The sequence below is a fragment of the Parambassis ranga genome, chromosome 2 (assembly GCF_900634625.1).
Source record: "Parambassis ranga chromosome 2, fParRan2.1, whole genome shotgun sequence".
Lineage (NCBI taxonomy): Eukaryota > Metazoa > Chordata > Actinopteri > Ambassidae > Parambassis > Parambassis ranga.
The window spans coordinates 15021972-15076353 of NC_041023.1; the positions used below are offsets into that span (position 1 = coordinate 15021972).

General features: G+C 40.9%; 2 protein-coding genes across 3 annotated transcripts; one reads left to right on the top strand and one right to left on the bottom strand.

Moving 5' to 3' along the window:
• Window positions 1-4433: 4433 nt before the first annotated feature.
• Window positions 4434-25935, top strand: slc66a2 (solute carrier family 66 member 2). 2 transcript variants are annotated; one of them, XM_028399658.1, is made up of 5 exons: window positions 4434-5228; window positions 5694-5827; window positions 7218-7268; window positions 13907-14123; window positions 23697-25935. In XM_028399658.1, exons 1-5 carry the CDS (start codon window positions 5026-5028, stop codon window positions 23905-23907), a joined length of 816 nt encoding a protein of 271 aa, XP_028255459.1. In that variant the 5' UTR covers window positions 4434-5025; the 3' UTR covers window positions 23908-25935. The 2 variants fall into 2 exon arrangements, with proteins under 2 accessions (XP_028255459.1, XP_028255460.1); XM_028399659.1 differs by lacking the exon at window positions 7218-7268.
• A 1612-nt stretch (window positions 25936-27547) lies between these two features.
• Window positions 27548-45664, bottom strand: kcng2 (potassium voltage-gated channel, subfamily G, member 2). Its single transcript, XM_028399657.1, has 3 exons — window positions 45542-45664; window positions 40244-41123; window positions 27548-29424 (listed from the first exon to the last, which is right to left on the bottom strand). The coding sequence occupies exons 2-3, from the start codon at window positions 41009-41011 to the stop codon at window positions 28597-28599; spliced, it is 1596 nt and encodes a 531-aa protein (XP_028255458.1). The 5' UTR covers window positions 41012-41123; window positions 45542-45664; the 3' UTR covers window positions 27548-28596.
• Window positions 45665-54382: the final 8718 nt, after the last annotated feature.

Sequence of the window (54382 nt, forward strand, 5' to 3'; positions counted from 1 at the left end):
ATTCAAGCACTTCTGATAATTAAGGTAATAAATTATAAAGGTGACAGTCACCTTGTAATTGAAGTGTGTAAAAGTAGCATTATGAAAAAAAACAAGGTGGACAATTGTGCATACACACACTGATACACACTCTCTGAAGTGTTTCCCCCGTCCTGTGCTAACTGTGCAGACAGCCATTAGAGTCCCACCTTCCCCTCCATCCCGCCCCATCATAGGCCACAGGGCTGAACCTCTCAGACGGCCCTCGCTGCCAACCCCAGCTCTCCACTCACCCACTCACCACTTCACCTGCATGAAGAAGAGTGTATGTGAGCTCCATTTACTGCCCTAACTAATAAAGTAGTATCAAGCAGTGCTAAAAGTATCTCTCTCCCTCTCTCTCCACTCTGAGCAAGGAGCAGAATCCATCATTTTAACACCCCTCCTCTCTCTTTCTCTCTCACCCCTGTGCTGGCTATCTTCCAAGTGCACATTGCTACACACATGGCTGAACACACACACACACCTACAAATACACTTACACAGAACGACAAGTGTCTGCTTCAGCATGGGTTGCCATGGCAACCTGGTCAGCAGCGTTCCTGCTGTTTGGCTTCGTTGAGCATCATTGTGAGGCCAGGGTGGTATTTAAAGTATTATGCTCATGCACTAACACGGGTGTCCATCTCTCTGCACACACTGAACATGCATTCACATAGTGAAACAGTAGTTAAGAGTGTTAGCTTGAGTCCTTTCTGCAGGGGTGATTTGGTGTCTGTCAACTGTCTCAATATGATCAGAGCACAGTGGTGCACTGATACTGCCATCTACAGTATAAACACCACACATGCTTCAACAGTCACCCCCATTATATATCACCTACAACAGCCCAAACTCATCATGAAGCCTGGACAGAATTTTATAAACAGGGGAACTTTCCTGGTAAAAATAAACAAAAGGCCAATATTCTCTAAATTATTGATATGAAACATGTCTAAATACTTTTAGTCATATATAGGGTCACATTTTTACCAAATTAACAGTTACAAAAATACAAGCAAACTTCGGAATTCCAATTTCAGAACCTCGGTCAGCACCAAACAACCTACCTGTAATAAACACTTCTGACCACTAGAGGGGGATGCAGATTTATTTTAGCTGCACTCCACTAACAAAAGCATTTTCCTGTGTCGCTGTCTTTGAAAAAAATGATTAAGACTAAAATATGGAGATAAATTATATATGTAGGCTATGTATTAGGGTTGTGTTGATCATGATCACATTCTGTGAAATCCAATGCAGATTCATACCAAGACGATCGGTTGGTAATCATCTGACAGACTGACCCACATATGATCTCCTGGGTATTTTATAATTGAATATAAATGTCAAGTATTTATAATGCAACAGTAAGTTTACAAAAAAGCTTCAACAAGACACCAAAGAATTAACTGAAAAACGTCTTTATTTGCCAATTGCATATTAACCTTGGTTAATGCTTGGTTAAATATACAAGACACACACACAAAGAGAACACTGTCATGATATGGCATAAATTGTACATGACATTATAAGTTCAGAAATCAACTGCATAGATTTTATATTTTATTATATATATTTATTATCTTACTTTTTTAACTAACAGTGTAAACAACACACACCTGCAGGGAAATATTAAACATTTGGCAGCATTTTCAAATCTATTAAAATGTTGGATCAAGACATTTCTTTACATTTGGGACTTTTTAGATGTATAGCTACAAACTACACACTGTACATAGCTGGATGTAGCTACATGAGTGTTTGGGTTTCTTCTTTTTCTTTGGTGGTTAGATCTGAATAAACCTGTTCCATTACTGTACCCTAATAATAAGTGACTCTCAGTGGGTGAAAGGAAATGGTTAAATATTATTGCATGGTTAAAGAAAATCTCATGTGTAAACAAGTATTAAGATATAGAAAAAAGGCTTAGAAATACTCTGTGGTCACTTTATTATGCTCACCTTTAAAGGATAGGGTGTACATAATGAAGTAGCCGGGGAGTGTGTTTTCTGAGGTAGGAAATGCTTGAAATAACTTTGTTTTGGCTTTGTGGTACAAACAAGATTTTTTGGTTAGTTTGCATAAATCCCCAAAGGGCAGCTGCACTTCTTGGTCAACTGTATTGTGATTGAATAGTTTTCAGAACAGTGTATTAGCACCTGGTTTAACTTACAGTGGCATACACTCAGAGGTCCCAGCTGATGATGGTGCCACTAAAGTGAGACCTCCCACTGCAGGACAACAGGAGACCCTTAGTGTTTGTAAGTTGCATGGAGAGAGCCTCATCAGGCAGATGAGCCGCTGCCCTGCTGTCACTTTGAAGGCGGCTGCTCCTCCATACCAGCTTGCGTCATGAGCTCAGACACATTTTTCTCCAGGTCATCAATGCGGGTCCCCATCTGATCAAGTATGAATGTTAAGAAAATAATCTTCACATAAAGGAGCTCTTTCTTCTATGCCCTGATCTGTAACTTTCCACGCCCCCTAGTGGCCACCTTCTTTTAAGTCAAGAAGAAAAAACATCCTTGGTGTTTCCAGATGTGGTTCAGTACCTGTACTTTCACTGAAACGTCAGATTAACAGTCTGCGCTGTCCTAAAACATCTAAAAAGTAAATGTGGTACCAGAAGGATATGCTTTGCCTCCAGCTGTTCAGACATTGCCTGAAATCTTCCTTGAAGACGCTGCATCGTCGTTTCCATCTGAAAGGGAGAGAAACTCATTAGGCTTTCAAGCTTTTGCATGATACACGGGTCACACAGGTTTGTTATCACTGTGTGTGGTTATTAGACTGCACTTGATAAACTGTGAATCTAAAAAAAAAAGTTAATCTGTGTGAGGTAATAGTACAGTGTCATCTGCTGTCTCCATATTTGGGATGATTAATGGAGTTCTCAGCGTGCCATGTGCGTAAATACGCACAGCTCTTTCTTAGGGACATTCTGCCATTATAGTGCAATAACAAAGCATCATCTTCTACATAACATTATGGAAACTAAAACTCATACTGTATAGTTATAACTGTATACAGTAACATTGTGACCGTTCAGACCTTAGTAGGCTGACAAGTGAACCCATTTATTAACCTTTTCCACAGCTCACCTGTGTGAAGTGTAGTAAAGCAGCCCACCCTTTAGTCGCTGTTGGATTTTGATCAATCCTGACTCGATTACGTCAATGGCTGAGTATAACCATCCTAGCAAATGAATTCGTCACAGTTGTGCCATCTGTGCGTAAATGCGCACAACTCTTGGGATGTCGCGCGTATGGATCGCCCTGATCAGAATTATCGGTTGATGTGTGTCCACGGTTCATACCCTTTTCTACGCCCTTGCATGAAGAAAACTTACCGCTTCCGTCATGTCTTTAGCCGCTTTGCAGTCTGCGTTTGACATCGTTCTCCCCGACAACACCCAGCTGATTCTAACTGTGCGCCACAGTAACAGGTTGTTTAGTTGACAGAATGTCAAAAGATTATTTCCTTAACATTAGCTGTGACTCCCTTAACTTTGCGGCACTCTGAGGTGGGCACGGTAAAAAAGTGACTTCCGCCTTCAGGGTTCATGACTTCAAAATAAAGGAAAGCATCAACTTTTTTTCACTACGTCCTCAGTCACCTTTTGGGGATTTTATTGTGAAAGTACAGTTTGTAGCTCTTAGAGTTTCCGGATAACTAACTTGACTTTTAGAACCTTCGTGATTTGTATGCATGATTGAATTTTAACTGTTTATATACCGGTTTATCCTGTCACTGTGTGATGAGTAAGGATAATTCCCCCAGTCTGCCGTTTACATAAGACATTATCCCGGCTCTCTGTGACAGATGAGAGATGAGCTGTCTGCCATGAGGGTTGCATAACTTTCATCAAGCCTAAAATCTTTATTTTCTGCGTTCACTGCTGCTGAATTTGAATAGTTATAAATGTAGTGTGTTCAGTGTATTTCAGTGGCTCCTGGAGTGATGTGCAAAGCAATAAGAGAGCTAAAATAAACCCGTATACATGCAATATTTAGTATATCCAGTATATACTACTGGGTGGAAAGTAGGCCGAACAAGATGCATCACTTTATTTTATTGTTAGCTACATTTAGATACAATATTTATCATGCGCAGCAGATCTCTCCAAGGATGGTCCATGGTACCCCCATGGCCCCCACCAGGTGGCACCAACTGAATGAGGTGAAAATGAATAATTATATGAAACCGGTGCATTCTCGTCACCTTATATATTACTTTTAGACTCAAACATTTCCGCGATTTAAACTTTTGGAAATGACTGACCTGGATGAATGAGAGCATCCACAGACAAGCTGTTATTGCATCCTTTCACAGGAGCCAGTTTTCTGTGTTGTTGTGAACCATCTCGATTCAATTGAACATCTTTGTTTGTACACGTAATGTGTGACGTACAGGAAGTGCGATGGAGACCACAAAACACAAATCCCATACATTACTTCGGAGTTGTTAGCGACATAAACAGCCTTAATTTATAGGTCCTGTGACGACACGTTGTTTTGTTTTTAGGTTTGCTGTCAGTTTCGCGTTGTAGTTTACAACTTTAAGAATATTAGCACCGCGAATTTCGCAGTTTCTTCCGATACTTCCGACACTGTTTCTCTAACAGCGCTAGCTAGCATCGACCTGTGTTGATGCTAGCGAGCATCAACAGTGTTGGATAAGGGAAATGGGGCAAAATGAGCGCATTGTCGGCTAACTCAAAGTCTTCCACAGTGCTGGTGTTTTTGAACAATAATTAACATATCCATACGCTCACTGTTAATCATTCTCAGCTATTACTGTATTGTTATTTCCTGGCTCGTCGATTCGCGGCTCTGCTTATGATGGCGTGGCATTAGTTTCGTCTTTGTCCGTTCAAGCGTTATGTATGGAAAACAGGGATGTTACACAAAGTCAGCACAGGCAACCAGAGGAGGATAAACGCCGTATAACGAGAGCAACAGCAAGCTGACATCACAGCTTCTTGCCCAGGACCAGCAGCTGAACATGGAAGATGAGGTGTTTGATCAGATGGTGTTGGTGTTTAACACGCTGGTATCGTGGGTCGCTGCTGGGGCGATGGTATTTGGTGGGGTAGTGCCTTACATCCCCCAATACAGAGACATCCGCCGGACCCAAAACGCAGAGGGGTTCTCCACCTATGTGTGCCTGGTCCTCCTGGTGGCAAACATACTACGAATACTTTTCAGGTAACAAACTCTCACGTCAAATTAGTTTCTGTCACATGATGACAAATAACCATTCTAAACTCTGCACGTTTAGGATCAGCCAAAGTGCATAAAGAAAAGTTGTTCCAAGAAACGCTGGGCTATCCTTTGGAATCTGGCTTTAAAAACATCCTCATTACAGATTCTATTTGTGTCCGTAAGATCAGTTTCAATTCTTATTAGAATCAAAAGGCTGCCATCTGCTGAAAACAGATAGACTGCTTACACATGGTCCCAGAGTATGTGCTTTGTAGGAGTTGATAAGATGTTGATGAAGATTCTCACGCATCCAGGTCATATTCGTAGAGACATTTGAAGCAAGGCATCTGGGCTTGTAGAGTTTTACAAGTCCAGATGCCTTGCTTCAATCGTCTCTACAAGTTATAATAAGTTAAACACAAATAAAAGCCAAAAACATATCAATGCTTAAAAACTTTTCTCTTGTAGGTTTGGTCGCTACTTCGAGACACTTCTGCTGTGGCAGAGCATCATCATGATCGGCACCATGCTCATCATGCTAAACCTCTGCACCAATGTCCGCATGGCCACCGAACTCAACACCAAGAGGCGCTCCTTCATAGGTGAGAAACCCTCAGGGGGCCCACTTTATAGTGTAGGAGGTATTTCAGTCGTGTGTGTATGAATGTGTGAAAGGTGTGCAGGGTGTTTCTTTCAAAACATAAATGAACTATATTTAGGTATTTAATATCTTCCAACTAATTTTTAAGATTCTTTCAAGCATTGCATATTGTTTCTACAAAATGCTCTTACTACATCAGAAAGTAGTAGTAGTCATTGTCAGTATTCAAATCTCTCTAGTATTAATCCACAGTAAACTGAAACATGTCCATCTATCTCATGTATTGATGTGTTTGAAGCCTGTTTTGCATACAGCTCTAGTCGTGCTTTATATTTGTACTTCTAAACTGGTTATTCAGCCATACTTCTTGTCCCTGTGGCAGTATAAATAAAGGGGAGTAACCCTGGGAAAACCCTTAACAATGATTGCTAATGTCTGTGTATGCTCAAAGTCACATGACAGCACTTATGGTGTAAATGAAAACGCTATAGCCACTGGTAAACGGTTAACTAAACCAGTCTGGATTAGAAAACATGGAGATTTCAGCCATCTTGATAACAGCCTTCAAAGAGAATGTCCCCTTTATTCTTCACAACTTCTACTATAAGGCAGAAATATGTTGAGCCTTATTTTACCTTGACCAGGAAGTATGACTTAGTTGTCGAAGTACAGCATTGTCACAGAAGTGTTTAAATTATATATAGAAATTATGTTTCTGTAAAGATTCTTTGTCAGCCGAGTTGTACTATTACTGAGCAAATAGACATGATTTTGGCAAGTACTTTAAGCAGGAAATTTGAGACCTGAAAATAGTAAGGAAATACCCTTGCATTTACAGATGATAGATATCTTTATGAATCTGAAAAAAATGATCAAATGACAAATCTATTTCTGTCAGTTTCAAAGTTTGAAGGCAGGGCTAAAGGGCAAAATCCAGCCACCAGCTCACCAATAAATGTGTTTTCGGTTGTTGTGTAAAATAACAAAGTTGTGGTTTTATTGGGTTTTTATTGAGTCGTTTGCAATAACTTCCTTATGGTGGTGAACAATCATATTTCTGTTAAATATCACAATATATTACAATATTCTGTTGTAATTGCTGTGAAAACTTTGCTTTCAATCTGATTTATTGGTGAGATCTAGAATCCACAGCTTTGAACATTTAAGACATTACCCATTATTCGGAAGATTAATAATCCACCAAAGTTATTCACGAATCTTCCCTCCCCTGAAGAATTACACTGCAGTAAGATGCTGAGTGACAAACTTATGCAATGATCCTAATTACACTTGAGGAAACTGTGATTCTGGCCCATCTATAGTTTTGATGAATAACAAAGAAAACCAAGCTATTTTTTTTCTTTCCTTTTTTATTTATTTTCCGTCTGTAGCAACAGACAGTAAGGACGAGGAGATCAGAATCCCAAAGAGGCACTTTGTGGGTATGTACAGACCTTACTGTTACCATGAAACATCAGTCGTAGCTCATTTCCCTCTCCCTCTCCATCCATCCGTGTCTCATGCATGGTGACGATCCTGCAGCCCAGCCACCTCTAACTGATGATGACTAACACCATGTTATTGATGACGCATGAGCCCGTTTTCACTCGCATGTAGCTCCTCTTGTTGCATCCGCATCTCTGAATCGCAGAACATGTTTCCTGTCTGCCCATTGTAACATACTGCTGGTGTACTTTTAATGCATGTCACACTATAACATGCTCAGTTGAGCTTTCCTTGAAAACTGACATTTCTGCATGTTTTGTTTTCTTGTAGGAAGAAAGCTCATTTGCTGAACTCACATGATTAAATCAGTTAGGTTAGTTCACTTAGATTTACAATAGACTAAGCTGTTGTATTGACATCTTGTCGTTTCTAACTTGTTTAAACAGCAACTGATCTCAAACTAAATGTGTTTGTATGTGTGAAACACTCCTAAAGTACTGCATGTCGTTTTTACTTTGCACGGTTGTATGAATGTAGTTATTCTAGTGGCTGAAGTGCAAATGAATTAATTGAAATGGCTTTCAATTAATGTCCTTACTGGCTGTGAAAAGGGTTTCGAGCTACACTTAGTTTCAGCATAACTCTTCTTTAATGATGAATACGTCTAGAGAAGCCTGTGGGAGGGCATGAGCCTAAGCTGACACATAGCAACTATAAAAGATTTTATTATTCTGTAACACTGTGTCTGTTCTGTATCAATCCATTCTTTGTAAGATTTGACACACATTAATATTTAATGTAATTTCCCTCAGTTGCTCTGGATTGATTACTTATATTCCCATTTATCCATATGCATTTCCCATTACTAATTCTTATTTTTTTATATATATATTTTCTGCTTTATTATGCAAATATCACGTATCACACAGACGTTTCTGCTTACGGAGATTAGGCAGAGATTAGGAAATATTATGCTGGTCGTGTAATGGGCTTTGTCAGACTTATTGAACGTAAACCTCGGCTAAGTCTACCAATACTGTCCATGTCCAGGATGCCATGCAAACGGATTATTTTTTTAGTTCCTTAATTCTCTGAGAATAAGAATGTGTTATTCCTAGTATGGACACCAGGTGGTAGCAGGAATCAATGTATGTCTTAAATGAATGGCGGACACTTAGCACAGTGTGTTATAGTTCAAATTCTCCTGTAGGGACTGTCTAATGAGGCTTGTTGTTGTTTGGAATCCATTAGACATTTTCAGTTATTTTGATTAGAGCACAAACAGTGTTCCTGGTTTCAAGATGTTTCTACATCTTCAGCACAGGTGTGGTACCGCTGGCATAAAAAACGTGGGCCTCTATGAATGGTCATCGATCAGTGAGCTCTGCCAAGCATCTTTACAACTAACAGAGCCATGTTTGATCTTTGATCGCAGCTTTGCTGCTCATTGATCTGGTGGAACTGTCGAGGGTAAGCATGTTGTATTGTTGATAAAACATGTAAAGACATGGTACAGGGGGAGGGGTACTGTGATGCTACATAGAAAAAGAAATAAGCTCCCAGTATGACATCTGCACTGAGTCACCATACAGATCAGGACAAACTGTACATTTCTCTGATTGTCATGTTGTCTTTATGTTCTCAAAGCCTTAATCACATTTCCCATGAGGGCATAGCGTCATTATCGCACCAGGCACTTCCACCTAGCAGCTGGACATATGCACTCAGAAGGAAAATCGTATTGTGGCAGGCTTTATATTGAACATTTTAGCCGTGAACATTCTCTGCTGAGACATCCTGTGACTCACATCTGTGCCATGCAGTATGTCTGTTGTTGCAGCATGTGTAGTTCTCAGACGAGGGATAAATCCTGGTGTAATAGCAGCTCAGTGTGATTTATATGGAAGACTTCCTCCTGCAATCTTTTAAGGAGATTAAAAGATCAGATCATTTGGCTGTGTCAGAATTGGAAACAGTGGTGATCACTCAGGTGAAGGTAAAAAGAGTTTGTGAAGGGAAAAACTAAGATGTAATATTTGAAGAAACAGTTCTGACAGTGGGGAAAGTTCTACTTTGGCTAATGTGAAACTTTTTTCCTGATTGAATTTTTCAGATTCTCCAGCAGCATAAAAATGATTTTTTTTCCCACTAAGCGAATAGCCTACTCCAAGATGGAAAAGCCATTATGGAAAGTTTAGGGTCTGCCTGTTTTTTTCCTTCCGTCACAACTGCATTCTTTCTCCCCTGTTCAAATTGTTTTTTTTTATTACAGCTGTAAATTGTCTGAATAGAAATCTATGAAATCTGCATTTTCTCCAGTCAGCACTTTTATAGAGCAGGAGGGGAGGGTGAACAATGTTTGTGATTGGTAGGAAAGAAAAAATGAGAAGAGTTTTGCATGGATGCACAAAGTCTCAATTTAATAAATAGGTTGAAACTACTTGAAACAACCTATTTTCAGCCTGGCTTGGCCCTAGAAGAGAAACATGATTCCATGTTTAGCTGGATCCATGCTAGCAGCCAAAGACATCTGCTTTTTCTGTCAATGAAATGGTGCCAGATTCCCAAATTGCTATGGACATGTCTAATTCCTGGCCGTTATGACCTCCCATTAAAGGCCATTTGTTGCCGTTCAAAATAAACTGCCCCTGCTATCCTAGGTGTTGTATGGTTAATCTCAACCTCAATCACATCACTATGATTCAGCGATGCTCCAATAGCACAGAGGCCCAATGATGTTACAGGGCTCTGTGGCAACATCAGAGATTTTCATTCTTTTCTACTGACCTGTTATAGCTCATCAGTCATGTTGGTCCCCTGGTGGGCTGCACCTGTAGTTTCATTGGGTTTGGCAGCATAGAATAGAATAGAATCACCTTATCGTGTAGGTGCAGTTATCCTTACCCTGAGGGCCCTAACTTTTAGTCTGAGAAAGTTGCTGTGACTCGGCAGTAAAAGCCTCTTGTGAAAAAGCAACCTGTCCAAATTTCCGAAAATGAAGCCTGTTGAAATCCATAGTTCAATTTCCCTAGCTGTTACAACTGTCTTTTATAAGAGTGTTCTTGCTTCTCCCACATGTGCTTTTGAGTGACAACAAGACATTATTTCAACTGCCCCATAGACGTTTTTTTGCAGGACCTAACTGAAGCTGGCAGGGAGCGGTTGGTAAACAAGCAAATGAAATCTCCCAACTCTGACCCGTGTCTTCCTACACATGTACCGCAACTCTGTGGGACTTCAAACTGAGATGTTTCTCCACCACAGGGGGTCTATTGTGTACAGCTCCAGTCTGTTCCCACACAGTGCCACCACGGCTGCCACACACCATGGGGAATAGAAAGGAAGACAAGAATTCCCAGTATACACAAGTGGCACAGCAAGAGAGGGTGTAAGGCAGGGAATGGCTGAGGTACACTACTGTGATAAACATCTCTTAGCGGTCAGTGTGGAGTGCCAATATCTGCCTACAGGATATTGTTTTTTTTCCCTACATTTGCTGTTGCTTGTGCTGGAGCCATATACATATCCTCTTCCCAACATAGAGGATTAAGAGACAGTGACAGGACAGCACTGGTGTGAAGGAGTGTACTGAAACAGGGAGCGGAGGCAGCACAAATAATTGAAAAGCATGTCACAAGACAATATTTCATTTTTTTTCCCACAGAGGCAACGGTACTCACAAAAAATGATCAACTATGCACATACAGTCTAGCAAGTCACAAATGAAATGAAACTTTGGGCAAGGTTATCCAGTGCTTTAAATGTGATCAACAGGATTTCTTACTCTGAATTTTACTAAAAGCCTGTGTAGGTTTGCAAGGACAGAGTTGATGTGGGAACAACCTACAGCTTCTGGTTAATAACCTGGCAGTTGTGTTTTTGACTAATTGTAGCCAGTGTTTGACAAAGGCGTGTATAGAGGGCACTTTAGTAACCTAGTTGGCTGAGGATGAAGGTATGGATTAATGATTAAGGGTCTGTTGAGAAACGTGTGCATTGGCAGTGTAGCTACTACGTCCAATACCTGCAGCTACCGGCTGATGCCCAATGTTTGTTTGACGTGTATTTGAATGAATAAAACGGGATTCTATCTTGCCGTAAAATAATATCGGTTTATTAACTCTTGACTTAGATTAAATAATTTAAAGTTTCAACTTCATAACAACAAAATAATACCGTTCACAAAGCAATCTTCATACAGTCAAAAAACTGTTTGCTTCCCCATTCATCAGCACCGGATGCTTTAATTTTCCCCACTTAAATCACCTGTGGCAGCCTGTGGCACTGCCACGGGCGCCACCCCTTTAGCGCCCCCTAATGCCTCTGATGCCTATTTACAATTACTCAAACATGGCTCTTACAGGCAGTATTTCTTAGATGAAGACAAATGAAGACTTAGATGAAGACTTTACAACGTTAGTCATCTGATGATGGTTGATGGTTTTTTCCCCCCAGTGTTTAGTTGCAAAGGGACAGTTTGATTACCAGCAGTGGTGAAGTTGTTGCTATCATGGAGAGAGAACAGTCAGTTTAGGTTGTTGATTTTTGCACAAAAGGTAGATTAAAGTATCATCGGCATATGCAGTCATTAGGAATATCTTGACTCATAGTACTTCATTTTGGCTTTACCACACACAGAAATATTTGTGACTATATCGTGCGCAATTAAGATGCATGTATGTTGACATTTGTGCACAGGTAGACATGTAAAAAAAAAATGGACTTTCTAGTAGTTCCTGCTACAGTTGCTGTTTCTAGTAGCACATACACAGACACACAAGGTGACGTTTAAATATTTTTTCGTATCTGAGGAAGAGGAAAGTCTCATGCAAGTTACCAGATCTCCACTTATCTCAACATGCAGTATATCTTCATTTGTTTTGTTTTTGGCCTTACTTGGGTGTTAAATCAATGTTAATAATTTAATCATATATGTGACATTGTGTTGCAATGAGTCTTGTGTGTCTGTCATGCTGCTATAAGTGGCCTGTAGCCACAAGATGCATATAGCACAATGTGCATATAGCTTGTAATGTTCTATGCCAGTAGCAGCCTGGTTGTTGTTGCCGTATTGCCCCTGATTGCTTCTGTATGTGCGTGTGAATGGTTGTTATCAGGCAGCACCAGCCTGGCACTAGCTGGCCCAGATTCACAGTCCTCTGGCTCTGCTGTATGGAGGGCTGTACAGCCACACCAGTCAGCTGCACCTACAGGATAAACACTGCTTTATAGTACATATAGCAGCTCCCAAAGGATTTTCTTAGTGTGATTATATTCAAACACAAATACCTCTGTAATACCTCATTAAAACTCCTGTTTTCTTTTGTTCAACGATGCATTGTATTTTCATCTTGGATACATGTACGGTTTTGCCAGGTTGGCAGAATACTGTGACCTGGTTTAAAATGTTTCTTTAACTTGTCCCTAAAAAGGAACAATTGGTTTGGCTCGGGTATTGGAACGACAGGCTATTCTGCACGTGGCTGCCATGGATATTCATTTAGAAATGCCACCTAAATGTCAGAAGTGGTTACCATTAATTCTCTCATTAAAACATATTTCATTCAGTCATCATTTTACATCTCATAAACCTGTGAGTTTACTCACTGCAAAATAGGTTTGTTCACTAAAGGCATGGTATTAAGTGCCGATGGTTGGAATGTATTTTCCATGTGTGTTTTTCCTCATTCCCTTCTCTGGAGGCCTTTACAAGCCTGTACTCGACCTCTTTAGAGTGCTTAGATGTGCCACTTAGATAAGGAAAGTCTCATTTAAACATGATTAAGTAAATCAGCTCAATTGCATTTGTGGCTTGTAGAAATTCCGTTTAAGATAGAGCAGTGCAGCAACACTCTTTCACTCTTAAGCCATGATTAGATTTTAACCATCTCAGTCTCCTCTGATCTCATTAAACTTGGAGCTTTACTTATAGGAACTGTTTTCACAGCTATTATACGATAAAGATATGTTGCATCAAAAGAACTGGAACGTCACACTCCTTGTGGTCAAAGTAGAGACTTAGGAAATCGACATATTGCAGCCATGAGATATTATCACAGTAGGATTAGTATTGGCTCTGTTGCTTATTACAGGAAGCCTCTGTTATTGTGTTCCGAATCTTTATCTAATCGTTTCCGTAGAGAATGAACACACACTAGAGGTGTTAGAGCAGATAACAGGGTTTAAACCATTCATCAGTGTCCATGTTCTCTCCCACCTCTTTACTACAGCTCTTCTCATTTTTAAAGACCTTTAAGTGAAATCTGTCCATTTTACTAGAATCTTAATGACAACCACATAGAATGTGGTTCAGATATTTGTAGCAGCATCTTATAGTGTTTTTATCTAAATTCAGAAAGGAGGTTGTGGGAGTGGTGTGAAAATTTGCAGCTCAAGTGTGAAGTTAGTAAAAATAAATCACAATAATGGGGTTTTTGTGTCCTTTTATTAATGAGAAATGGCTCACAGAACAGGCAAGTAGCTGGTACTTCCGTCTAGCAGCAGCTGACTGCCAGATATGTGGTTATGCTACGTGTTTTGATCTGAAATCATTATTAACAGGCACTAATGCATCACTTTGCTTTGCTTTTCTGTATACTTATTTCTGCTTTTCTCTTGTTGCGCACCTTACTAGATTTTGACTGGACTTACTTCTGGTCATGGAGTCGCTTCATGGACTATGTGCAGTGTGTGCTGGCCTTCACACTGGTGGCAGCCTACATCACCTACCTCCTCCTGGATTCCACGCTGTTCGTGGAGACCCTGGGCTTCCTGGCTGTGTTCTCAGAAGCAATGCTGGGCACCCCACAGCTCTACTGCAACTATCAGAACAAGTCCACAGAGGGAATGAGGTACAGACTCTTACACTTCATTTACACAGAGACTAACTTTTCGTATTTGCCAAGAAACTGATACAGGACACACACCCGCTGAACTTTTCTATTAAAAAAAACAGACAAAGGCAGGGAGACATTTAGCCAATTTCTCTGCGGGTTTTCATCATCTGCTGAAATATAGAAATGTACCAGCACTTTGGAGGTATTTAGTATTCAAAACGCAATCCTGACTTTTTCCCCCTCATATCAGTGGTGACCTGACAAAACTCTGTTAAATCACTTGTAAAGTTTTCAAAGCTTCCATCTCTACTGCAGCAACTTTTCAGACTGAGATCTGCTAGTAGTCCCAGAAATGCACTTATTATGTTGGACACATAACACACACAGAGGTGCCTGAGATTACAAAGTAATGGACATTCTCTTTTTTCTTTCCAAGTCTCAGACAAAATTAAATATAAACACACTCCGAGTTTGGAAAGTTTACTGACCATTATTTTCTCTTTTGTTCCACTGTTCAGCTTTCAAAGAGCCAGTCAGATGGAAATCACAACAGAGCCTGTTGTATCCCTGATTAATGATAATGACTCTATCCTGATGAGTAATGTTTTATTGATGAGCGCCACTGCCCTCACAGGCAGCGCTGAGCTTGTTGTACACAGTGAGCGTTGACTCAAGATTATATTGTCTCACATATGATCATTAACACTGGCACATGCTTATTAAGTATTTCTGGCACATGTCGCGATCAAAGTAAGGGCAGACTTTCTGACAAGTGTTCATTAAGCTACAATGACAACCGGCCGTGTATAGTTTTGCCTGAAAATCAATATTGTAATGAGGTGTTCTGTCTGCTAATGTGTCATTTTCTCATTAATTAAGATATTCATCAAGGCTATAATTATAGTCTTTGGGAGAACTTTGAAAGCATTTAGTGTATCAGACTCAATTGTTGTAGCTTTCTGAGCTGTTGCCAAGACCTGGTAACTGTTTTTCCAAATACAAAAGTATTCAGGCACAAATGGATTAACTGTGCAGCACTATGAATAAAACAGGAATTGATAAAAATTAAGTTGTTAAAAATAATTCAAAAGAACCTGAAAGCGTCTTAAAATCTTTTACATTACAGATTGTCCATAGAACACAGAGGCCTGATTTAAAAAAAGCTTTCCTGCTGTGTGTGTCCTGCCTCAGAGCAGTGTGTGCCCCCCTCTCTGCTGGTTGGTGCTCTGCAGCAGACAGATAACAGAGCTCCAGCAGGGCTGCCTGTCCATGACAGCTCACACACTGGGCCATTCCATACCCTCTCTGCCCCATGCCTCATTTATTTTTGAACTCCTTCTACTTCTGCCACACTTTGTTTCCAACTGATATTGTGCACTTAGCCTACAGTATGTGGTGGTCGGAGGAGCCCACCTAAGTAAGTCCAAATCGGTTGCTGCTCATTTATGAGTCTTAGGTGTTGTGAGTTTTTGAAGTGTGTAGTTAGCGTGTTTTACACTTTTCCCAAAAAGTACTTACACAAAAGCTTGTCTGGTTGCAACTGATGTTTAAAGTGGAGCCAACAATTTTCTGCTGTCAAACACAGCATCAGGAAGTATCATCTATGTGCTTTTGTCCAGCATTTGTTCAATTAGTCGTGGAGAAATAATAGACAACTCTACAATTGTGACTCTAAAACCTGCCAGAAGGTTTCTTTCCAAAATCACTGAAATTACACCACAATTGTCACAAACAGAAACTGCAAAAATAGAAGAATAGTTGGATTTCAAACCTTTTCAGATACAGTCAATGGAGGGAGCTAAAACTTTTGTGGCCTCAAGATAATTAAACTGAACAGTCTTGTTTCCAGTTTAATTATCTTGCGTCTTGGTTTGCTTAGCCCTGCCCATCAAAAACGAGATGTTAGTGGGTTAGTAACCAACTTACCCAAACATACCAGATGGAAGGAATTGGCAACGCATGTACCTATCATTTTTGTCATATTTGTTGAGGTGTATTTAAATTATTTTAACATATTTAGGGCCCGAGCACCGAATGGTGCAAGAGCCCTATTGAAACCCTTAGGATTATTATTTTTTTTTTTTTTTTTTTTTTTTTTTTTCCCCCTCCGAGATCGCATTTTTGGAGGCCTTAACATGCCCAAAAACTCACCAAACTTGGTAGAAAAATTCATTTGCCCGAAAAATTTTGAAATTTGCTGACTTTTGAAATGCACATATAAAAATGGCTCTATAGCGCCCCCAACGCGTAGCCCCTCTGGCCAGTTTGACACAGGATTATGAAAATTGGCACACATATGTATCACCTCAAGACGCACAAAAAAGTCTCTTGGACCCCCCCTCCAAACCCAACAGGAAGTCCGCCATTTGAAGGTTTGTGGCCATTTTTGGCGATGTGTGACCCTGCTGCCAAACTTTTCACGCCTCGCATACTTCATAGAATTGAGCTGAAATTCGCCGTGTCCACTCAGGACACCATAGGGAATAGACGCATTCCAAAACTCTTACAAAAGTCTGACGGTGTGGCCGGGGCGTGGCCTCAAAGTTTGACCATTTCTGAGGACACAGAAAGTCTCTATAACTTCTTTGTTTTCTGTCCGATCTGTACGAAATGTCACATGTATGATCAGAGTCTGACCCTAAACACATCTATACAACAATATTGAGGCTTTGACAGAGCGCCACCTACTGGCTACACAAAATGTTGTGTTTTCATAGGTTTTTCTGCCTGCCCCCCTGGCCTGTTTTGAGTAGGGTCATGAAAATTGGTACACATGTGTATCACCCCAAGATGCACAAAAAAGTCTCTTGGACCCCCCCCCAAACCCAACAGGAAGTCCGCAATTTTGAAATTTCTGTTAATTTTTGGCGATTTGTGACCCTCCTACAAAACTTTTCACGCCTCGCATACTTCATCCAAATGAGCTAAAACTCACTGTGTCCACTCAGGACACCATAGGGAATAGACGCATTCCAAAACTCTTACAAAAGTCTGACGGTGTGGCGGGGGCGTGGCCTCAAAGTTGACCATTCGCCATTACAAAGGAACTCACTGTATTTATTGCCCTAATGTGTAGCCCCGCTGGCCAGTTTGACACAGGATCATGAGAATTAGCACACATGTGTATCACCCCAAGACGCACAAAAAAGTCTCTTGGACCCCCCCTCCAAACCCAACAGGAAGTCCGCCATTTTGACTTTTGTGGCCATTTTTTGCCTATTTGTGACCCTGCTTCAAAACTTTTCATGGCTCACATACTTCTTGCAATTAAGCTGAAATTCATTGTGTCCACTCAGGACACCATAGGGAATAGACACATTCCAAAACTCTTTCAAAAGTATTACCGTGTGGCGGGGGAGTGGCCTCAAAGTTGCCCATTCGCCATTACAAAGGAACTCGCTGTGTTTTATGCAGTACTACCCATATACTTTATGCAATGTGGACAAAATCTTACTCTACTGCTATGGACCCGAGTCTGAACAGATATATATGCTAATAGGATGATACGGTCATAGCGCCACCTACTGGTAGCAGGACAGTTTGGTTGTAAACATGTGTTTGTTGTACATTTCTGCAAATGACAGGAAAAGAGAGCATAGGACAGGAGAGTATAGGAGACAAGAGCATAGGAGAGAAGACAGCAATAGCCCCGTGGATCGCAAGGTCTGCGAGGGCCCGCAATGCTGCTTGCAGCTTTAATTAAAATTTGTTTCCACATATTCTTTCATTTATTGTTTTTATAAACCTATTGTTCCTTTATATGTTGTAGCACTTTGGTCAACCTGGTTGTTTTGAAAGTGCTTTGTAATAACGGGTTTATGCACTGCAACCATATTATTATATCCCTGATGGGTTTTTCTTGTTGACACTGGCAAGTCACAGTCTGCATGTATTTTTCTGACTGTGATCTGCAACCTATTTGTATAAAACATTTGTGAGGTTTAATTTAATTTTCTTTAGGATTTTTTTGTGTGCTCAAGGAGCTGAAATTATTGTATGAATTGAAAAAGGTGCAAAAGAATTCCACAATATTGTAACATCCAGGCCGAACCAACCACGAAATTTCCTGATGATGCTTGCTGTTTACTGTGCCATCCATCAGTCTGTGAAGAAAAAGCTTGCCTTAGAAGGCAGAGGACATTGTCATTTCCAGTTCTGTTTATTGTTTGTGTCCTCTCCTCCCCATGTGCACAACCTGTTGAGTCTGGCAAACCGTTGCTAGGTTACTTTACCTCAGCAATCCGTTCAAGGTGTGTATGTGAGTGTGTGTGTGAGAGGCAACAGCCTATAAAGTGTGGATGCTGTGCTTTCAGATTGCAATTTTCAAGGTTAGGACTCAGGCGCAGGGTTAAGAACAGGTTCGCTTTTGTGTTGATGTTGCATTTAGTTGTGTACAAGTAAGATACTAAGGTTAGGGGATGAATGAATGCATGCGTGAATATGCATTTTACAGAGGTGGCCAGGCAAAGCTTCCTCTGAGTGAATAGAAAAAAACACAAAATTGCATCCCATGCTGCACAACCATGTGGAAAAACATGCAGAATTTCCCCCAATTATTGACAGAACATTTCAGAAAACATCTTCACACATGCAAATTCAGGCTCATGGTAGGAAGTGTCTCCAAGTAAACAGTGGTGGATTCCAAACAGGGAAAAGGTTAGCATGAATTATAGTGGGTATCTTCAGTGTGTATACACACCAGTCCTTCACTATGACATGCTGTTACACAAGCCAGTAGCAAGGCAGTTTTTAATCATGAAATATGAATGGAGCTCAGAGAGGTGGGTGAGACATTTTTTTCCTATCAGGACCAAGCTGAAGCCTTCTGGTATTTATCTGACGTTAATTCATCCTTAGGTTTGCTGTTAACCTCACTGATACTGTTTGACACCGGTAACTGCAACTCCTCTGTTACCATAATGGGCCCCTGGAGGTTTGCATTAATGCTGCTCATACATTGTGTATATCACGATAGTGCTGTTCTGTCATTTTACTGTTCATTTTGTTGTAAAGCTTTCCATTAACTCACAGCAGATGTTGTTTGCAAGAACAGTGGCAGACTTGATTCGATTCTAAAAAAGTTCATAGAGTGCTCTGGTTGCATCAATGTTCATCATGTTGAATGGGAGATAAATGCTGCTTATTAGTGAAGATCTGTGTTGTGAAATCGGCATAGTCCAACTTGTGTGGACTTTTTGGTCTTTGTGGAATTTTTATCTTTTTAAAAATATATAAAAATTAGGTCAAATTTTTCATGCCAAAGCAACTTATCAGTCACCTGTTACTGGTAATCATATTAAAGCAGGTGCCAGGTGCCTGTCCTTCGCCTCACTTTCAGCTTCAGATAGTCTTAGCCAAAAATAAACATTGTGTTTGTATGTAGACTCTAAATGCAGGAAAGTGTCAAGGGCCATCATGTATTGAACTGAAAACCAATATCCAGTGATCATAAATTATTTTAATGATGTAGTGTAATGTGCAGCTTACATGCTCAAAAAGCCTGCTGTGTTGTTGGAAATGTGCTCACTATAATTAGCAATTAGACATTAGGTTCACTTTTCAATACGTTTTCTATTTAAATACAAAATAAACAAAACTAAGTGCCCCACACCCAGCTATATTTTCTGTAGTGTGAATTAGCATAATTTAAAAAAAAAAACAAGTTGAAACTGGACAGCAAACCAAGTGAAAGAACCTCAGCCAGTGCTACTGTAAATATTTGTGACGGCTGATATTTTATGGGGGACATTAGGCCAGATTAAAGCTGTGTATAAGGGATGAGTTTTTTTGTTAACAGTTTTCAGACTCCTGCTATTACTAGTCTGTCCCAAGCCTGGAGAGCTAGGGGTACATACTGATACTGACCAGTCCGCCATAACACAAATAAAACACAACAACACACGCACACACCAAAACAAAACAGAGAGATGGGACATCCAGACAGCCAACTGCAGCCTTATAAGGCTTGTGGTCTTGAGCTGCATCCCAGCATGCTAGATAACAGTGCCAGAGCCTTATTTAGCCTGCAGACTGCTGTCCACACACACGCACACAGCTTTGCTGGAGTGGATCTGAATGGACTACTGATGCAGCCTGGCCGTCAACACTGTGGCCTGGCGCGTGGTGCTGTAGTGTGTAGCAGGGCTGTAGAGCAGAGCTTTGGCTCCCTGCTGCGGATCACTGCAGCTGCAGAACCTTTAGATCATCTGTCCAACCTGCCATCCCTCCATGTGCTCTACATCGCTCAAGGGCCTACTTTTTATGATGGATTAAAATGAATCAATTGTTTTTATATCTTGAGGGTAAAAATGAGACTGAGTTTTGCAGCGCTGTATGGGACCTCTACAGTTCATCATATGAGTAAAATAGGGATACTCAATGTTGAATTAGTGCTGATATTGGATTTTGCTCCTTTTGTCTCTTGTTTCATTTACATATGTTTTTTATTTTACTGGAGAGCGCATGAAGCTTTTCCAGTGTTTGAATTAAGTTAATCTTTTGGGGGATTAAAGTTGTAAAGTTGAAGGAAACCCTGCAGAACAATTGTTTGTAGACAACAACTGTTAGCAGATTCTGACACTTTATAAACCCACACTACAGACTTACTTTTACTAAGTCTCTGATGTAAATATGTAGTTTCTGGAGATACAGTGGGCACTAGTGTGTAAACTTATTTGCTAATATTTTATTGTCGAATTTCTAAGAATACTGATATTTTGCCAATAATATTGCACACTCCTTTTACTTTTACCTGCTGCTTAAACCTGAGAGACTGTAAATGGTATATTTACAACTAAAAATGGTATCTTTGTGGCAGTTTACAGCAAACACCTAGTAAAAGTCCAGCTTTTGCCTCTGGTAGCATTAGCTCCGCCACTCAAGGCTAGTGTGACACAGCATTGCACGGGGAAAACAACATGTCATGGGAAACAGCATGCATGAGTAATTTCCACACCTTTCCTAAGGGTGATGGTTTTCTGAAGTTTACACTTACAGTATTTGTTGCCACTCTTTAATCAATCCCTGGTCTGAAACTATCTACACAGAGCTGAATGCAGTGTAGTGGATTTAGTATTAGCTGTAACAACCCAGTCCATCCACATATTTTTGAATTATGTAGTATAAATTGTTCAGCTTTACCAGTCCCCCTTTTGTCATTACTCTGTCAAAGTAGTTTTACTTTAAAAGAGTCCCCTAAGGCTTGCAGTTCTATGCCCATTCATTCATCTTGGTTTTAAAAGAAGATATAAATAAATCAGACAGTCTGTGCTTTAACCTTCACTGTGTTGCCACACAATGCAAGTAGTCCAGGCCAGTGCAGCTGTGCCTCTCCACTGCCATCATTTCAGCCAAAGCAGAGCATGCTTCCTTCCTTCCCCCTTCCATGTATTTCAGGCAAGGAGACAAATAAGTAGCCAGACATGTTCACACCCTGTTCCCGCACGCCCTCCCGTGTTACCTCTTATTAGGGAACCAGCAGAGGAATTGATCAAACACAAATCCTACCTCTCTCATCATTACCTGCAGGTACACCTCGTCATAACTGAGACAGCGGCCGCTGAGGATGGGAGTGGGAGGATGGGGGATGGAGAGTCTCTTTCCACTGAGCTAACAAGCTTCTTACTGAGAGAAGAGTGTAAGGATGGTAGGGAGGGGGGAGGCAGATGCAAACAGGTACCCAGAGACAGTGATGGTAGATGAAGTTGGCGTGAGGATGAATGGATAGGGAGAAAGGGAGACATGCTGCTGAGAGTGGGCTTATGACAAAAGACAAAAAAACTAGTAGAAAAAGAAGCAAGGAGGCAGAGAAAGAGGCCATGCATTAGAATGGACTATAACAAAAAATAACAAGATTTACACAAATTGGCCAAATGAAAAGGTCTGATGTCCGGTGTAGAGCATGAATAATGCAAGAAGAGATTTGCCCTTAAAGAAATGGGTTAGAGTCAGTTCAGTTGTGTGGAGAGAAACTATATTACCTCTCAGTTATCTGTACATCTGCTGAGAAGGGAGCACATCTGCTAACACGAAGATTCACCCTGTGTTCTTTCTGGTTCCATCCCCTTAGTTCCCATAGGTTTCCTGTAATGCAGTTTCAGATTTATTAATCTCTGTGACATGTAGATTAATGTGGGGACAACATTAAACAGGACAGACCAGTTGTTTCAGGAGACAGGCCACTCTTTAAACCTCCATCAAGTAGCATTGATAAGGAGATGAGATGTTTCTAGCTGTCTGATTTAGCTCAGCAGGTGACGATGATTAAAGAGACACACACTTATTTCAGTCATGACTTTCAGCACATTGCATGTCAGGAAAGAAGAAAACCTGAGAACCTCTTAAAAGCCTAATCAGTCACAGCCCTGTAGCACCTCAGGTCCATCACCAACCTCTATAATCACCATGTTTTACTTGTATCTGGATCAAGCTGAAGGTGTGGTACAAAGGTACTTTCCACCACTGTCTTCTCTCTGAGACCTGTAACTCCAGACTTAGGTAAATAAAATGTAAACAATCTTAATAGGGGGGATAGACCAAGCCTTTGAATTCAGAGTAGTGCTTCACTTGGTGACAGAAAAATCTCTCTTGTCTGCTGATCAACCGTGGAACACATTTGAGTGAAAGGATTTCAGTTGTCTCAGCATGTGTTCATATTGTTGGAGGCAAGGATACTTTAGGATGCACATCTGAAGAGTCCTGTGTTTGTGCGCCAGGTGCACTGTAGACACAGTGCTGGCTCAGTCTGTGCTTTGTTTTTTTTGCTTCAGGTAGGGAAACACATAGGCAGTGCTGACAAGGTGCAGCAGTCAATTTGTGTGTTGATGCTGTTATAATGCAGCACTGGAGTCTTAAAGGACAAGGGATGTTCTCACTTTAGCCGAATGCAGTTGTACGGTGTGTTTTTCTACTTTTTCCAGAGTATGTGTCCCAGGGCTTGATTCCTTTCTTTTGTTACTTCTAGTTGGACTTACTTTTCTATCTAATTAGTTGAGTTCCCAGTGCCAATGAGAGGACAAAGATTACGCTCGGAGGAGCTCTGCCTTCTCAGATCACATGGGTGCCTTTCTCTGGTCGCTTACAAAACAATGAGTCTTTTATTTTACTGTAAAACATGAGCCCTGCATAGTCTCATGAGCACCCCATACCAGAAGTGCTCTCACGAGTTTTAAAGTTAGAAAGTGCCACAGGATACATAGGTGATGAGAAGCCTACACCCACAGAAATTCATTATAGTAATTACCTATGGTTGTTATTGTGATACATATGCTATTCCCCTCCCATCTGACCTGATATTACATTTCCCTGACCTCCATTCTTGCTGTCATTAACCAATGCTCAATGTGACCAAATTGAATTTAAAGCACCAATGTATTAAAATTGGATGGAAACACTTATCTCCATAATACCTCCTTTTATAAAACCAGCAAGTTGCAGTCAGATTAGCTGTATTTGCTTGAATATAATTCTTAATTAACCTCAAAGACACATCAACAAGCACTGTATAATAATGTTGCTTGGCTAATTAAAGCTTTACATTTCAATTAAAGATATAATGAAATAACTCCTTGTTTTATTTCATTCTTCCAGTATAAAGATGGTGCTGATGTGGACCAGTGGCGACACCTTTAAAACGGGCTACTTCCTGCTCACCCAGGCTCCCGTGCAGTTCTGGACATGTGGCCTCCTGCAGGTCTTTGTGGACATCGCCATCCTTTTCCAGGTCTACTACTACAGCCGCTACCCACAGAAACCGGTGTCTCACACCGTCTCCCACACAACCAGTGCCAAAGCCCTCTAAGAGAGACGACAAGGACACACGCTCTCAAAACAGCAGCGAAGCACTTTGAGGTGCCGTGGAAATGTATAAACACACCAAAGCACCTTGAGATGATGCAGGCTGCTCAGCCTTAACTGTGAGTATACAGGACGACACATACACACTCATAAATAAGGCATAAGACATTTGTTGCACAGAAACTCAACTTATTTTGTTTTATTTATTATACTGCTGACTTCATAATGCAATGGAATGCATGAGTGTAGGAATGCAGACCCCTGAATCAGCCTGTGCATGTGGAGAATATTATGCACACACAGTAAACCTATTTGCACTGGAATCTGTGCTCAAGGAAACATGGATCAGCTTTTTGGTGTCCACATGTGCTGATGAATGTTGCATGGACCCTCTGCCTTAAAACAAACACGGCTTGCTGCATTATCAGCAATATAAATGTCACCAATCAATCAAAAAAAAAATCACTGAATGTACAAAATGGTATTTGTTTTGCCGTTTTCCTGACACAGGGATTTCCCTCCCTTTTCACCAAAAGGGAGGAAAACCCCAAGGTTTGGAGATGTGTTGGCTTCTGGTCCTTTAGGTCGGTGGCCTTGAGACTAGCACAGAAATATATTTAAAAAAATGCTTTGTAAGACAATGCCAACACTTTTGTACTAAAGCTGTTCATGATGTTTGGAATTTAATTTTCATTATATTTTTTTTTGCCACAAATTCCCCAAATGTTAGTAAAGTGAGGCGAAAACAAGTCACCATGGATTCCCTAAGAGTTTGCTTATCCTGAAATGTTATACTGCACACATAAATGAAGTTAGAGCAACAATTATCACAGACTGAGCTGTGGTATAAACACATGACAGACACGTGAAGGAAAGAAGGAAGGAAGTCAGATGAAAATAAGAACAAACATACACACAGTAGCCCTATCGAATAGATGTTATTTACATGTTACGGCCAATAATCTGTCGCTTTTAGCAAGACTGTGTAAGAATTAATGACAAAATTTTACAGCTAGCTTGCTTACTCTAATGTAAGCATCACATGACTTTATAAGGTCCACCACATTCCACAATTATCTACTGGTTATTTTCTGTTTGGAAGATCTCAGTGAAATGAAGTAAAATGAATGCAACCCTCTTAAAACTGAACCTTAGCATACTGCAGTGGCAATCTTTATGACCTGTACTGTAGGCAGCCCCATCAAAGAGATTAGATTTAATCATCAATTAATACTTTTCAGGTTGATTATTATTATTCCTGCCATCAATAATGCTGAGATCCAGCAGCTTTTTTTGTTGCAGTTGTATTATTATTATTATTATTATTATTAAAAATGATGACCAAAGTTCTGTTTACTTCAGTTCATATTGGCACAGACCAGTTTATTATAATTATGATTATTTCTTTTGCCGATCCAATAACACCCTTTGTTGTTCTGAGCAGGTTGTACTCATGGTTTATTTTAATTTCCTGTTTAAACATCCACACAGTGAAGACTGTTTTATGTTATTGTTGTTTTGTAAAGTTTACTCCTGGGAGATGAGGAATGCCAAACCAGTAGGTGTACGACTGTCAACCCTTCAGTGAACTGTGCACCAGAGCAGACCTGATTCTGTCCTCCTCTTTGAAGCTTGAAAAAAAAGGAAACTTTCCTGTTGTTCCACTGGGACATAATAGATACTTTTTTTTGTTCATCTCTAACAAAAAAACATGGTGGGTGGGTCCTTGGTGTTTTACTAAGATGCATTTTTTTGTTTACATCTAGCCACTGTATTTATTTTGTTCCCTTTTTTACTATCTTCAAATGCCAGTGTATGATCGGGTTCTGTTAAGATGATTCCACTTTTTATTACATTGTTATGTTCATTTATTTGAATCAAGTAAAGGTTTTTCCCTTTACAAACTGTCAAGTTTTGCAGTTTATGTGAATCCCATTCCATGTTTGTTAATGAACCAAAGTATCTTGTTTTTAATGCTGTTTTTTATTATGTTACATCATTTTTCTATCTAATAGGCAGTTCATCTCTGTAACTCTTCAGTGCGTGATGCTGTTTAAACATTTAGTATTGATGAGGATCTGAAGCCTCCTAATAAAGAAGGAACAGAGACTTCTGTCTTTTTATTTCGATAACGCAACATTTGAAAAATACTTGCGATAATTTAAATGGTTTAGATAGAATTATTTAAAAATTGCTTGGACTACCCTACTTAGTTGGTTATGCCATTCAATGTACGCACTTCCCTCTACCATCTTACACCTTGCTGTTATGTGCTGGAACATTTCTGGGGCGTCTTTGCACAGCCTGCTGCTGATGTCCTGCCTGGTGGTGTAGACACCAGCCTCTATTAATCTAGAATTAGGGCTTGTCCTTGTGCTGCTATGATCAGCATGGTAGGTGTCTATCTTATAACCAAGCATCTCAAGGATCACTATTACTGCATTGTATTTTGCAACTTTTGAGAAAGTTCTATAGTGACTATGGACTTTTCATGCTCTACTTGTATTTCTTACAAAATTATGGAAAAAACGTTTTGCAAATTCCAAATTTTGCATTGACCTAAAACCTAAAAAAATCCTAAGGTTATCCCCTTCTCTTTTTAAATTTCTTAGTACAATTTTTTTTTACTTGTTTTGGAAATTGTCTATCATATATGATTTCTTTATACTCTCATTTCTTCCCCCCCAAAAGTAAAAATACCACATTTTAGGTTGACATATAGAGCATTTGTCTTGTTCTACACTCACATTCCTTCTTAAAAATGCAAAAAGCCCACATTTTAAGTTGACCCCAAAACTGAAAAAAACCTAAGGGTATCCCCTTATGTCTTTTTGAATTTTTTCATCTTTTTTGTAAATTCTCTTAGAGGGCGTTTTTCATGCAATTCTAAAAAAAAGCGTGAAGTGTGAAGCTGTTGTCTTACCGAGAGGAGTCTTCTATGTCCTCTTCTTCTTTGTTCTCTGCAAGGGGTATGCAGATACAGCCAAACACATCCCCGCTTGGCACAATACTGGGAGACCTGGTTAGCGATCACCTTACTCCTGCAGACAGTTTCTTACTCTCCCCATTGAATGATTGAATGAGGGATCTCTTTTCAGCTTTTGAAGGAGAATGTCACACAACAAACAACAAAATCATTTATGCATCAATATAATACATGTTATTGCTTATGGTTCATTCTCATCAGTCTTTTACCTTAAGTCTTCATCGTTGTTTCACTTTTCAGCAATTTCAAGGTTATGGTGATGCTCAGTTTAGGGTATCACGTGGTCATCAGTTAAACAGAAAATGTCCAACAGGATCCTGATGACAGTTCTTTAGCACCAGCACAGTGCAACCTCAACACAGGGCAGGTCTGGACTGTTGGAATTAGTGTGTTGAGTGAGTGACAATCATTGAGGTGTTGAATCAAAACTTACCAGTAGAATGAGAGTTTATTATAATCTTTATTAGATGTTTCAAAAAGAGACTGTCCCTCAGGCTATGGATTCATGACATAAAGCACACATTCTTTAAAACTGCGCTTTTAAAAGAACCATCTGCTAATCATCAAAACCATATTTTCATTAAAACCTAAATGTTGACGATATAACAGCTCTAACAGTGAAATATGTTCATGCTTTTACATGGTTCAGTTAATCCAGTGACTGCGTATTAAAAATATCTGAGGCTAGCTTTTGCTGTTGTGCGTGCTGTGATGGTTTCAAACCTACAACAATTTGGGGAAATGGTTTCTTAATTTGCCACTTCAAAGCACAAGATGCTCGTTTAAAAATATATGTAACGGTGGAATTTGTTTGGACTAAAGCATTCTGAGGTCCGCTGTTGTGACTGCCTGAAGGTGGATGTACAATCAAGTCAGTCAGTCAGCCTCTTTGAAGAGCAGCAGAGTGTAATTACACCTTCTGCTTAGAGTTTGCTTTATTTACACTGCAGCAGAAACGTTTGTTCCACTGATCACTTTAGTTCAAATAGAAACAAAAAAGACTGGCACCAACATTCTCTCAAATCATGTCACATCCCAAAAGTGACATATTAAACATTTAGACATTTGTTCAGTGCTAAACACAGATGTTTCAGACATCACTAATCTCATAAAAAAGCCACCAGTGAGGTTCCCATCCTCTTTGTCATGTGTCCAAACAACAAGCAGACTTTAAAGCCCTTTGATAGCTAAATGAATTGAAATGAAAGCTCCGTCTCACTGCAAGTAAATGCACTGACATTATCAAATACATGATATACCAAGGCCCCGTCTACAAGAAATGATTTGGTTTGCTGAAATGCAACAGCCGGTGAATAGAGATCCTCTTCATTAATAATATTAGACGTTTCAGTAAACAGTCATTCAAACATTACATGTGGAGTTTGGGATTAAATTTCCTTCAAAAGACTATTCTCAATCACAGCCGGTGTCTCTGTCAGTTTTTTTATTCATTTGATTCGAGTTGTTTGATCTTGAATCTTTAATTGTTTTGTTGCCCCTATTTTAAAGTCAAATTTGTGAAAAAAGACCTCTGTAGCTCTGCTGTAAAAACTTGTGAGACTCAGACACACTCCGGTGCACAAGCACGATCGAAGCTCCAGAGAGGAAAATCTCCAATCTGTTCACAGTCCTGCAGCTTGTCATCTTTGAAGTCCCAGTGCTGGTGTCACAGTGTCCTAGGCTGCCACGTTAACACAGACAGAGTCTCTATGTTTGCATGGACGCTCTAATCTCAGCAGCTCTCTGAGCGGCCATGGATTTTCTCCGCTGTATGGCCGATGCTGCGGCCTCCGTAATGCCATGGTAGCTGTCGATCTCTTGCGAGTCCTCACTGTTCTGTGACTTGGTGCTGTCCTGCGAGTCCGGCTTCTGCCTCAGAGCCCGGCTCTGTTCCTCCTTCAGCTCCACGTAGGAGCGTGAGAAGGTGTGAAAGATGGACGTGACAGGAAAGGCCATGAGGAGAATGCCACTCAGGATGCTGCTGAGCGCCACCACCTGGCCAGGTATGCTTCTGGGCACCATGTCCCCATAGCCCACTGTGGTCATAGAGATGACCGCCCACCAGTAGCTGCCAGGAATGCTTGTGAATTCCTGCTTGGCGCCCATTTCACTTTCAGCTAGGAACACCAGTGGTGAGAAAAGAGCCATGGCCACACACAGGAACAGCAGCAAGAGGCCAAACTCACGCGTACACCTCCTCACTGTCAGACCAAGCGTCTGTAAGCCCAGAGAGTGGCGGGCCAACCTCATGACGTAAAAGATCCGTAGAGCTCGGAGAACCCGGAGGACTAACCCTACCTTCTCCAGGTAGTTGTTCCCTGAACCAGCAGACTTCCCTCCCACCGACAGAGAGTCCACAATCAGGGTGATGTAGTAGGGAAGGATGGCCACCACGTCGATGACATTTAGAGGCGTACGCAGGAACATACACTTGCTCTGAGTCTGAATGAAGCGCAGCAGGAACTCCAGGGAGAACCAGGCAACGCACACCGTCTCCAGAACAAAGATGTTGTAGCACCTCTGGGAGCATTCACCCTGCAGAGGAGAAAAATCAAGACAGAGGTGCATAAGGATCAAAACTGTCAAAATCAAAATCAGAAAAGGATGCAGTCAGTAATTAAGGTCTTTCAAAGAGTCATAAATATTTGAATATATGATTAAAAAAGGTTTCTTGGTTATTAAGTCAATCACCGCTGGAGGAGGCTCAAAACAGAAGTATGGTTTAATTATTCTAAAATAAGAGTTATTAATCACCAAAAAAATATTCCTCACTTTGCTGCAATTCCCAGGTATAATTATGTGGGGATTAATTACAACATGTGGAGACAGAAATATTACTTTGAAACCTTTCCTATCAACCTGTTGAGCCATTAGTGCAACATCCACAAGCACTGCAGGTTGTAACTGTTGTCTCCATGTGTAAGAGTCAATATGTAAGTAAACAATTTCCCCTTTGCTCAGTCAGCCTCATTTATTTTTAAGAGCATTCAGTTACTTTTGCATTAGACTCCCTTTTGCCCTGTAGACATCAAACTGATTGGCAAAGCTGGGGTTGCGGTTTTCCCACACAGCAGCAGCAGCAGCAGCAGAAGAAGCTGCTTCAAGTTTCATCACGTGGAGAGTAGGGGTGTCATAGTGACAAAATAGAACCTGGTGTAAGCTAATCTGCCAAAGCTATGTACTCGAATCATTAACACACAAACACACACTACATAAACAGACACAGCACATTCTTCCTTCACAAGTGACCTAAGTGAGAAAACTCTGTGAGCCTTACATAACACATGGAAAGAACAAAAAGCCTTCTGTCTATATTATCAAACTGGAGGTCTGCAATAACTCGTAATCATACAAATATATAATTTAATAGAAGAATAAATATAAGGGCAAAGCAGCAGACTGCCTCCACTTTGCAGCCAACCATCAGGCCTTTTGATTAAGTGTCTTTTTTTCTTTTAAACAGACATTTGAGGATGAATTCCACTGACTTCTGACTTTAACAGTGACTTTTTGATCGAAATACCAAACTACATACGAGTTGCTGAGACATTTGATTTGCAAATTTATTAACAAATCTGCCTCCCTTTACATACAATATTTTGTATATAAATGAAACTCCTCACATGACCTTAATTGTCAAGGTGTGTCCAGTCAGTATGAGTCCATCTATCTGAATGAGGAGAAGTCAGTGAGGAAAAAAGTAAAACCAATAGAAGCAGGAATGGGTCAATAGACTCAAAGAGCAAAGGCTCTCTATTTGTGGAGCCTGTGCAGTGTTGGGTACATCTGCATCCCATGACACCAAAACATGACACTGTATTTTCTATTAGTCACATCAGACAGTAGCGACTGTTGGCTTCATAGTCTGAAATGTGTCAATACAATAAGAACAGATATACAAGAACAAATACAAAAACAAAAATCCTCTTTGTTCATCCTCTCCCTGTTCAGAAACATTTGGTTGACTGTTGTCTGATGTACTGAGTCTGGGAGCTACAGCCTTGATAAAAATAAAAATAAAATCAGCACAGTGTTTGGGCGTCTTTCAAACCAAAGTCTGAGATAAAACAACCTCACAAGATTCTTTAGTCATTTTTTCAACAAAAACATCCATCTTTAAGCCCTCGTGCTTCTGTGGCAACCCTCACGTGGCAACTCTGAAGCTTGATGTGCTGAACAAGGTGAAAAGTTCACCCTCTAAACACATCTCGTCTCCTACATGCAAAGTAATACTGAAGCCAACACAATGTGCAGCAGGAACTCACTCATACAAGCTAACCACCATGTTTCACACTTCCTATTGTCCTCCTGCTCTTCTCTGTCTATCCGACACATTTGCAACTGACACCATCCCTTCCTTTGAATGTATTTGTATTGTTCTCTGTCAGAAGCTTTCTGACTGAGTGCGTTTTTTACTCCCTCTCGCCCCCTTTTTCTTCTTGCCGAGCAGCCTCTGATGTACGCTGCTGTACCGCGGAGGATCGAATTAAAAGAACAGTTATCTGTCTGAGCAATCAGGAGGACTCTGACCCTGTCACAGCTGAAGACAAGCATGTAAACTAAACAATGCAAGAAGCTCGCCTTTGATCTGTGCAGATACGTTGGATACAACAAATAGGCGGCTTCAAGCAGTGAGCTGGCTCTGTCTTCGGCACACCCAGGCTTTTAATGGATCAATTTACCCATCCTCATTTGTTCACCTCACTGGGCTTTACTGGGTGTGTATACGCTCTGGCACACAGATTGAGTTTCACCAGTTTTTCTGCACTATTGAAGAAACCATATTCCCCTTAATGAAACTATATACTTTTAGAATAAAACGTGATTATATGTCAAGTTTGGCACGTCTTACTAGGACCATTTTCATTTAAACTAATGCCTGTTATTTCCCTTTTTGCCAAATGAAGTAATACAATTGTAGTGATCGAGTCTATGGTCCACTAATTCAATTACATTAAAGCTCTCTTCAGAGGTTGGTAGTGCTGTAACAATGTGAAACGACTGCTTAAAGATTATTGTATTGCATTAAACACAAGAAAAATGGTGCACACGGTGAAATGTGCACTTTTTTTTCATTACCAGTGTCACTACATCGGCAAGGAAGAGACATGAGAGAAGCGATCCGGTTTGTTATCTTGCAAGAATCCAGAAAAAGGACCTCCAACAAAAGAAGAAGAGTAATTATGTAGTGGTGACACAGTATATGTGCTAACAAAGCATCCTAATAATAAACTGATGCAAAAAATGCCCTTTCCCCCCGCCACAAGGAGCAGCAATAAGTCCACTTAACACAGCAACACAAATAGGATGTATTCTTCATCAGAAGTTTGTTAGAGCAGTATGGTTTGGTTTTCTAACACAGGATGAGTACCAACTGTTTACTTTGGCAAGAGCAGAGCACAGCTACTTTGCTTTGCTTTTCAATGGGGACAGCTCAACACTATCTCCTACACAGGAGATGAGACATGGCACCTACAGACTGTGCTACAATCTTATTGTATGCTGGTTAAATCTTGTGTCTTTTCTTAAAATATAATTAAGCTCACCAAGTACTGAATGTATTCAGCTATTTGGCTTGTTTCAAGGGTCTGGATTTGTCTTCGTAAGAGAATCTATTTTTCAGCTTAAGTGACAAGAAACCAGTCTGTCTAGTCTAGAGTTTCTGATGATTTATCACCACGCAGCTATTATTAAATGCAGTTTAAATGTAACTGCACTTGTTTCAGTATTGTGAGCAGAGCACTGGGCTTTTTCAATATTAATATTATGGTTGTTAAACTGTACGACAGCATAGCTGCTTTGTTGTTTTTACCTTGAACAAATAAATCATTTAGTTGGTGCCTCCACTTGGTAGAAAATATTGTTTCAGTCTTGAATCCTACTAAGAACTGCATGTTTTAGGTACTTTTTATTAGTTTTATCTACAGATGATGATGATGATGTTAAAAAACCTTTGGTGCATAGTGATGACTTAATGTCGAATCATGAAGAGCTTCAGATATTAACTCTTCAAACAAATTAGCAACACACTGACTTTAGGTCACTGCTTTGCAGGGGATGGAATTTCTACTAGCATGCTAACACATGTAAACATGCTTATTCTTCTGTATGACAACACTGCATCACAGTGAAACAGATTATTAGTACATTCATCCTCCATCAATGAGCGAAGTGTTCTGGCATTATGGGCAGCAGCCGCTCTCTGCATGTTTGCCCTGGTGATGTCCCTTCCTCGTGCCAGTTTGGTTGGACCGACAGCTTCGTGAGAACCAATACAAACAAGGCAAAATAGTAACCAACCAATTAGGCATTTGCAATAACAAAAATGGTGTAAACCAGGAGAGTGTATGGAAAAACTCAGACTTAACTGATGGTGACTGGTGACATGAAGGCCAGGGACGCCACACCCAGCAGGTTCACGACAGCAATGACTACCAACAGGAGAACAATCCCAGTACTCCCATTTCCATCCAGCTTTCACAACACGTCACCTTCGTTTCCTTTTTACATTCAAGACCGTCCTTTTCATTTCTTAAATATTCCTGCCAGGCCCAACTCTGGCTCCTCACTCTGCTCCAGCCTTTTGTTTGTCAATTCTCCACCTCAGCTCACAGGTGTGCTCTGATTTAACACCTCCCCCTCCTCCTGCTTCTCCAGCTGAGCTAACCCACAGACTGACAGTGACACTGTGCATGCTTTGCAGATACATAACCTATGTTTGTCACCATAACTTTTTTAACACCATATTTGCCTATTTATAGCATTTTTTATTTAACCTTTATTTAACCAGGTAAAAAAACCCATTGAGATCCAGATCTCATTTACAAGGGTGACCTGGCCAAGTGGTCAGCAGCACACGTCAAGAACATTAGAACAACATTTTAAAGTTGGTAAATGCCCATCCCATGGTCCTGATTCATACTGTAGTGCCCCTCCCACTGTTAACAATGTATTCAATTACCATTAGTGTCTCGCCATCATCATTTTTTCTCACAGACCTTAAAACAATGTTATCACTGACACTGAATACTGTTTCAGATTACTGCCAGTGGGCAGGATGGAAAGAGAACACATAGAAGTCACACATGATAAATAAATAGATCAAATGCTCCCACTGAGCTAATGGTAAACCCACTTTCTAATGAGGACTCACAATGACCAAATAATTACACTTCATCAGTCATTTCTTCTCAGTCACCTCCTCCCATCAAACCAGAGTATCACAGCTCACTTTGCTTGTGTGTTTGTGTGAGGATCACTGTGAGGAATCTTGATTAGCAGTCAAATTATTCAGCTCAGATTTAATAATTATAACACAAGCCGACTGCTCTGCCTGGAAATATATTTTTTAAAGAGTTTAATAACGATCATAGAGGAACCCACCAATGCCACAAAATGATTTATTTCTCAATAGCCTGAAAACACTGCTGTGACCCAAGCCACTATCCTGCTTGTCAAGCCTTTCTATGCAAACAAAATAGCACTATGAGACAGCTGCAAATGAAGACAGTGGACCAGTGTTAGTTTTGTAGAAGTTACAGTGACTATAGCTATGAATTTTTTTCTAAATGCATAGCCAGCGTGTTTATTTGCATTATTGTAGCTCAATTCAGCAGAAAATGATAGCTGTAAAAAGCACATTTTGTGAGTGATATTCTGTTCTGGCAGAACATTTGAAGATGAGTTGAAGCTCAGTCCTCAGGACACACACTCCTCTCCATGTTTTGATTCATTTTTGGCACAATTGTACCCTCAGAGACTTCTAATTCAATCAGTCCATATCCTTTATGTTTTTCTCACTAAGTGCTTCCTTTGTGGTTACAGTGGAAAAACAATATTTTTAACATATTGGACACTGTTTCGGTTAATGACAGAAATGCCTACTTTACATGTTTACCAATGCCTCTATGGTAACAAGAGGGCCAGTTTTTATTGAAGTCAACGGTGCTCACTCTTCATCTGTTGAGAAGCTTGTTCAGCTGGGCGTACTTGCAGCTCTGCAGGGAGGAGCAATTACAGCAAGCACAGCTGGAGCTTCTCTGTTGCAGTAAGTAACCAAGGGCGGGACAAATACATCATTAAAGCTCTATTTCAATCAGTTTTTTTGGTTCTCAGTGAATCCTGAGTCCAAACTAAAAGCATACGCTGTTACCCCTGCTAGCCTGAGTGATTGCCGCAATAAAATGAAGGATTATTTTATTGCTGAAACTTGGATGTCTGTACAGCAGGAAAATTGTTGTAAAAAGGGAAATTATTGCTAAGACTGGATTAAATGGGCTGAAAATCTGAAGCAGCCATATCCAGAATGCAGTGGGTTCATTTCCTGCTGGTTCTCTGCTACACCAAACATCACTAACAGGCATTACTGTGAGTAAAGTGCATAAACATTGTTCATTTATACATACTACTGACAGTGTGATGTCTTAAAACTGTTTTAAACTCAGCATTTCCCTATAAAGTACATTTAAAATGATATAACTGGAATATAATATTATATATATATATATATATATATATATATATATAATATAATTTTTATAAAACTATATTTTACTAGATTTCATCTAAGTAGACTGTACTACGTACATTTTCTTAGGAAAATAAGCTTATCAACACTATTGCTGCACTCATTTTACATTTCCCAGAAAGTGCATCAAAGTGTTGTGGCACAACATGTAAAATATTAGTAATATTTTAGACAATTCTTCCTCATGGAAACAACGTCTCTCTCATAGGCATGAGGTTTTTCAGATGGTCTACCATCAAGGGGAATCATGACTAAAACTGTACATCAAGCATGCAATGCAAGTGAAAGACTTTTATTTTGAAGGGGACAGCTCATGTCTTTCAGTAGCCTATCATACAAAACCTTATGATGATGGAGCAGTCAATGCAAAGCTTTGAGTCCTTCCAGAAACATTTGCTTACATTTGAATTTGTTTGTGTTCTTATTACATTTAAGACTTTCCAAAATGCCAAAGTTCATGTGATGAGCTGTACTGGAATGAAGTAGAAAGAAATCCACACACACACACACACAACTCAACTGGAATTAATCACCAAACACTGTGTGAGAAAGACAAATCATAAGCATCATGATGGATTGTACATTTCTCTGAGCATGAACAGCAGTACGTCTCATTCGCAGTCAGCAGGAAAGAGTGATGTGCACCTCCTATTTTCAGCACAGGCAGAGACAAAATTATCTCTGTTTTTCTGCAGCACTTCTCCTCCTGACGTTCACACTCCACGTTCCCCGGTGATGATATATGGCTATGGTAAGGTTGTACTTTAGAGTGGCTGGGATTTACATCACAACGGAGAGTATGGAGCTGTGAGGCATGGGCATAGTTAGTGAAAGGTTAGATCCACAGTCGAGACTCTCACAGGAGAGCGGTAAGCAAATCTTAAGGAAATCTACTTGAGATGTTTAATCTCCTATTCATCCAGAGAGTGTGGACGAGGGACCATAAAATGTGAAACGCAATATAGCTTCTACTTTTTTTTCCTTTTTTTTGCTTGTGTGAGAGAGGCAGTGAAAAGTCTCTTAGCCGCTGAACGTTTCTCTGAGAGCCATTAGATTAGACAGACAGGCTAAGTGCTTTCCAATGCAAACAGCTCCTTAAAAACTTCTTGTTTCTGCCCAACTCTCTACTCCAGCTTAAGTGAGCAAATGCTTGCTGGCTTCCTGGGTTGCATTAACCTCCTCCTCCTCTACAGAATGTGACTTTATTTACTGGCAACGAAAACAAAGTGTTTACGGACTGATTTTTACCAAACATTCAGAGCTGCTCTATCTATCTATCTATCTATCTATCTATCTATCTATCTATCTATCTATCTATCTATGCACGTGGAGCTGCGACAGGCCAATGGTTGTGTCAGCATAAAAAGCCCCATTTAGGACAGATTTCAAGTGTAATTAAAACATGGCTGTCAAAATTTAGATCAGAAAGTGCTGGATATGTGATTAGGTTGCTAAATATAATACATAAATATATACATAAAATACAATATTTAAATATGGCTTGTCAGTAGTACTCTTTGACATGAAAGCAGGTTTTTTGTCTACTCTAAAAAATGTGTACTGTAAATTTTGTTTTCTACCATATTAATCAATCTGGTGTCTCACAGCTTTCCCTGGACTGAGTTGGTCAAATGATCTCTAATTTTAAGTTTGTGTTAATCCCACATTGATAGAATGAATGATGAATGCTGTGGTACCATATAACAGCTAACATTGTACATTTTAACAGGTTTAACATGGTAAAACTTTTTAACATGGAGTGCTTTGTCAACCAGGTGATTTTCATTCAGAAGGTTGAAGGCCTGGACGCCTCCCTGGGGAGGTGTTCCGGGCATGTCCCACTGGGAGGAGGCCCCGGGGAAGACCCAGGACGCGGTGGAGAGACTATGTCTCTCGGCTGGCCTGGGAACGCCTCGGGATTCCCCCAGAGGAGCTGGAGGAAGTGTCTGGTGAGAGGGAAGTCTGGGTGTCCCTGCTTAGACTGCTGCCCCCGCGACCCGGCCCCGGATAAGCGGTTGAAGATGGATGGATGGATGGAGGTTGAAGGTTTCCCTCTCTACCTGTCCAGATGGCTTGCTTCAACCTTCTGAATAACAACGCTTTGTGTCTTACGGTGGAAAGTTGTGTCTTATAAAATCATCATTTCATCAGTTTGATTAGGAACTGTGTAGATGTAAATTGCCGGCTATCAAAGCTAATGGATACTCAACTGCAAAAGATGTGGTAATTAGCAAAAGCAATTCACCAAGTTGAGCTGGATTCAGTGAAAGCGGCATAAATGCTTCACATTAGCATGAACGAAGGCAATAAAAGAAGTAAAGCCCACTCACAGAACTCACATACACACTATTAGAGCTAAATCTCTTCTCCAGCCCATTGTATCTCACATCTCACCACTACAACAGCTCCATCTTTAAATTTTAATTCACGCACCAAATTAAATCCTTGCCAGAGGTTGTAAACAAAAGCGTGCTCCTCAGGTTTTTGCCTTGTGTGCTTTTTAATTTTCCATCATCTCCAACAGAATGTATTAAGAAATGGCACGTCATGGTTTCCCTCGCTTCATTTTCATATGATAGGTTTTCCAAGAATGATACGGCCACGGGCCACCTCATTAAATCGTAAACCTTTGCGTTGTGGGGCTGCCTCCCATAGCTGGTTCAAAATCAGGTTTGCACTCCTAATGAACCACCGGCACGGCTCTCACAGCGGAGGAGCGAGACTTCTCAGGAATGTCTGGGTGGTTAATTGGTGCCAAAATGACACTGTTTTCAGCTGTCCATGGCTGGAAGCGTGTCCTTAATCATACCCATCACAGCCATTATTCTCCCCCATCAAATAATTAAAGTTGCAGAATGATACAGGCAAGAAATGACAGATGACACTTAATTGGATATAAGATGAGACTATGTAAAAGTCTGTCCTCATTCAGCTTTCATCCACTTAGTTTTCCTGATTGATTTCCCCTTTGAAGTTTGCACACTTCATATGAACACCCCCCCCCCCCCCCCTCCCCTGGCCATGCTGATGTAGACATATCTCCGACAGAAGGAGAAGCAGCGGGGCTCTTCTTTAATCATACTCTGGTCGTCTGATGCCATTCAAGAGGTGAATTAGTGTGAGACAAAGACGCTCCGCAGCCTGATCTCCGAGGCTTTTTCTGAAGTCTCCCAGGCAAAGGCGGACATGAAAAGGCTCCGGAGGAAGATGTCGTCAGCTTTAATATGCTGTTTTGCTCCACTTGTCATGGACTGTGACAACATGTGTAGTTAGTGGGAACAAAAGCCTGAGGTAGCAATATTCCTCTTCCTGAAAGATGAAAGCAAAACGCAGCAACAAGTGGATATGCTCTGCTTTCACTTTGAGACCTAATTAGAGACCAGAGTCTGTAAGTTATGAGGATCATTATATTGTTCAGAAGTTTCTACCTAGCAGGTCCAACCAGGTTTTATTTTACAGTGCTTGTTCCTATTTATTCATCAGGGTATACTGTAATTAAAGGAATCATTCTACATTACTTATTGCTTTTATTAACAGCAATATTCCAGAGACACCATGAGGGAACGTCTTCAATATTTTTTCATTAAAAAAAACTCTGATCTCTGAAAGATTATCTAATCAGGCTCAAAACCTTTTTAATATTTATATTAAGACATAAATGCATAATAAGGGTATGACTGCTTTAAGTGACAGATGGGTGCTGACTTATACCACAAGCTTCCTGCTTTCATGACTCCACCTCTTTGCCTATATTGGGATTGACCATGAGTTCTGGCAGATTCAGACGCCACCAACAACTGATGCTTCCACTTAGACTAAAACAGCACGTCCACAGCCATGACCTGCACAACTATCCCTGATCTTCCCTACAGGAATAATACGTTAGCACAGAATCTGTATTATATCATTAAAACGACATACACAGCCGACAAAATCCACCTTTTTCAAACAAAGCATCAAACTCACAATGTAAGTATTACCATTTACGGCTGCTACTGTGTTTACTGGTCAGCTGGTCTTGATAAGGTTTTGGTAAACAAGATTTAACTGTACGGATTAGGACTTCATGGCTACAATTTGCATAATTGTGGAGTTATATAACAACAATGAGCTTATTTCATATTCTTTTGAGGTTATTTCATAGTCATTTTTGGAAGCAGGTCAACAAAAATCTGCTGCACGGGGAGAGCATCTGTGGGATTTTGCAAATAAGGAAACTGAAGCACAAATCCATTTATACATTTAAAGACGCCTTGTTATCGTCTTCTTCACCTTGTGTATGCTGTCAATTATGGAAGAAGATAGATCTTATGATGGTGTGAAGGAATGCGTGCAGAAGCAGTGACGGGAGCTGCACAATAATCTGCTATTTAAGAGAAAAGGGAGAGGGAGCCTGGTCGTTCCTGAGCCTTCGCCTCTGTCTATGTCACGATGATTTACAATAAAGCCCAGAAAGACTCAGTATGTGGGCTGCTGCATCAACATAATCGGAATTCTACTGTAGGAACTGTAAGGGAAATACAACCCCTAAGGCTGTGTCAAAAAACATCCCTGTTCCCTTCATACATATGGGTGGTGTGCAAAGCCATAACTATGCTGATCCTTGCATTGAGAACAGTGCATTTATTGCACAGAAAAAAGCAATGCTGCAGCTCCCATAATTCACTATTTCTGTCTGCTTTATCACTTTGTAGAAATTAAAATGGATCCTTTGAGTCATAGCTTTTAAAATTCAGACATGCTTCACTCCAGACAAGTATGAGGCACTAGAAATCACTTTGGACATTTTAAGGACTATTTAAAAAGTTATTACAGCAGAACACTCACCCTCTCCTCCTCCTCTCTGAGGTCGGGCATGGTGCTGACACACAGCGTCACTGCAGTGATGGCAACGAATAACACTGACAGGCAGGCGAAGATCTTCCCCGGCAGGCCGGAGTGGGGGTTCTCCACCATGTCCCTCAGCCTCCGCATGCAGCCCCCTGTAAAAGTCTCCTCTGGTGCTTCCGGAGGTGGCTGGCTCTCCTCGCAGGACTGCGGAGAGGTGAGCTCGGCCTCCTCCTCCTCCAGCCTCTGCTGCTCCTTGTACTCCTCCTGCCTTAACCGCAGCTTCCTGAGGCAGCACCAGTCCAGGCTGTTCTCCTCCACCCCCCAGTACAGCAGCTCCTCCTGGAAGGACAGGGCACACATCTCTCTCAGGAGTCTCAGCTTCCCTGCTGCTAAGAAGGTCACGATGATGCGAAAAGCCGATGGGCTTCGGTCAAAAAAATACTCATTGCGGCTGCCGTCGTAGTCGTCGCAAACATCCATGATCTCAGCTTCGTTGCTGCAGCTTCGCAGCTTACCCAGTCGTGTCAAGGGGAAGTCATCAAGCGTGGACCAGGGGATGTGGTACTTGATGCCGCCTACGTTAATGATGGCCGGTTGGTCACCTCCATCCTGCTGGCGGGGTTGAGCCTGGGTGAGGAGCTGGGCTCGCTTATAAAACAGGCCCTTCTTAGAGGTGACCTCTTGGGGGTTCTCCACACGGTTGAAGTGGAAGGTGGTGAACTGGTGATCAGTGCTGCCTGCCAGGAAGGCCACCTCCTGATACATCCCTGCGACTCTGCTGGGGGACCCTGTACTGCACAGTGCAATGGGAGGGCGGCTTTACCAGATATGTGAGGTGACCTGGAGGTTGTCACCCATTCAGCAACACAGCATATCTCTGTGGAAAAAAAAACAAAGGTCTTACTTTACATTTTCATGGCACAGCTGATCCAAATGAGTCAACTAAAGGAACAGGCCCATGTGACGTAGATACAGACTCCTTAGTGTACTGTAGTCTCTTCCTTTTGCTTCATTTTCTCAGACAAAGGCTAATCTTACAGATCAGATTTTACTAAGTACTGACATAAACATAAAGACCTACACGTTGAACAGTATTTTTTCTTCAGACAGTCAGACTCCAGATTCCATTTTGCAGTGAAAAACAACTTGATGTCATGCTGCGGTTTGAACCTAATGCATTAATGATGTTGTTTTCTATTTACTGCATCACCAGACTGTGACACAAAGTACTATTTGCTATACTGTGGAAATACACTAACATGTAGACCTAATCACAGCACGCCATCTTGAATATCAATAAAATATGCTCCTACAGCACATATATATATACATATACATAATATACATGTTTAATGTTAAATCCACAGGTATGATTTATGAATTTGTTTATTTTATGTGGATGTCTGTCAAAGTTATAGCCTATATTTACACATAAGGTGCAAACATTCATGCAGATGCTGTTTAAGAACAAAGTCAAATCCCAGAAATGAAAGAAAAAAGACAAAAATAACAGTAAGGGGGAAAAAAAGACACTGGCAATGTTAGAGAGACCCAGCCTCACACCAAAATGTGCAATAATGATGTTTTTCAATTAGACTACTGTAGTTCGTACACACCAATCAACAGTTGGTTAAGATGGTGGTGGAACTAGCTTTTAGCCATGAGAATTGGGTTCAATTAGGATCTTGGGCAATTATTTTTTTCCTTTTTAGTCTTCAAATGAGAGGTCACACATAAATCTTGTTATTTTTGCTGCAGCCTGCAGAGATATTTATCTATCCAGATTGTTTTGGTATGGGTTCCAGAGTTTGGGAGAAATCAGCTGCCTTCTCTCAAATGTAATGAAACTAGATGACACTTTATGGTAAGAGGGAAAAAAATACTCAATAGCATTGTCTCTTTCCACATATCATGACCAATGATTTAAGAAAATCCTCAGGGCTTGTTCTGAGCCGTTTCTGGTGCAGTTTGTTTGAAAATAGGTCCCTGGATTTTTAGCTTTCATCTGGTTTGTAGAAAGAGGTATTACTATTAAGTTTTTCGGTTGGTTTGTTGCCTTTTTATTTTACCACAATAAGTCCATTGCAATCTAGTATACTGGAGAGAAGGCGGGATTTCTCACAACCTATCAGTTTTGATAAACAGCACTGAAAACCACAGATATGATTTTAAAGGGAACTGTCCCTTTAAGTCACTGCTTTAGGACAACCTGTACCATTAACAGAATTTGGAAAATGTGTGCATATTCTCCAGCCTACATCTCTGTAAGTTCTTGTGCGTGGGGACTCATCCTGATGGTAGCCAAAAAAGGTGGGGGGGGGTGGGGGGAAGTCTACCTGGCCGACTGTCAGCAGGAAGGTTCTCCCCTACGAGCCGGGTCCTGCTCAAGGTTTCTTCCTGTTAAAAGGGAGTTTTTCCTTGACACTGTTGCTCTTAAGGGGGTTCAGGCTCTGGGTCTCTGGTGTGAACAAACAGAGCACTTAGAGGGGGACTTTACACAAAAATCAAGAATGATGAAGCAAAAATAAAAAATTAGTTTGTTATATTGGCAGCCATTATTAGATCATTTTTCAGAAGCTGTGTTTTCTCTACAAATCAAGACATTTGTTGTTTTATTCCACACAGACAACAGGGCAGTGATCCTTTATTCGCTAATGACAGCTGTACTGGACCTGAGGCGGTGAAGCTGATGTAGGAAGCATCATCAAAACAAATTAAGAGCGGGACCCCTCCAGCTATACCCCCAGAGTTTGCTCTTCTATTGTGAGGCTAATCATTTTGAAACAGGTCGTTTTCTCCCAGGGGAGGGGGTTCAGGGAGCGGCACCTCTACAGCGACACAGCAAAGTGCTTCTGACAGGAGCAGTTTATTGAGCATGACACTGTACCCAGGGGTGGCTTCAGGAGCACAGAGAGAATTTCAGACTACATAGGAGGAGCTCCAAACCACTGAGGAATAACATGTCGAACAAGGCTTATTGGGTCAGAAGAATTGTACATTTGTGTACACATGGATGCAAGTTTATATAATCTGAAGTTTGTACTCCAGACCATACATCGTGCTTATCAGTGGCAGCACACTCTATACACTGAGGCTCACTCCAAAGTTACAATAAAGTATCCTACTGTTTCCTTTTCCACCAGTTGTTCATGCAAATATCCGTTTTGCATAAATTTGCACCCCATGCATCACTGATACATCCTCCCTCCCCACATCCACTCAGTCTTCATCTTCGAGAGAGGCTCGAATCAGACATCTGAACTATCACCTGACCAGCTGTTACGTTTCACTGATTGGCCTGACTTTTTGTCACTGACAGCCTGTGCTCCAAAAAATATGAGGACAATTAAGTTTCCTGCCTGCAGAACCGGCGCAGCAATCAGCGGAGAGAAAACGATTTCATAATCTAGAATGACGCAAAATGTCCCTCTTCAACTGCAATAATCATGGAAAGAGTACTTCTAGCAACATAATCACAAATGTATGAGTCTGAGGGGAGGAGATGCAGAGCACCTATTAGATTATGAGTCACGGGAAGTGATGATTTGTCCAGCTGGGTTTTGTCTGTCTCTAAAGGGAAATGCTTTAATATGGATTCAGTGCCCAGTTTTCATAATTGGAAATGGCACAACAGCACGCTTGCCTTCTAGCATATGAATTATAAATAGGCTGACTTTCCATAACCCATTGTACAGTATAAGCCCTTTGTTTAGGAATTTTAAAAGCGCGCTGATCTCCGTTCAGTATTGGGCTAAAATATTTGAAGAAGAACAGATTAGGAAGCATCAGCAGCACCATGGACACGCCAACACTGCTCACTGACAAGTGTGATCAAAGTATATTTTGGAGCAAAGTAATCGATGGCTGCAGTGGTCCTGGTCACAATACAATAAGGCATGTTTATTGGCAGGATGTAGCAGTTTGAAGGTGATTAAAACACCAAACAGCAGTCTCCAGGGCTAAGACATGACGGCCATGTGGAAGGCAGTTCCCCCCACAGCCTCCATGGGCTGGCTAGTCAATCCCCATAGACCCCATGTTAAAATGTCCAACTTTACAGCACAAATAAACTGCTTTAGAATTTTCATCCATAGACACAACACACTCCTGTGGTTGTGTGAATTTAGGGCATGGTCGAAAATGACAGCAAAGATTAGTTCAGATCAGTTTGAACCGAAAACATTTTTCCCCAAAACAAGCAGCTTTGATGCCTTTTAGATTTTTAAGGTGCTTCTTTAGTTGTCAGAAGTAATACAGAGCAAAACATGTACTGTGTGCTTTTTGTTATACTGTGCAGAGCCTTCCACAGAGACAGGCTATTTCACTGGACAAGTTTCAAGGCTACAGGGCCAGTCGGTGAAATGAAGCGTGATCCTGAGGACTGTAGTTCTTCCCAGCAATCGTCTATTAGCGCATTTTATTTGGTGTGCTGAACTGTGTGTCCAAACTTTTGCTTTAAGTTCAGTCTTCTGACAGAGATGAGGGATCATACAAACACTCTCCACAAACACATTAATAATATTATCATTATGCAAAAGCAGGAGTAGAGCAGCAGCTTACCATGTTTTGCCTGCTCACCTGACTTTTTGCTCCTATTAGCCACACAGGAGAATGACTAATGAAGGAGATTGTACAGTAGTTGTTTGGTGGCAGAGTGAACCAGCTCACACTACCATATTCTCTGCAATCTGCCCTCATTAAGCTGTTATTCTCCGGCGTCTCAGGACGGTTGTATATCATGCAAATTTGACCCAGCACAGGAGAGGCGCTGACATGTATATGGACAATCCATACATGACACTCAAGAGTGGGGGGAGCCACTGAAAAGCATGAGGTCTGTACTAAAAGCTTCTCATCTACTTAAGGTGTAACTCCTTCACTCACTTATTGGCAGGAAAATCCAATCGCACATGTGCAATCCACCTAAAAGGGAAGGTTTGAAAAAGGAAAGCAGGCGGCACATGCACTCATACAAATCTGATCAGTTTTAGAGGAGTGCACTGCTGGGAAAAAGAGGCAAGATGATGATTTAATGTGGATGATTACTCACATTAAAGGCACATAAATATATATGAGTATTTTAAGACAATCCCCTGAAGCCAATGTGGAATATCAGTAAAAGTGGGGAAGTTTGCCACATACATACAATTAAAAAAAAGCATGTTCTTGATATACAAGAAACGGATCGATAGTGCTGCCACTGTGTGATGTCTGTGGCTCTAACACACATGTGACACTGTGGCTCCATCACAGCAAACAACCTGTAATATGATGCTTTTTTTAAAGAATCCTTACCCAGTGTGTGCTGGTTGGGCTCCTGTCCATCTGTTTCAGCTTGTTCTCATGTAAGCGCATCTCAAAATACAGCATGCCTCTCCTAAGTTTTTCACGCACACCGTCTGGGACATTGTAGTAAGCATTACCACACCCCACACGGGGAGTTTCAAGGCTTCTTAAAGTCGCTGTTCAAAAAAAGATACGCGCAGCGTCTGGAGAGCCAAAAAAAAAAAAAAAATCAGGAGCCGCTGAAGAATTACTCCACATCAAGACTGTTTCTGTCTTCTCATCAGTGCGTGGCGGATGTTGCGGGGAGGAATTTTGTCTTTGTACCTCTGAGAAGGTGAAAAGCTGTTTCCAGCTCGCTGTTGTTGGTCACAGCGCTCCGCTCCGACTGTTCAGGTGCGTCCGGAGATGCGCGCTCCGCGGTGCGCTCCGGCAAACTGCGCCTTCTGAAACCACGACTGCTTCAGTACAATCTCACAGCGTCAGGGGGAGTGTTTGTGATAGATTTCTGCCCGCTGTTGCGTGAGGAGTTTGAAGTTTTTTTCCCTCCCTCCTTCCATTTCCACATCAAGCACCAGAAATCAGACCACTAAATGATGATATTTATGGCTCATTTGACGTTTTTCTTCCTCTTTTTGCCCAGTTGATGTCTCATGTTATGTTATTTCATTCAGATATACACCACAAATCAGTTTCTTTTCACATAAAATTTGCTGAAGATGGATTTTGGAGAAGTGTATTCTTCCTAAATTAAAGACAAAAAGACACTATTTGCACTGTGGCTGAGGTCAACCCTTTAAGTGCTGACATGACAGTAGGTGTGGCTCTGAGCATCAGCATAGTCTACACCAGCTGAAAGCTCCAACCATAGCTTCTCCCTAACTTCAGCCTGGTCTGTCAACAACATGCCAGCTCAGCTGAGCGTATTCAAAACTGGAGACAGCAGAGAGACAATAACTGCAGGACTCTGATTGAGGCTACAGTAAACAGTGGCCATAGCAGGTTATGCACTTTGCATAAATGCCTGCTAATAGCTCAGGGTTAGAGCTGCCAGTGAGTCAGATTTTAAGTAGAAGCAAATATTACAGACAGCTGATGTTTTTTTTAATGCAGAATCCCTCCTTCAAACATATGGAGACATGCATCAATTCTGCACATACTGCATATAAATGTACAAGCTAAAGGCAGACAGATCAATTTTTTGCAGAATTAAGCACCAAAAATAACCTGCAATCCCCATGATGCATTGCAGTGCGAACGAATGCAATCCAATTTCCCTTAAAACTCCCTACATCTGAGCATATCATCACCGTGTCCATGCCAGCAACACGGAGCCCTATAAGGCGGTCTGATTGGACACAATGACATGAGGAGTCATTAGAAAAGTTCCAGTAAAGCATCTGCATCACCGTGTGCCAGGAACTGTAAACACCTAACAGTATGTTTTTATCTCCTGGTGTTTGATGTCTTGAACATACCCTAGAACACAGAGGTACACTGTACTCCAAAACTAACTCTAACACATACAGTAGATTGTCACATGCACAGTTTGCACCTTTGATGGTGGTTGATGTCTGAAAAGTGCTGCATACAACTGCAAGTTTCAGTGAGATTTATTATCTTTAAAGTTCATACCAGCATTAGCTACCACACACCAAGTATACCACATCACATGGGGGGCATTCTATTGCTCAGACAGTCAGCATTTCCTGTAACATTAGTGGCTGCACAGCTTTTACAGCACTCTACAAGATAACCCTGAGCAGAATACACTCCAGCTATCAACCCAGTGTGATGACTATAGGGAGAAAAGACTATAAAGATCTGATGGTGAGAAATCTGTAGAAACGAAAGTTAATTGAACTTTTTAATGGAGTGGGTAAACTCGCTCAGTCAGCCTAAAAGTAAACCTTAATGTTCTTGTTAGGAGTTATGGGCTCTGTAAGCTCAATCTCCTCTTTCTTTGTGTCTTCTTTGTGTAACTTTAGTCTGAGTGCTTTTTGAGTTGGCCACAAGGTACGAGGATCCTGCAGAGTTCCTGTTCTCTGCTGAAGCAGCCAGGAGACTTTTCCGGTCCTGAGTTGTTATTCAAGATATTTTCGGTTCGGTAACGAGCTGCTAAAGCTGCGATTATGGTCACAACATGTCTCCAGCTCGCAGGAGGAAGACATGAAAAGACCAAACCAAACACACACAAGGCCTTATTTTTGTCCACACAAAGCAAGACTAAAAAGTGTTTACAGTCGCTTAATGGCGCTTGTTCCCACTAATGTGCACAAAATGAGACTTCTCTTGGACTTTAAGCTCCATTAGTCATGTTTGTCTTTCAGGGCCTGGGTTGTACACATCAGACAAAATCCATCCACAACACACAATACTGTTATCAAGCCACAAACTGATAGCTATGGTGAATGGTTTATCCTCCTTTATATAAACCCACAGCAGGTCTACCTGAGTGAACATGTGCAGCCAGCCTGCACCATGTAAATTATGAATCAGCTAATGCCAAGTTTGGCCTTATGATTATGACCTGCTGTCATAATGAGATGCTCTCATTATGCAAGATCTCGTCATGATACGAGGTCGGCAGAGAGAGGCCTTCAATATTAATGACACAAGCTGTTGATGTGTATCTTCCCATCAGTCGCTCAGGCTCAGCTCGCAGCCGGTTGGTATATGAGACACAGCACAGGCCTTCTGGTCAAAGAAAAAAAAAGGAGTTTGGAGAAGATGTGTGCTTGTATACTGAGAGTATACAGTAGCATCTTCTCCATTATAGTGTCCTGCTTGCACACTTACTAGTTTACTCCTCATGTTGTTGTCTTATTAAACTAACACTGTGCTCAGGTCTGCTTCATCTTGTCCTTGCTGCCCTGCTCGACTCCCTCACACTCCATTCTGCTGCCGGCTTCACTCAAACTGCCAAGCTCACCTTGCCACTTCCGGAGGTCCTGCCTTTCGCCACTCCTGCCCTCTGCCAGCCACATCAATGCCAAACACCAGTCTCCACCAGTGTCAATTATTTAGAATAAAGCCTTTTTGTATCAGCTTATGTCATGTGTTTTCTGCTCCTGTAAATATTATTGACATTTACTCCAAGTAAAGGAGCCTCAGCATGCTCAGCACTAATCCATATTGGTTCTAAGCTAAGCTAACAGGTGCATATTAAGTAGACTTTCTTTTTAAGACTGCAAAAATGTAACATTGTAACATTATTCATGGCATCCCCACAGCATACATAGTCAATATAACATTCACTGCTTTGTTATGTGTGTGTGCACATTCATTGAACTTAATTTCCTCACACTACAATACACTCATTTGGACGGTACACTGCAGCACAGCAAGACACACAGAGACCTGAACACAAACAGACAAGCAGATATAATTTATCCGACATAATGGAACAGTGTTGGTCCATTATGATTTCTTTGGGGAGGCCATGATGAGACAACTACTCACTGGGGCAACAGCTAATGGTGATTTTTGCAGGAAAAAAGATGTCAAATAAATACAGAGTGGGGAGGGTGGGGGGGGGGGGGGCAAATGTCACGTCTGAATGGAATTTATTTCCACAGCAGCCTCCCAGCCTGCATTTCATTTTAAGTGAAAAGATTTTCTGCAGAAGCTTGAGAGGTCTATAGCTCTCCGACATTCAGTAATCATTATGAGATAATGAGCCATAATGGTCAAATAGGTTTGGGGGGAAAAAAAGGCACTTTAGAGTTGAATAAATTACGTAAATGCATTTCATTGTGAGCCCTTTCACCTCCTTGATAGACTTTTTCTTAAATGTCACACGGCTTTGTGCGAGTGTGGGTTCAGGAAGTATCAATCAGGGCCAGGCTTTGTGGCTTTTAAGAGAGAAATGTGCTAAATCCTGATCTTTAATATGCTGTTATTCATTCATATGCCACATTTAAAGCAGCAATACTTCATATTGTTTTATTTTAACAATGGACTAAAGGACTTTGTGTAATGTGAAAAAAGTTTGTGGCAGCTCATGAATACTCACTGTAGACACTCTGACTATCATCCAACTTTGGTAGAGTTAGACATCACACTGTATGTAAGGCTGATATAACGTGCAAACTATCAGTGTCACATGTCTTTCTACAGTTCATCAAAGGGAGAGAAGCAAATTATACACAATTTAAATCATTGAAAGAGTAGAACATGTAACCTACAGTCTCTTGTTTTGAAGGCTAGACAAAGAAATAGTCCTGCAGGACACAGAGAGCCTCGCTCTCTCTGAGAGAAGGGCCCTGAAATACAGGCTGAAGGAGAGCTGCAGTGAGATCAGATAGAAGATAAATATACAGTGCATCATAATACATTTCTAACAAGGTTGCTTGCAAACACATTTATCCACTTTATAAGGTAGCCTGCTGTCCCTAAGTGGCCAAAGCATGGACTAATCGTGCTTTAATCCCTTGCCTTGAAATAATAAAAAGATTTAAGTGTTATTTTAAGCCCATGAAAACCTTTAGGGAAGCAGAAGCTTTCAGCAACATTGCATTTAATTGCGCTGATTACAAATGACACAAAAAAGAACAAACTAAGCTGCATTTTAAATAGGATGCGTGTTTTTTGTGTGTTTTTGTTCAAGAAGTATAAATGTCTGTGGAGACATTTGTTTGCTAAGAGAAAGTTAGATAGAAGCTAGTGTGGAGTGTGGTAACCTCAGTGGTTTTTATCTGCAGCCAAGATGAGAGCAGTGCAGACAGTAAATAATGTAAAGCCTCCTGCTGGGTTTGCTTTATGGTATTGCAGCCCTTCAGAGAACAGGGGTTTCTCTCTTTTAATTTGCCCCATCTGGAGGTTGACAAGTGCTCTGCTGTCAGTGTGAAACATTGAAGAGAGGGGAGAGGAACAGAGGGGAGAGATTCCCACGCAAACCACCATGTTAGGATGCTGTGAACTCTCACATATTCCTCAGATGGAGAAATCCAATCTTTTCTGAGACGATTGAACAACACCAGTGTTGAACTTCAACGCTGGTCTTGAATGTACACATGTGCACTTACATGACCATGATTAGATTTGAAGGCAGGAGAGCAAAATGTCAAGAGTCCACCAGGAGACACACAAGTACAGTTTACATCCATACTTCTACCAGCATGTCTTCCTCTATCAACAGTCCTACAAGTGAGAGACAGAAGAAACAAGCTGTGTACAGAATCCCACCTCACTTGTCAAACAGAACATGCAGAGGAGCCCTGCCAGCATCACAGAGCAGCAGCTGGATGTGCAGACGAGGCTCTCACCGCTGCTTTTGTTTTACCTCCCTGACAGTGAGAACACTTTAACTACAATAAATACATGGAGGGTAAAAACAAACAGCTCTTTTATACCATAATACAAGGACACAAAATGCAAAAAAAGTTTCTCTTAGGCCCCATTCACACTGGAGAAAGTCAATCTAGCTAGAGTAGGATTGAATCCGGATAGCCTTTAAGCTGGATACATTCAGACCTATTTTCAAATCTGGCACAGATCACAAATCACACACGCCTGTCCGGGCTCAATCCGGCCTTAATTCGGTTTGTTTGTTGTCCTCCAAACCGCTAGGTTGTGCCTCGTAATATTCAGAGTCCATTCAGGCCACCGTAGGACCGCGTGTGTACATGCGTCATGCGTTTTCTTTGTCCTGTGTCACTCGTTCTTTTGTTTTTTTTTCGGTTCAAAAAGCAGTTTATTCCTTTGTAGCCCTGTCAAAAATAAACTTGGGACAAAGCTGTCGTAGTTCTACGGTCGTTTACATACGGCTTTTGTACGCGACCCGAACACTGTCCCAGTGAACCGGAAGTATCACGTCGCTAGCCGCATTTTCGTTCAGACCTGAGCCACATTTGAGCCAATCTGGCTAGGTGGATCGAGATCTATCCGGATATATTCGGTTACGGCCCGAATCCGCTCTAGCCGGATTGATTTCCCCAGTGTGAATGGGGTCTTATTCCCATCTAAAAAATGTTAATTATTACTGTACATGGTGCTGTTATTCCATATGACCTCTGATCAAATAGTATTTGGAGTCAAATGCTTAAGTTACAGCATAGGGGCAGGGGCATGGAGCAGAATTTCAATGGCAGGAATTTCCGGATTCGTTCGACCCCTTTGCCAGCAACGTTGAACGTTGGAAAAGATAGACCCAGTTTGAGTAAGTTGAGTAAGTTTTGTACATTTATTTTGAAGTGTAAACTATTTGTTGCTAATATCCGTGTTGATCGATAAAATGATTTATTATATATATACGTGTACACAATATAGTATACAGCAGGGTGGTAGTTGGGGTGAGAGAGTAGGATGCAGAGGATAGTGGTGATGATTCACTGTGGCAACCCCTAAGGGAACAGCTGAACAGAGATGAAGAAGGATGATTCAATCCTATTCAATACTGTCTTTACATATTATTTACATAATATGTGTATTTCAATATGTATGCAATTACAGATAATAATAATTGTTATTATTTTCATAGCCAACAAGAGGGAAGAGAAGAGGAAAGTGAGGTTCCAGGCCCATCTGGGCTCAACGCTGAGGCATCACCTCTCCTTGTTGTTATTTTTATTTTTTTTACTTGGTTGGTATTTGGTTGGACTTTCATTAATGTACATTAGTTATTAGTTATTATAATAAAAACTACTCTATTTGGAGACAAAATCATACATTTTGATGTTTTTTTCTATTGATTTTACACTGTGCATAATAGTAGAAGTTGATGAAGTGCAAGGCAAATTCATACCCAAAAGCTCCAGTAGATGGCAATAGACTAGTGAAATGGATATAAATTGTATTTTCCACTGGAAATGAGTAAGCTAGCTGTAACCTATTTGGCAATGTGGTGCCAAATTGTGCCAAACTGAGTGTCCGCCTGGTGATATCCTTACTAAAACCTTTGTGAAGGCTTTGCTCTTTGTTCAAATTCTATCAAATTTGGTATATTTGTAGCCAAGGAATAGCTGAATGTGATCAATGGCATCTGTGTACATAGAATCATTGTTAGCATAATGTTTTCCTCTGTCAAATAGGAAAAAAACTCAGGTGAGGATAAAATTGTTACATTTCTCCTGTAGTTTATTCTAATTTACTCAGGCATACTAATAGACACAATATTTTAAACACTGGAAATGCATTCTCTGAGGTCCCTAGATGTCCCTAGACACCAAGAACATGCATATGCACATGCACATTATTATTATTAGTGGTGCATTTCTTCATTTTCTTCGGGAATGTCTTTTTAGGTGATTTTTTCTTTTAATATGGCTAGGGTTTATTGTGTGGAAAGAAAATATTCTTTAGAATTTGACAGTGTGATATCTCCTTTATATCTCCCAAGGTGTAGAGTTTCAAATTTGACTCTTGCCCTTTGGGAATTACATATAAACTGTGACAGCTTTATCCCATCTTCTAAACTGTCTCCCAGGTTCTTTGATGGTTACAGAGTAGATTCGGTAGCAGTAGAAAAAGAATACTTATTTTTATGACCTCTATTTTTGAGGTTAAATCATATGAATGAATTCAGTGTCTCAGTTTTGCTCCTAATGTCCTCATTCACTTGCCCGTGCCCTGAAGTTCATCACTCCTCAAGATATTCTTTTTTGCTACACTCCAGTTCCATTTATGTTTTAGTTGTATACTGTATTTTTAGATGGAAGATAATTCAATACAATTTTTTGACAAATTCAACTCCAGTGCTTCTAAAATCACCTCAACAACTGCTATCACATCTACTCTCAACTATCCCAAATTACCAACCAACAACTTTACATCATTCTTAAACCAGATCCCAGAATGCTTCAACTTCTCCACCTGATACCAGATGTGACCATGCCAACCGTGGCATCAGATTTACAGCAGAATACCAAAAGGACAGAATCGTCTGCAATGAGCAGAAATATGACCTTCACATTCATGTTACAGCTTCCTTACCCGGCTCACAGCTTGAAATCTGTATCAATATTTACACAATCAATATTTACAAATAAAGTCAAGGGTTATTTAAGAACAGGGCGGGATGGTGGTGCAGTGGTTATCACTGTCACCTTACAGCAAGAAGGTTCCTGATTTTCCCTGGGTACTCCGGCTTCCTCCCACATTCTAAAGATGTGCTTGTTAGGTCAATTGGTCACTCTAAATTGCCTGTAGGTGTGAGTGTGAGTGTGAATGGTTGTTTGTCGTATGTTACCCTGTGATGGACTGGTGACCTGTCCAGGGTGTACCCCGCCTCTCACCCGTAGATAGCTGAGATAGGCTCAAGCCCCCCGCGACCCTGCACTGCAGGAAAAGGGGGTTCAGAGTATGGATGGATGGTTATTTAAGAACATACAATAAAACTCAAACAACGATTTAATGATTTCTCGTCAAAGTTCTTGAAAACTCAAAGTCAAATGGAGTGACATGCTGTCACAGCATCTATGTTGGCGTCCTTCATCGTCGACGTGACTCCACTGCCACACACAATCAGCACCCGGCCTCAGAGAGGTGTGTGGGGCGGACTGGTCGGATAGCACTGCCTGCCACATTTGTTACTCCTGCCACCAGATACAGGAGACGTCTCATAAATGGAGTGGGCTGTGGGTGTCAGAGGACATCTGTCTTGTCACACAGTGATATTTAGGTTCACAACCACCAACCCCCCCCCCCCCCCCCCCCACTTCCACTCTCCATCCATCTCCACACTGCCTCCTTCTCTGCCTGCTAGTACTGTGTGACACTGAAACAGGGTCAGCTCTGCAGAGAATACACCACTGTCTGCAGATCAATTCAAATCTTCTCTCACACCACTGAGAGAATCACACGGCTGGCTTTATGAACTAGTGCACCAGAAGCTCAAACTGTCATGCAATAAAA

Coding starts and splice junctions, on each gene's coding strand:
- slc66a2 (XM_028399658.1), top strand. CDS start 5,026: ATGGAAGATGAGGTGTTTGATCAGATGGTGTTGGTGTTTAACACGCTG. Junction 5,229..5,693: donor ATACTACGAATACTTTTCAG/GTAACAAACTCT, acceptor TTTCTCTTGTAG/GTTTGGTCGCTACTTCGAGA. Junction 7,269..13,906: donor CCCAAAGAGGCACTTTGTGG/GTATGTACAGAC, acceptor GCACCTTACTAG/ATTTTGACTGGACTTACTTC.
- kcng2 (XM_028399657.1), bottom strand. CDS start 41,011: ATGTATCAGGAGGTGGCCTTCCTGGCAGGCAGCACTGATCACCAGTTC. Junction 29,425..40,243: donor TCAGAGAGGAGGAGGAGAGG/GTGAGTGTTCTG, acceptor TCTCCTCTGCAG/GGTGAATGCTCCCAGAGGTG.